Source organism: Cynocephalus volans, chromosome 5 (genome assembly GCF_027409185.1).
Source record: "Cynocephalus volans isolate mCynVol1 chromosome 5, mCynVol1.pri, whole genome shotgun sequence".
NCBI classification, from domain to species: Eukaryota; Metazoa; Chordata; class Mammalia; order Dermoptera; family Cynocephalidae; genus Cynocephalus; species Cynocephalus volans.
In genome coordinates, this window is record NC_084464.1 from 87,195,335 (window position 1) to 87,267,423 (window position 72,089).

Genomic DNA, 72,089 nt, shown 5'->3' on the forward strand with positions numbered 1-72,089 from the left:
AAAAAAGAAAAAACTGCTCTGAGCATTTTGGGCCGTGGCCACTTTAAGGTTCCAGCTGATGAATACATGGAGCAGGAGCCGACAGAAGCTGCAGCTGTGAACTTCAGATGGAGTTACTTGGAGGTGGCAGGGTAGAAGAGAGCTTTGGTGGCCTCCAGGACAGCAAGACCACTAATATGGTTCCTGTAGACCCATACAGGGGCGAGGAGCCAAAACACAGCTGTAAAAGGGGAGCCACTCAGAGGCTGGTGAGTCATCACAAGGTACCAGAACAGGGCCCATTCCACAGGACATGTTTGGAGCACTGGCAGTGGGGGAAATGGGCCCACTGGGAGAATACTGGGACATAGCAAGGACAGCCGATCTGCCCCCCCAAACAGCTCAGGACCACTCAGAGGAGACTGGTCAAGACCGCAGAATTGAGTGGGGTGCAGTTTGGTGAAAAACTCAGGCCCAGATCAGAGTTTCTACACAACCCACATGCACTGGGTCTCTGGAGAGCAGAAAGTACCTATAAGGTCAACCATTAAACCCTGAGCTGCACAAAAAGCTTTCCCTAAGGAAACAGCAGCAAAGCAGCAATTTAACTCAACCACACAGCTCAAGTACTGGTTCCCACAGGAAGTTCTCCCATTTTAGAAGTAAGCAAAGGACAAGAAATTAGTTCTGACCCAGGCACACCACCAATGCCTTGGGGCCCACCAGGGGACATGAGGCATAGGGCAGGGGACCAGACCTCCCTCCCACAACCAGCCACACCACACCAGCACCTCAGGGCCTGCCCAGTGACCCAAAGCATGGAGCCAGTACTGGACCCACTTCCCACAATCAGACACACTCTGCTAGCACCTCAGGGCCTGCCCAGTGACCTGAGGTATGGAGCTGAGACTGGACCCCCTTCCCACAGCCAGGCATACTGTGCCAGCACCTTGGGGCCTGCCCAGGGACCCAAGGTATGGAGCCAAGTACCAGACCCCCTCCCAGAACCAGGCACACTGCACCAGCACCTCGGGGACTGCCCCGGGACCTGAGTCATGGAGAAGTGGACCAGACCCCCATCCAACAACCAGGCACACCATGCCAGTGCCTTGGGGCCCACCCGGGGACCCAAGGCATGGATATGAGGACTGGACACCCCACCCACAACCAGGCACACTGCCAGTGCCTCAGGGCCCTGCCTGGGGGCCCAGGGTATGGAGACAGGGACCAGACTCCCCTCCCACAACCAGGCACTCTGTGCCAGTGCCTTGGGGCCTGCCTGGGGTCCTGAGGTATGGAGAAGGGGACTGGACCCCCATCCCACATCCAGGCACACCATGCCAGTGCCTCGGGGCCCGCTCAGGGTCCCAAGGCATGGAGCCAGTGACCAGACTCCCCACAACCAGGCACACCGCCAGCACCAAGAAGCATGCCAAAAAATCACTTCCAGGTGGGTGGCCCACCACAGCCACCACATGGCTGCCACAAAAGCAGCTAGATGCCACAACCAGCACATGGTGGTCTGCCAGCCACTGGAATACATTGACACAAGGAGAGTCACCAGCAGAGATAAAGAAAAGAAAAGGATGTCTCTCTCCACAAAGCCAATTTCAGAGTGACAGAAGAAGCATCTGCTCTATGATAATATTGATGGTCCTGATGACACCTCTCAGCATTGGATAGATCACCTAGGCAAAAAATCAACAGAGTAACCATTATTCTTTGAGAAGGACAGAAGAAATCTAGGGTAATTAGAGGGGGGAGGGGGAGGCAGATGGGGAAGGAGAGAGATTGGACAAGGGGCATAAAGAATAATTATGATTTGTAACAATATATATGCTAGTAATATTGATTTGATCAACATTTCTCAATGTTGAACCCCCAAAATATGTATAATCAATTTTGATTCAATAAAAAAATTTTTAAGAAAGGAAATAGGACAAAAGCAGGAAAAGCAAATACCAGACAAAAAAAACCAAAAAATGAAAGTAGATGAAATAGTATTTATGTACTTTGACTTAAATTTTTTTTATAAAACGACAAAAGTTAAAGCAAAAAACTCTATGAAACAAGAACAAAAAGAAGAGATACTAGAGTTCAACAGATGCTGAAAAAAAATACATTCAGATGATAAAAGATACAAATGTAAAAACTGAAATGTTATAATTTTGGAATGAAGGCCTTTCTAAGCATGACACAAAACCCAGAAGTTATAAAAGAAAAAAGTAATACATTAGACTATATTAAAAGAATTTTTAAAGATATGAAAAACTTCCATAACGTAAGTAAAAAACAAAAAAAAGAAAGAAACATTTATGACAAATTTAATAAATAAAGTACTAATTTCCCTAATATATACAAATCAATTGGGAAGAGACCAAAAAAACATACTGGAACAAAATGAGCAAAAGATATGAATGGAGGAATTCAAAAAAGGAAATATAAATGGCTTTTAAACATATAAAAAGATTGTCAACCTTACTTATAGCAAGAAAAATACAAATTAGAGACATACAAAGATTACATTTCACATGTAAGAGTGGCAAAGATTTTTTAAAAATGATAACATAGTCCCAAAAATTGCTGGTGGGAATATAAATTGTTAGTCAATCATCTCTGAACACTGCTATCGCAATACTTTTCAAAATTACAAAAGCTCATATTTTTTACCAAAGAATTTCACTTCTAAGGATTTATCTTATAGATATATTGGCATATGAGGAAGATGATATATATACTCAGTCATTGCTGCATTTGTAATTGCAAAAGGCTGAAAACATCCTAATAGGGGTGTTGTTTAAATAAATTTTGGTACATCAGTTTGTGGTAGATTTCATCAACAGCCCCATTTCTTCAGACCTTCCTTTATACAAACCTTTGCCCTGTCACTTTGCAGTGCTCTCCCACTTTGGTTGGGTATAATTCCCTGCTTGGCTTTAGCACGTAATTTGCTTTGGCTTGTAGCATGCTGACAAATGTGATGCAAGCAGTATCTTAAAAAGGACTTACATGAATTATGCTGTCTTGCTCTTGCACTCAAACTGTTATCTTGAGAATAACATGCTTAGGGTATTCCACTAGTCTCGGGAGGACAGTAAGAGCCATTTGGAGCAGAACTGTCTTCAAATAAGGTGTTTCAGTTAAGCTAAACCAAAAGTAGAGCCTACCAGTCCATTTGCAGAAGTGTGAGCAAGACTGGAGTAGCAGAGTTTGCCAACTAAATCCAACCAGATCATCAATCCTCAGCCAACCTACAGATGTATAAGGTATACAACTTATAAACAATTTTTTTAAGCCACTAAGTTTTGAGGTGGTTTGTTGCACAGCAATAAATAACTAATACATTGTCCAATGGATACCATCTACCCATAAAAGTGTTTTTTATTATACTAATAAGGAATATTCTTTGACACGCACTATTAAGTTAAAGTGCAGAACAATGTGTAGTGTTCAACTATTTGTGAAAATGAATTTGCCTAAGATGTAACTGGAGTAATACACACAAAAACCTGATAAAAGGTGGTTGCCTGTGGAGAGGTTAACTGGATGGCCGAGGAACAGGAGTGAAGGGACACTTTCGCGTGTATACTCTTCTGTCATCTTGGATTTTCAACTGTTTAAATGTATTACATATTTTTTAAAAATTAAATTATTTTTAAAAACTCAGGCTATGAATAGTACTCCAAATTTTTCTGGCATCTGATAGAGGAGGAAAAAATTCTGAATCAAATTTTCCTTCTTTTATAGTACCAATTTTTGCTTGGGTGATTGTAGGAATATTTACTTTTCCCTTAAATTGGGAGTTTCAACAGTTTTTGTCTAGGTATAGAACTCTAATTTATTATTATTTCTTGGTAGCTAGTTATATAGGAGGCGTTCAGTTTCCCTGGGCTCAGGTTACAAGACACGCCTCTGGGTTTCCAGCCAGTCCCTGAGGTCTCAGTCCCCCTCCTCTGGGCTCTCCCCTGGAGGAAAGTTACTGTTTCAAGTTAGACCTATCTTCAGCATCAACACAGGGAAAATGAAACCACAAGGGACTGGCTTATACAAATCCAGTCACTGGGCGTGCTCAATAGAGAGCACAGAATATTCCTGGTGCATGTGATAGGGTCTGACCTATGAACATGCTCCAGGAAGAGACTGACTGAGCTTGTGCAAGACTAAATGTTATATAACTGGGAGCCACACCCATAATTAAATATTCTTTAGGTAGAGAAACTATAAAAGACAAATTCAGGCCAAAGGCAGGGCTGTTGCTCACTTTCCTGGAGGCAACCCACATTTCGCTGGCTGAGGTGTGTAGAGTTTACTTTGTTTCAAACTTACTTTCAGCAAGTGGCTGCTCACTCTCTTGAACCAGCCTGCACTCTGTACTGAACTTTAAGTATGTATTTGTTGCTTTTGTGTTCAACTTGGTGTGAGCCCTGCTCAGTCTCTGGAGCTATGCTGCACTCTCTCTGTGGAACCTGTATTTCTTATCTATTATGTTAAACTTGTTCTCCCTTTCTACTTTGATTTTGCCATTGAATTCTTTCCTCCAGTGGAGTCAAGAACCTGTAAGAGGACTGGGTGAGTTGAGGCCAACTATCAGCCCCCTGGACCCTACCTCCAACATCACTAGAAAAATATATGTAAAGAACCCTTAAAACTCAATCAGAAGAAAAGTGGGCAAATGAATTGATCAGGCATTTTATGAAAAGATACACAGGTGGCACATAAACACATTAGAAGATGCTCAACATCATTGATAAATTAAAAGCAAAATGAGATACCACTATACACCTTTTAGAATATTTAAAAAGTCTAACCATATCAAGTGCTGGAATGACGCGGAGCACCTGGAACTCTTATTCACTGATGGTGGTAATGTAAAATGGTATGACCACTTTGGAAACCAGTTTACCAATTTCTCTAAAAGTTAAAAATAAATATACCGCATGACCCAACCATTCTACCTCTTGGTATTTAGCCAAGGGAAATGAAAGCATATGTCCATACAAAGACTTGAATGTGAATGTTTATTATAGCCTTATGTGTGATAGCCCCAAACTAGAAATAGTCCAAATGTCCATCAACAAGTAAAGGATAAACAAGATGTCCTATACCCATACTATGGAAAACTACTCAGCAAAAAAATAAAAAGGAATGAATTATTGATACTTGTAACAATATGGATGAATCTCAGATTAATTACACTGAGTGAAAGAAGGCAGATAAAAATTACATTTATACAATTTATAATTACGTTTATATAAAGTTGCAGAAAATTCAAACTAACCTATACTGACAGAAATCAAATTAATGGTTGCCTGGAGATGGGATGGGGAGGGGTGACAAAAGGGCATGAGGAAATTTTGAGGGTGATGAGTATGTTCATTTTCTTGATTGTAATAATGGTTTCAAGGGTATCTACATAAGTCAAAACTCACCAAATTGTACACTTTAATTGCATGCAAAGAAAACTGAAAAAGAAGCTAAATATTAGGATTTATAAGATTGAGTAATAGGTGCTCAGGATTTTATGCTATTTTCTGTCGTTGAAAATGTGTCTGCTATATTTAATGACAAAATGTTTTAATTCAATTAAATAAAGAAAACTAGATTTCCACACTTCAGATAATTGATTGTATAAACTAGCAGAAACAAGTTCCATGAAAACAGAGCCCTTGTCTGTCTTATTCACCATCGCACCCTCATTTCTCAGAACAGTGCCTAAACACTCATCATACACTCAGTTTATCCATAGCTACTGGTTATTCTCTTATTTTAAAGAAGCTTCCAATTCCTTATGATGAAATTTGGAAGTTATGGAACAATTTTAGCATGACTGCCCATACTGTGGAGGGTGGTTATGGAGATGATCAGAAATTGTCAAGAGTCTTTAGTATTCTTGTGGAGATGCAGTGCTTGTATTAGTCAGCTTGTGCCAACAAAGTGCCACTAGTTGTTCACAGATGGCATCCTGTCTGATTATTGAATACTGATTGGTCAGTGTGTATGCCATGTTGGTTGTAAACTATTTTCAATATCACCTCTTTGTAAATGTCACCACATCAATATTACTTGGGTTAAAGTACTGCCTGATGTCACACATTCCTCCAGCAAGCTTTTATTCAAATTCAGCGTTGGCATCCTTTGGCATGTGCTCTGCCCTAAACGCCTTTATTCTACCATTGCTCACTGTTCAGGCCATATGATTTGACACTGGCTTGACTTTGTCTCCCTAGTTAAGCTCCTTAACTTCCATTTTTCACTGCCAAGGTAATATGATAAATTTCTATTCCAAAATACATAACGTATTTAGTTCTGTCTTTGTAGGCTTTTATATGGGGATCTAAACTAAATCTGATATGGATTTGAACATTTCAGGCAGTGCTAGCAGCCACCTTATTGACCTATGTTGGCTGATTGGGTAAGACACGTAATAGATTAGAGAATCCTGGGTCATGTACCCAAACTTTGACTTAAAAAGGTTCTGTCTGCCATGGACATGCAAAAGACTTCCTGTCAGTATGCCAGGATTAGGAATATTTTAGGAGAAATTGTGGGCTATGGAGGTGGCTCTGTTTGGAAGACAGAGAGAGTACTACAAAAAAGACACATTAATAAGCATTTATTGAACTGTATTAAATTTAATTGAAATTAATTGAATTTGGATGGTGGCTACAATTGCAACTGCTCCCATTTCTTGGCTGAATTCCGGTTTTGGTTTAGAACCCATCTTGGGCAAGAACTAGAGAAATGGAAAATCTCTAATGTCACCTTCAAAGTTGAATTAAGTTACACTTAAAAAGTGATATTAAGTAACATTGCTGATGTAAATATTTACCACAACTTCTTTTTAAAAGACAATAACTTCAACCACTGTTCTATACTTTCTCTAGGTATGTTTCAGCTTCCTAACAATCAAACTCAACTTTTCAGTCTAGAATTATTAGAATTTCTCTTGGTTATCATTTAAAATATACAAGTTATCTGCAGTGTTACAATTTTTAGAATTATAAATGTCTGTATTCTCAACTCCAGAGTGAATAAATCACTGATATAGATATCAGATTCTAACTCTTAGAGACCTATATAGGTTGTTTTCAAACTTTTTAAAACTGATGTTTCCATTTTAAAACAAATACTTTATAAAGCTCCCTTTATTATATAAAATGTACTTTCACACATGCTTTTTAAAATAAATTCTGTATTAACTAGAATATTAAAGGAGAAATAAAAGGAGAGGTTATTAGTTTGTCTCAGTTGCTTATAAAATACCTAGAGTTCTGGTAAAGATAGCAGAATAGATGGTTCCCAGCATTGCTCTCTCCCACGAATCAACCAATTTACAACTATAAAAATGTACCAGTAGCCAAGATGGGGCCGCTGGAGCTCAGGGGAAGAGGAGGAGAGACCTACGGAGTTCATGAAGGGGGAGAAGCCACGATGAGAGAAAGAAAACACTGCTCGGAGCATTTCAGGCCACAGCCACTTTAAGGCTGGAACTGCTGGGCACATGGAGCAGGGGCCGGCAGAAGCCGCAGCTGTGCCCTTTGGATTGAGTTGCTTGGAGGCGGCAGGGGAGAAGAGGACCTTGGTGGCCCCTAGGACAACAAGACCACTAATAGTGTTCCCCTGGACCCATACAGGAGCGAGAAGCCAGAACAGCTGAAAATAGGAAGCCATTCAGAGGCCAGTGAGTCATCACAAGGGACTGGCACAGGTCCCATCCCATGGGAAGTGTTTGGAGCATGGGCGGTGGGGGAGATGGGCCCATTGAGAGAACACCAGGGCACAGCAAGGACAACCAACCCGCCCTTCAATCAGCACAGGACCACACAGAGGAGACTGATCAGGAATGCAGAATTGCATGGGGTGCAGCTTGATGAAAAGATTTAGGCCCAGATCAGAGTTTCTACACAACCCAGGTGTACCGGGTCTCTGGAGAGTTAGAAGTACCCATAAGGTCAACCATTAAACCCTGAGCTGCACAAAATGTCCCCCCAGCAATTTAGTTCAACAACACAGTTTAAATACTGGTTCCCACAGGAAGTTCCCCCATTTTAGAAGTAAGAAAAGGACAAGAAATTAGTTCCCGTCCAGGCACACCACAAGCGCCTTGGGGCCCACCAGGGGACCTGAGGTATATAGCCAGGGACTAGACCCCCCTCCCACCCACATCCAGGCACCCTGCCAGAGCCTCAGGCCTGCCTGGGGACCCAGGGCATTGAGCCAGGGACTGGACCCCCCACCCACAACCAGGCACACTGCCAGCACCAAGAACCATGCCAAAAACATCACCTTTATGTGGGTAGCCCACCACAGCCATCACGGTAACCTTGGCTGCCATGAAAGTGGTTAGATGTCACAACTACCACGCAGATGGTCCGCCAGCCACTGGGGTGCATTGACACAGGAGAGTCACCAGCAGAGACCAAAGAAAAGAAGAGGATGTCTTTCTCCACAAAGCTCATGCCAGAGTGACAGAAGAAGCATCTGCTCTCTGATAATATTGGGGGACCTGATCACACCTTTCAGCATTGGACAGATCATCTAGGCAACAAATCAACAGAGTAACCACTACTCTTTCAGAGGGAGAGAAGAAATCTAGGGTTATCAGTGGTAGAAGGGGGAAGGGAGAGGGGATAGGGAGAGATTGGACAAGGGGCATAAAGAATAAGTACAATTTGTAACAATATACATACTAGTAATATTGATTTTATCAACATATATCAACATTGAATCCCAAAAGTATGTATAATCAATTATAATTCAATAAATAAATAAATAAATAAATAAGAATAAAAAAAGAACAAAAAAAGAAAAATGAAAAACATACTAGCATCATCCTTTTAAAGTTCCCTTGAAAAACCTAAAAATTAGTATTACATGGTTTGAAAAAAATGTTTTTCTGAAAAATATCTGAGAAAAAATTGGCTATATGATTTAATACTATTATTATGGTCCAAAACGAGAAAAAGAAAATTAAATTTAACACCAATCTATACAATCAGGTACTTAATAAGTATTTTTTAAGCTAAGTGTGCTTGTTACTTGAAAGATTAGTTGAGTATAAAAAGAATCACACTTCAAATTCTTTTTTAAATTAAATAATAAACATTTTTATTTCTCTCTCAAAAAAAAATACCTAGAGCTAGGTAATTTATAAGAAAAATGAAATTTATTGCTCACAGTTTTGGAGGCTGGGAAGGCCAAAGTCCAGGTAATACATCTGGTGAAGGCCTTGATGATGGTGACAATGATCCAGAGGTCCCACATGGCAGGAATGTCAGAGATAGATTCTCAGATACTCTCCTTTTAAAGCCCTCAGAACCATGCCCAGGACCACCATTGTTAATCCATACACTAGGGCAGTGGTCCTCACAATCTAATCACCTCTTTGAAGCCCCACCTATCAATTATAGCCAGAGACCCACCCTCAACAGTTACAGTAGAGATTAAGCTTCAGTGACTTTGGGGGGGGGGGCATTCAATCCACTGCATTCTTCCCCTGGCCCCCCAAAATTCACATCTTTTCACATACAAATATGTTTATTCCATCCCCAAAGTCTTAACTTGTTTCAACTCAAAAGTCCAAAGTTTAAAGTCCCATCTGTGAAATCAAAACAAGTTATCTACTTCCAAGATATAGTGTGGGGCAAACATAGGGTACATATTCTCATTCAAGAGGGGAGAGATAGGCCAAAAGAAAGGAGTAACAGGTCCTAAACAAGTCCGAAACCCATCAGGGCAGGCATTAAATCTCAAAACTAGCAAATCATGTACTTTGATTTCCACAGTAGATGTCCTCTGTACATTGGTGGGGGGTTGGGTTCCCAAGTCCTTGGGCAGCTCCTCTCCTATGGCTTTCCTGGTTTCAGATGATGCTTTAGTTCTCGCAGGCTAGTGTTACTTGCTGGTAGCTCTACAAATCTGGGGTCTCCATGGTGGTCCTACTCTCACAGCTCCACTAGGCATGGCTTTGATGGGGTTTTCAGCTGCAATTCTGACCCCACCTTTCTTCTCGGCATTGCTCTACTGAAGTCTGTCTGCCGTGACTCTGCCCCAGAACAGACCTCTTCCTGTGTCCTCAGGCTTTTCCATATATCCCTTGAAATTGGGTTGGTGGCTCCCAAGCCTTCACAGCTCTGGCATTCTGTAAGCCTGCAGATTAAACACCAAGTGGACACTACCAAGGCTTTCAGATTGTGGTTTTCAAAGCTGCAGGTCCAGCCACACCTGAGGCCAATTTAGCCACAGCTACAGCAGCCAAAGCAGCCAGAGTGCTGGAGCTGAAAGAAGCTTCCTGGAATGGCCCTGGGCAGTGAGCCCATTGAGCATCAGGCCTGTTGCCTGAGACTATTCCATCACCCTAGGCCTCTGAGCTTGTGATGGAAGCGTTGGCACCAGAGACTTCTGCAGGGCCTTCAGGGACTTTCCCCTTCTCTTGACAATCCCTTTCTTTAGTGTTAACCTTTTTAGTAGCATTGAACTTTTCTTTTGAAAAGGCTCTCTGCTTCTCCATTACATGGCCAGGCTGCAAATTTTCCAACTCTTTATGCTCTGCTTTCCTTTTAATTATAAATACTGGCTTTTCATCATGCCTTTTCTGCTGTAACTCAGTGTAGGCTGTTGCAAGCAGCCATGCAGGTTCCTGAATGTTTTGCTGCTTAGAAATGTCTTCCACCCAACACCCTGGGTCAGCACCTTGACGTTACACATTCCATAAACTTTTGGGCACAAACAGAATGCAGCCAAGTGCCTTGCCAGTTCATAGCAAGGGTGATATTTACTCCAATTTCCAATAAATGCCTTCTCATTTAAATCTGAGGTCATCTGAGAACTTCTGAGAATGACCTTTACGTACATATTTCTGTCAGCATTCTGCTCACCACCGTTTAACCAGTCTCGAAGAAGTTCCAGACTTTCCTGGTTTTCTTGTTGTCTAAACTCCTATAAGCAGCCAGGCTTTTTCTAGCCTGCTGCTTCCAATTCTTCAAGCCTCTCCTCAACACTTGGTTCCAAACCTGCTTCCACATTTTCAAATTTGTTATAAGCAACACCCCACTTCTCTGGTACCAATTTTCTGTATTAATCCATTTCTGTTGCTTATAACAAAATACTTGGAACTGGGTAATTTATAATGAAAATGGAATTTATTGTTTACAGTTTCAGAGGCTGGGAAGTCTCTGGGGTCGTATCTGGTGAAGATCTCAGTGGTGGTGACAACAGGGGTCTCACACGGCAGAAATGGCAGAGCAGAGACTCTCATGTGCTCTCCTTTTAAATCCCCCAGAACTGTGCCCATGACCACCATTATTAATCCATACACTAGGGCACTGTCCTCACAATCTAATCACCTCTTCAAGGCTCCGCCTTTCAATTATCATAATAGGACTTCCCACTCTCAACAGTTGCAGTAGGGATTAAGCTTAAATGATTTGGGGGGCCATTCAATCCACTGCAGAGAGTAATTAAATATTAAATAATATGTAGTACAACATATAAATGTTCCGGCATTAGAAGAACTAATGAAGTGGTGATTTACTTCTACCTACTTGTAAATAAGCTAGGATTTAAGAGAAGTTAGATCAATATTCAAATAAATATTGAATATAGATTTTTATTAATATTAGACAGGTTGAAATGAGAATCACTGCAAACACAACAACTACAAATGCAGATAGGTTATTCTGGTGATTCAAATAGAATCACCAACATGGTGGCACGGCTGTCAGAGATAAAATTTTGGCAAAGTTCTGAACAAAACAATATATATTCTTCCCTTAATGGAAAATGTAGCTGTATTTCTGGAAAATTCAGTGTATAATAAAACCATACTATAAGTATTTGGAATTTAAATGTAAAATGCCAAGATCAAGGGTTTGGATTCCCATACCAGCCAACTGCCAAAAAGTTAAAAATAAAAAAAATAATAAAGTAAATGTAAAATAAGTTGTTTCCAAGCTGAGAACTTCACGTTTTCATCTACAAGAATGTCTAGATAGGTATTTGAAGGTCACGTGGGATGCAGAAAATTCTTCACCGTATGGAATCGCCCTTCTAATTACAGGATGTCTAATATCCCTGGCCTCTACCCACTAAATGCCAGTAGCTCTCCCATGTTATTGTGACAACCAGAACAAAACCTCCAGAAATATCTAAAATTCCCACTGGGGGCAGTGCCATCCTCCTGAGTACAACTGGTCTATATAATCTTTTCCTGCCTTGCCAATCTTTTACATCTGCTTAGTTTGGCTCTTCATAATCTCTTGCTTGGACCTTCCAAATTTTCTGAGCCTTTTCTGCCTGTAATTCATCCTTCAAACAGATAGCAAATGTGATCTTTCTAAAACACACATGAGATCATGTCATTCTCCTGCTGAAAATCATTGGCTCCCCAGCGCTCTAGGATAAGTCAGACTTTTTAGACTGGAGGTCAGTAATCTGATCCCACCATATTTCAAGTCTGACTTTGTACCACTTCCTCCAAGATGTGCTGTGCTTTCCATGTCCTCTCTAGAACTAAACAAATTCTGAGTCTTTTCACCAACTTGCTGATCTTTTGTCTGGCAAGTTCTTACTAAAACTTTAAAATGCAACTCTTGACAATCTCCCTACTCCATTCTGACCTTTGCAACCATATCATATGTTTTATAACTTTTTCTGCTCTGCCGTTAGACTGTGAGTTATCTGAGGGCAGGAGTTTTTTTTTTTTATCCTACCCTCCTCTGCACCCCAAGTGCATCAAATAGGGGGTGGGCATAAAGCAAGGTCTAAAAAAGTGTTTATTGAATTGAAGTTGAGGGATCCTGTAATATAGCTATTTGGAGAATTCTACAGATTATTATATAATTGTTTTCATTTACCTTTAATATTTTTTCATCCTTGAAGAATCACATATTTCCAGCCAGTTTATTCTTTCCAGTCTATCACAGTCTTTCAGTTTGTCCTTTCTTTAATATTTGTCTAATCTCCAATAAATTTTAAATGTCTTTATTATATTTTTCTTTTACTAGCCCCAACCCTCATTGTATTGACTGATGAGACCGATATGTCCTTTTTGACCCATTCCATAGTTTATATTTTATCAAATTTATTTTATATATCTCAGAAAAGAAGCCCATTCTTTCTAAAGTGATTTGAAATGAGCTCATAAGTGTTTTCTTTTTAATCATTAAAAATCTCTAAAATTATTTTTCCACATATATATTTAAAACAATTTTTTTCCTTTTTTCTTTTCCTCTTTTGGTCAAATTGACTCTCAAGCTGATTGTTCTGGTTTTAAGTGTTGGTTCATTGTTTTATGATATAAACACTTAAGGTTCACCAACACTTGACTTTACTTTAGATATTTTTCAGATGTGAGAGTGTTCACCTTTATTTCCTTTGCTAATTTAGGACAGGGATCAAAATTAACTAGTCATAAATAAACTTGGTGTTTGTCCATGCTAGACCTCAGGCTTCACTCTGCTGGTTACCATGGAGATGGCCATTATCACCCATCAATTTTTTAATACCTATTGTCCTTGCTGTCCCAGGATTTAGCAGCAATATTTCAATAATTTACTAATGAGTTTCCTTTGGGACATTTAAAAAAATGGATCCTGCAGAAACAACCTTCTAAACAGATGATAGTGTAAAGACATTTTCCTGGAGGCTAAAAAATTACGTATTGAAATGTGCTAAATTGGTTCTTCTCTGTCAAGACATTTAGATCCTTCCTTTATTCCATTTTGGAATGCAAGAATAAATAGGGGAAAATGTGCTCTGAAGTTCTCTGTCCTGCTTTAGAGAATGTAAGTAGCATCATGCACAGAAAAGTTTCAAGCTGTCAGGAGTAAAGAAAGTATGATAATTTAGGATAATTAAATGCTTAAGACAATCAAAATAGAACTGATCCTAGTAAGCTTTTCTCACTTGGAGAAAACTTCTTTAAAAAGTAGTTACCGATCTAAATGTCTTTCAACAGGGCTGTTTAAAAAAGTTGCGGTATAGCAATCTACAGTTTGGAATATTTTGCAGTCTTTATAAAAGAAGAAATCATACCTATATGTGTGAACATAGAAAGATATATCGTTGTTTTAAAAAAAGAAAAATCATGAATAACACATATACTATGATCTTATTCATATAAAAATAGCTGAAACAGAAGCAAAATATATACAAAGAGAGAGGGGACTGGAAAGACACACACATCAAACTGCACTCAGTTCTGCATTGTGAGTTTTAAGTGTGTTACATAATGCCTTAAAGTTTTATTAGTGGTCCTATTTTACAGATTATGAAACAGATATTCAGAAGACACACAGCAAGTAAGTGTTAGAGCTAGAAATGACCTTAAGTTTCTGGGTTCTTATTCAGCAGCCATAACTAATTTACAGCTTTAGGAAGGTGAAGGGGGAAAAGAAGTAGAAAGAGAATAAGGGGTGAGGCTTACATTCTGCCTAAATTCAACAGAGTAGGACTTTGCACAAACGCTTTAATCTAGCCTCGAGGCAGATTGTGGGATATATATGAGAGGCAGACAAATTGGGCCTGGTTCCCATCTCCATCCCTCATTCAAACAAGTTATATAATTTATTTTTGCATCAATTTTCTTGTGTATACAACTGAAGTGAGAGGACCTAGCTGAATACTGATGTAAAGAGTAAATGAGATAATTTCTGTAAAGTGATCAGCACAGGGCTTGGCAAGTAGAAGACACTCAGTCAATGCTAGTTATTATTAGTGCAAAGCCCCAGTTTTTTCATTTGTAAAACAGAGTAAAAACAAGACAATAATACTAATGATATCTATCTTGCCTTTGCATTGTTTTGAGGATCGTATGAGAATATATGTTAATCATCTTTCTAAATTCTAAAGTGTCTCACCCTCCTAACAGAGCAGTTGCTCTTTAGATCAGAAACAGATTTAATATCATGCCAGAGCGTTACTACAGTTTTTTCCCATGAGTAATTTATTTTATTTTTAAAATTATCAATTTTATCAAGTAAAAGTGACTTTTTGGTGTACAAAGTTCTGAGTATTAAAACGTGTATAGATTTATATAACCACCACCACAGTCGGGATACAGAACATGACTACAGCTCTTGAGATTCTTTTTCCAAAATGTTTCACATTCATGTTGCAGAACACTTAAAAATAAGAAAAAGTAATTTAGATAAATGTGCTAAAGATGCAAATTAATGAAACTGGCTTTTTGCACAAATCTTCTCTGCAGTTTCCAGTCCCTCCAGCTCTTGCCTGGGCCATTTTTGCTGTTGGCTCTGAACACAATCTCTTCCTACAAAATTAATCAGACATAGACTGGAGAGTTGGGGTCTTTCTTCACACTAAAGTCACATGTCACAGGCACAAACTTCAACATCCCTTATTTGAAGCCCTTTATATGACCAGATCTTAATTTTCCTAATCGTGTTTTCTCTAATTGCCGTTTTCTCTCTAAAATGAACCTGGAATAACCAGCACCTTCTCATCCTTAAGAGAAATTACAAATATTTGATTGGGACAAAGGGGGTATAGAGTTATTGAGAGAACAACGATAGGACACTCAGGACCCCAAACCTCTCTGGTATGATAACAAATCCTTCAGGTAAGGTAATCAAATCATCAGGCTGTCTCTTTCCCCACCCCCATCTTCTCCACCATTGCCGGTTGGTCACCCGCTGGGACGATCGACCTTGGGACCAAACTTCAGCTCTCCCCGGTCAGCTTCCCCCAGCCCCACTCCCCCACCTCGTGAGCTCTCCCTGCTTAAGTGACTTGCCCTGACACACAGCGCCCCAGGGGGTTGGGGGTCCGCTTGCCAGGTGACTCACATCGTTGCTATTTGCCCTTTGTTTCTAGGATGCTTCAGCTGCCGTTTTTTTCCTTTCTGCTTTTAATTTTGGGGGGAGAAAAACTAATGAATCAAGAATGAGTCGCCTCTATACTAATGTTTATTTTTTTCTTAAAGTTGGCTCTGTTCACAAGTTCCGTAGCTACCCAAGAAGTGCGGGGTCAGGACAGGTGCGAACGCATTCATTACTCCTATCTGAAGTTGGCCGCCTAAGGTACGGCTTTGGTGGGGAGACTTTCTGAGCTCCCTTAACAATCTGCTGGGCGTCTGCTACTGCCGCTGTACATTTTCAGCTCATTTCTTTCTGCTGCAGTTTTGCGCTGCTGTCACGCCTAAAGCTAACTCGTCACTGCCAAAGGTGCCAGAATCAGGGTGAATTCCAAGAGATTCACCAGCGGTTTTGCTCCTGTCCAAGGTAAATACAGTATGCAAAATGAGGAACCACCAAATGATTCCAGGGAGGGGGAGAGAAAGGGATTCCCTTGCCTTTTCTGGCACATTCCTCGTTGATTTCCACCAGGAGGAGGCGCGCAGCCCAGATCCCCCGAGTCTCCTTACTTAAATCCCCCTACTTAGAGCTGTGGAGGTTGGCCACGAGGCCGAGGTTCCTCCGGCAGGCCCGGCCCTCCCCCGCCCCCCGGCTTGGTTTTTCCCAGCTGCGGAGGTTGGGCCAGGGGCTGGAGTGAGAGGAGAGTCGGCGCCCGCAGCGCGGAGCCGGGAAGTCGCCGAGACTCTGGTGGGACTCGGAGTTGGCTCCAGAGGCGGCGGGCGTGGAGGTGAGCGGTGGGGAGCAAGTGGCCCGGGAGAGAAGCGGAGGCGGTGCCGGGGCCCCTCCCCATCGTCGGGCGGGGGAGTAGCGTAGGTTCATGTTGCCACCCCGCCCAGGGTCCCACCGCCGCTTTGTTCCCCTGGGAGAGGACTTGAACCCCTCGGGATCCCAGGGGCTGGCGGGGCGCGGGCTGGGGGCGACAGCTGTACGGCCCTCCACTTCCTGCTAATCCAGAAGCTACAAGAAGAGATGAAAAGACTTCTGTAACCTGAAACTTGCCGCGCGTCCTAACCTGGACAGGGACGAGAGGTCCGGGCGGGGGCGGAGACCGCGGGAGGCTTGGCGTCCGCGGAGGCGGCGGGGGAAGGAGCTGGGTGAGTGAGAAGTTTGGTCGGGAAGGCGCTGGGGATTAAGCGAGAAGTTAGACGCGGGAGACGAGTGTGGGGAAGGCGGCCAGCGGGAGGCTGGCAGCGTGTATATAGTGTGGGCCGGGGAGGAAGGAAGACTTGGCGCTCCGGGAGCGCGTCCCTCTCCCGGGTAAGGATGTGCGGTGGGGCTGGGGGAAGCGATGCCCGAGCAGGCTTTTGGAGGCAGGTCTTGGGGACACAGTGGAGACGACTTGGCTCGGAGAGGCCGGTGTGTGCACTCGGGCAGCCGCGGACACTGCCGCTCCTCACGCTTCTCTCCCGCTTGTCCCAGGTCACGCAGCAGATCCAGCGAGGGGCGCCAACAAAAGAGGCGAGGAGGTGCCACCCGGGGCGGCAGCAGGAAGAAGAGCGGGAGGAGGAGCGCGGAGCCGAGCGTCCCGACCGGCCGTGCGTACTTTCTGGAGGGAAGGGGCGGGGGAATCGTCCCCGGGAGGGGGACGCCCGGTGGCGCGGGGTGAGCCCAGTTCCGGCCGCGGCGTCCCTCCTCCGCTCCCACGAGAGGAAAGTTTTCTCCAGACGCTTCCGGCCAGCCCGTGCCCTCCGGGCCCAGCCTCTGAGCCTTCGGAGCGGGCGCCGTCCCAGCCCAGCTCCGGGGAGCCGCGAGCCGCGATGCCTGGGGGGTGCTCCCGGGGCCCCGCCGCCGGGGACGGGCGGCTGCGGCTGGCGCGGCTGGCGCTGGTCCTCCTGGGCTGGGTCTCCTCGTCCTCTCCCACCTCCTCGGCGTCCTCCTCCACCTCTTCGGCGTCGTTCCCGGCCTCCGCCGCGTCCGCCCGGCCCCCGCTGCCGGACCAATGCCCCCCGCCGTGCGAATGCTCCGAGGCGGCGCGCACCGTCAAGTGCGTGAACCGCAACCTGACCGAGGTGCCCGCTGACCTGCCCCGCTACGTGCGCAACCTCTTCCTCACCGGCAACCAGCTGGCCGTGCTCCCCGCTGGCGCCTTCGCCCGCCGGCCGCCGCTGGCCGAGCTGGCCGCGCTGAACCTCAGCGGCAGCCTCCTGGAGGAGGTGCGCGCCGGCGCCTTCGAGCACCTGCCCAGCCTGCGCCAGCTCGACCTCAGCCACAACCCGCTGGCCGACCTCAACCCCTTCGCATTTTCGGGCAGCAATGCCAGTGTCTCGGCCCCCAGCCCCTTGGTAGAACTGATCCTGAACCACATCGTGCCCTCTGCGGAGGAGCGGCAGAACCGGAGCTTCGAGGGCATGGTGGCGGCAGCCTTGCGGGCGGGCCACGCGCTGCAGGGACTCCGCCGCCTGGAGCTGTCCAGCAACCACTTCCTTTACCTGCCTGGCGATGTGCTGGCCCAACTGCCCGGACTCAGACATCTGGACTTGAGTAACAACTCCCTGGTGAGCCTGACCTACCTGTCCTTCCGCAACCTGACACACCTAGAAAGCCTCCACCTGGAGGACAATGCCCTCAAGGTCCTTCACAACGGCACCCTGGCTGAGCTGCAAGGCCTGCCCCATGTCAGGGTCTTCCTGGACAACAATCCCTGGGTCTGCGACTGCCACATGGCGGACATGGTAGCCTGGCTCAAGGAGACAGAGGTAGTACAGGGCAAAGCTAGGCTCACCTGTGCATTCCCGCAGAAAATGAGGCATCGTGTCCTCTTGGAACTCAACAGCTCCGATCTGGACTGTGACCCTATCCTCCCTCCATCCCTGCAGACTTCTTATGTCTTCCTGGGTATTGTTTTAGCCCTGATAGGCGCTATTTTCCTCCTGGTTTTGTATTTGAACCGCAAGGGGATAAAAAAGTGGATGCATAACATCAGAGATGCCTGCAGGGATCACATGGAAGGGTATCATTACAGATATGAAATCAATGCGGACCCCAGGTTAACAAACCTCAGTTCTAATTCGGATGTCTGAGAAACATTAGAGGACACAACAAGGACAACTCTGCATGAGGTATAGACTTAAGCTTTACCCGTCCTAGGCTTGCTCCATTTCCACTCTCCACTCTAGACATCACTGATCTTGAGAGCTGTTGAAGGGGATTTGCATCCTTGTTATGTAAAGTTTCTTGGTATGTTCAATTAATGTAAGACAATGAACAACTGTGCATAGTGTTTTACCCTCTTCCTTTTCTTGGAACTCCTCAACACGTGTGGAGGGATTTTTCAAGTTTCAGCATGAACATGGACTCCTTGTGGTCTGTCTCTCTTAGTACAGTTCAAGGTGTAGCAAGTGTACCCACACAGATAGCATTCAACAAAAGCTGCCTCAACTTTTTTGCGAAAAGTACTTTATTAATAAATATCAGTTTTATTCTTATGTACCTAAATTGTGGAGAAAATAATTGCATCCCATAAACTGCCTGCAGATCTTAGCAAGCTCTTCAGAATAACTCCATAGTACACAGGAGCATCTGCATCCAAGAGCATGCTTACATTTTACTGTTCTGCATATTACAAAAAAATAACTTGCAACTTCAGATAACTTCTTTGACAAAGTAAATGACTTTTTGGATTGCAGTTTATATGAAACTGAAGTTTTTTTATAAACTGCATCAAGATCCAACAGACTGAATTGTTAAAAAAAATCAATAAAGATCCTTAAAAGAATTACAGTGTGTTCAAGTTTACTATTTGAAAAAAGGATTAGGGGCAATGATACTGAATGGTCTTGGTTCAGATGGTAATTAAGTTATTAGTTAACATAGCTGAAAATCAAACTGGAGCAATGCCTTATACAAATAGACTTTGGAGATAGTTTTGAAATGGCTGATCCTTTCAGGATTTAAATAGAGAGTTTGAATATTCATGTGGCTAGACTTCACACAGAAGTTAATGCTATTCATGAAACAATTTCGTAAGAGCGTTGTAAAGTTGTTAAGAATGGAGAGTTCTGTACAATAAGAAGTCCACAGTTCGGGGCTTTTTCTAGACTAATGAAGTTAAGACAGAACAATATTACTTACTTAGTAAAACTCTCCATATGAGATTGGTCTATGAATTTTTAGAGCAGAGTGTGAAACAAATATAATGCAAATAAATATATGAATATGAAGTGTCTTAAAGACATAGAAGGGCCTAGCCCATGGAGCACTCGGTAGAGTGCTGCGCTGGGAGCGCGGCGACGCTCCCGCCGCGGGTTCGGATCCTATATAGGAATGACCGGTGCACTCACTGGCTGAGTGCCGGTCACGAAAAAACGACAAAAAAAAAAAAAAAAAAAAAGACATAGAATATTCTGAAATAAAAGATTTAACAACATAAATTTTTAAAGTATTTCCTAACATTATAATGTAAGTTGTAACTTAGATTTTCTTCTTGATAATATTTTTAAAAACCATTTAAATGGAACAAAAAGTGTTCAATATTTTAATCAGAGACCTAGCTAATATGTTTAAATAATTGACATGATTGAATATGAACTTGAGAAAATAACCAGAGGTAAATGTCTATGTCCGTAAACAGGTGTCTCAACTAATCAGCTTATGTTCAGTTCCATATTTAAGAATTTGAAGATAGTTTGATTTTATCAAGCTCTATGTAAATATATACTTCTTTGTGAAGAATAAGTCACATTTAGGTATAAGTAAAAGCAGTTGTTAATCAACTGGTACTATCAATAAGAGACATTTTTTTTTAGTTTTTAATATGTTGTTTAAGCTGAAAAGTAAAGCCCATTAATCAACATTTAAGGTATTACATCAAGTGATTTAAATTTAGCTATTATTGCTTAAGTTAAAGTACTAGGTAAACTTAGATAATTAAATCTTAGGGCCTGTTTTCCCTTTAAATTGGTTATGTTCTGCAATACTTCATGTTTGAAATAAAGTACATTTCAAATAAAATACATTTTCATATTTTTATGAATAAAATAAGGTTAGATAGTACTTAAGGTTCTAGAAATCTTTGCTGATTCCTTCTTTGAATTAAATTCAGAAGTTTTCAAAATAGAGCTAAAAATATGTTAATCTATTCCTTGTTTAGATTAGATTAGTCAGAATATAAAGTTTTAATTTCTTAAGTTTTATAAGGCTCATTTTATGAAGTATTATAGTATCTATTATTTATGGGTTATATTTCAGATTCTATAATTACCTGAAAAATGGATAAATATATGATACTTAATGTTCCATTAAACTTTTTAAGTGTTCACCAGGAACTCAGAAACTGGCTGGCTTCCATCATTTCCTAAGAATGATGAAGATGCTAGCTTGCCAAAAACAGTGAAAACATCTAATAAATAGTGGCATGCTATCTTAGTAAACTGCTGATGGACTTTGGTAAGTATGTTGATTGTAGAAAAAAAATTATAATATTGATAGAGCCTCTATTCAGAATAATTGTTTCTTCATCACATGATAATCTAACAGTTAAAAATTGAGCTTTACCTAAGATGCTGGAAAGCAATAGATTCCTTAGTCTAGCTTTTCTCATCAACTCCCTGAGGCAATGATCAATCTATGATAAAGTGGAGCGGAGTCTTTGCCTGTTAGGTAGATGGCTTTTTTAAAGTTATAATTTCTTGCTGCTTTTCATCCCCCTGCTTCTTTGTTTGTATGAACTTCCCAATTTGCCACTGCTTTGTTTTCTGTCACATCCCTCTTTCTCTGAATTCTCCAAAATATGGCAACAGAAAATTCTTAAAGTAAAAAATAGTTATTGCTTGACAACTCACTGATGTTGTGCAGTCACAAGACATTCTAAGTTCCTTGAAAGATAGACGCTATAGAAATACAATAATTATAAGAGAATATAGAAAAAATGAAATGAAAATAAAAGTATTTATTATTTTATTTAAAAATGAAACATAACTACTTGTTTTAAACACTATTCTCTAGAACCATTATGCATTACTGGTCCTGGAAACCTATAAGTAATCCATTTTAAAAATTTTATTTTGGTTGATAATTTTTATTACACTTTATTACTGAGCTTCAAGTGTTCAGCAGAAAACGTCCTTCATTACAAGTTTCATTTGAAGAAAGTTAGAAAAATACTTTAAAAAATTCAAGTACTTGATAAATCCCTTATATTAAAAAGCCATTAAAATATTCTATACATTTCTATTTAAAGTAGCAAAGACTTTAGGATAATACAGCTACTTGACCCTCAGTTGTCACTCCCCCCTTTCATTGTAACCATTCAGTTTGCAGCATTAGTGTTTGTAATATTGGTTTTGCTGCCACAAGTGTGATTTTGTGGTGACCAATAAGGCAGATTTGTACAGCAACTGATAGATTTTTCTTCCAAAAAAAGGAGACTTTGAAGCACATTTAATAGACTTTAAACGAAAAGGACACCCTTGCAGGGGTGGGGAAGAAGGCTGGGTTGAAATAAGTGAGCAAATGACAAGTAGTAAATCCTTTTAAAATATCTTGATTGGCAAAACATGGATTGTGCACATCTCAATATTTAATTAGAAATAACATATCGTTGCTTTGTCTTTTTAATTAAAATAGCTGTAAAAAAAATCCAAATGAACTGTGATGGTTTCCTTAGGAATCCTGTTTTACTCTGTCCCTTTTGGCCTGATATTCTAACACAGGCTTCACCTTGTTTATGATATCAGGAGCCTTGCAACTCTAGTTTGCCAGTCTTTCACATAATTTCTGCTTTCCATTTTAATTTTTCTCCAAAGACTACACTGAAAGAGGCACCATCAAGATTTGCAAGGTCAAAAACAATTTGGCACGTGCTTTCCTCCTACACCCAAATCCATTCAGTCATCCAGCCTTCAGAGCAGCACCATAAAGTGAAGACAGACATTTATTAGATGAAAATCACGTTTCGTTTTTACACTTGTGCAAGGATTTTAACAGTAAAGGAGTGGAAAGGGAGGGAATTATATTTCTAGATAGTATATGAAAAATACCTTGGCCGTGTCTTTTAAAATTTTTTTAGCAATACTGCAGTGCTGCACTATAAATCCTTAGTTTAAGAAAATATATTTTGCCTTGTCCAGGCGATCCTGTCTCCTTTTAGATGGGAGAAAACAGCTACTTCAGGATGTTTTGTACAGTTATTTTTCCATTCTTACTCTTAAGAAAGACTTTTCATTCAAAAGGGCAGGCTTATTTTATTTTGTTTTATCTTAAAACACTTCAGCAGCTCTATCTTTGTCATGGGTTAAAAAAAGATCTAGATTTTTAGAAAAAAATGTTTAACATACGATTTATATAATTTTGACAAGAATAAGACTTTTTAGTACTTCAAAATTGGAAGGCCTCCTAGGCATGTCAAGCTCCTTTTCCCATTCTACAAATGAAGAAAGTATAATTGTGACTTATTATATTATGTAATGAGAGCCAGGACAAGATCCCAGGGTCCTAGACTCCTTTTCTCGTGCTCTTTTTGCCAGATGATGGTATTACTAATTGCCTAACTTGATGCCTTTGAAATACCCATGTGTAATAAAAAAGGCAATTGCTTTAGTAAATTTGTTTTATTGTTTTTGCTTTGACTTAATGTTTCAGTTTGCTCTAGATTTCACTTCCAATTTGTTAAAAATTACTGTTTTAGACCCCTGAATATTCTTAAATGTTTTGAAATAATTTTTTCATAGCAATCTTATTACCATATACCTCATCTGACACTGTGACATTATAGGAAGTATTATGGAAATTTAACGGTGATATGAGGATACTTCAAAGAGTTCATGGAAAGATTCATATTATCTTTTAATTCCATTTTTCCACAAACTTTTTGAAGTACTCTAGTATTTCATTTAAAAAGAAAAGTAGAAACTCTGGAATGCTGTGCTAGCTTGTATAATTCTACCTTAAAGATGAGTTAGCTCAGCTGGTGAGAAAACTAAACAAATGAGACCAAGTTCATGCCATGAAATTAATAACCAGGTGAGATGGTCAGCTTTGCATTCTCTGGTCTGCTCTCCCAGCCCACGCCCACTCCAGGTGCATATTACCATCCTCCAAGGGCCTGGACCAAACAGGGAAGTTAAATCATTACAAATTCATTATCACCATGGAAAACCAGTGAACAAACCAGCCAAACCCTGCCAGCCCTGCTGCTGGTGTGCTGATTTACTGTCTTTACATGTGTAGGACCACACACAATAGTCCCAATTTCCTCGCATCGTAGTATTTATGCCACAGTTCACAAAAGATTTATCATTTATATGAATTAATGTATCACATAGCAAATTAATGAGGTTTTTAATTTGCCTTATTATTTAAAATGGAAATCTGTTTTAAGATTCAGGATCATGATTACTGTATCACAAACTTACCTGCAAATGTTTATAAAAGTGGAAATGCAATTTATGTTTAGCTGACATTTTATGAGAAGATTTATTTGTGGTCCACAGTTCATTGGTTAATGTAAGGAAATGTGTTTTCAAGGAAGGAAAAGTTTAAAGTATGGCCAACTATAATACTTTTTCTGAAAGGTAAATATTTAATAATAAGTTTTAAAGAAACTGAAGATGTTTTCAAGATAGACTTTTTTTTTTTTTAATGGAAGTTTATAGGCTTTCCTACCTCCCTTTTCTCCTACAGTCCTAGTTCTACTACTTTTTGGTTTTGTCCCTCAGAGAACCAAGATATACAACATTTCAAGGTGACTTATTGTACACAGGGGATTTGGTCTGAGTGAAACAATACTCTGTTTGACAGTTTCCCTCAATTTTACAATACAGTAGTAAATTGTACTCAAAGAAGACTTTGTTTTTCAATTAGACACATTCTGTGGTTATTCTTATAGATCATTGAAACAAATGGATATAAAACATTTAAAAGACTTTTTTAATTAACTCATGTTTCTTAAAATATTTAAAAATATAGAAGGGAAAAAAACACCATGGATAATGCTATCACTAGGGAAAAAAATGCCATAATACTGAGATAAACTGTCTTCCCTTTATTTCACAGATATCTTACCTTTTCACTTATAATGCTTCAAACATTCTCCACTATCACTAAAAACTATTTTAATATCTGGTTTGAGAGTACTGCAGGCAAACACATTTTTTATACATATGAGACATTTCTTATAATTTTGACTAAGGTTCTAACGAGTCTCATTGTACCTACCTGTGTTTCTACAGCTCAAGTCTTTCCCTTAGGGTAGATCCTTGAAGGAGAATTACTGCATTAGAGGATATAATCTCTTTTTTCTAACTTAAATATACACCAAAATATTTTTGGTGTATATTTAAATTAGGAATATTAGATATGGACCATAATTCACTAGATGTTTTAAGCATTTCACATCAAACTTTACAGAGTAATGAAATGTCTGTGGACAGGATTTTGAACAGAAAGAAACTTTGACCAAGTTGCCAACTAACTTATCACTGTATTAAATCCATAAATGTCTACTCTTTGTTAAAATAACAAATTTAGAAGGTAGCTAAGTCTGTAATCCAGTTGAGTGAGACAGAGAGAGAGTATGTGTGTGCACGTGTTTGTGTGTGTGTGTGTGTGTGTGTGTGTGTGTGTGTGTTTACTGGGTGGGGAGAGGCAGTGTGAGGTGTGGAAGAACATTTGAAAAATCAATTTAGCTAGTTAGGAAGCAGTTTTGAAGACAAACCTATTTATTTTCCTGAATTCTACTCCTTTTGTGGGGGGCAGTGATATGTGTGGGTATATTTAGAATAAATTTAGATTCCATTAGTGGTTTAATTGTGCCAATCTTGTTAATTTGTTTTAAAATTTCAGTGAGGCCCCATGAACCATTTATTCAGTTCTTTCGGTACATATTTACTAAATGTTTTCTGTGTATCAGGCATTATTGTTGCAATCGATTTTTAAAAATAAGCTTATGACAGAAAATTTATTTTGATCTAGTAATGAGAATAAGTAATGGTAATAACTAACATTTTATTGAGTTCTTACTATGAGCCAGACAGTAGGCAAAGGCCTTCACATATAAGTTCTTACTTCTTCTCATTTGAAGAGGATATTGAGGCTTAGAGAGGATAGATGACTTGCCCAAGAACAACTAGGTAGTAAAAATCAGATATGAGATTTGAACTGTTGTTTATTTTTGTGGGGGCTGGGTGTTATCTCCAGGACCCACACTTTCAACCCCTGAGTTTAGGAGATGAGAATGACCTTGTTACAAGACAGAACATAATAAGCACTACCGGAGATTGGAACAGTGTGATACAGGATTCAAAGCAAAGAGAGATCTTGTCTGGTTGGGAGAATCCAAAAAGGGTCCATGGAGGAGTTAGGTGTTTTTTTTTTGTCTTTTTCGTGACCGGTACTCAGCCAGTGAGTGCACCGGCCATTCCTATATAGGATCCGAACCCGCACGGGAGCGTCGCTGCGCTCCCAGCGCTGCACTCTCCCGAGTGCGCCATGGGCTCGGCCCGAGGAGTTAGGTTTTAAGATGGTCTTGAAGATGAGGCAAATAGAGATGGTGGGTGGAAAAGAAAACTTAGCACACAGGGAGTAGTATAAGCAAAGAGAAAGGAGGCAATTGAAGACCAAGTGTGTTTTGAGAACAGTAACATCTATAAGAAAATAAGCTAAGTGATTCATTTTCAGAAATGACTTATCTGAGCATGGTTTGACTGATTCATGCCCAGCCCAAAAGTTGCCTGACTGGTCCAGCCCATTCCCAGAGGGTCTCTGAACAGATAAAGTTCTCCTTGAGATGGTAAATTGTTACTAGCCCCCATTGTTTTCTTCATTCCCTGGTGTTTCTCCTTTCACAAGGCTTAAGCAGGCCTTTTTCACAGGCTTGTCCTGAGCCCCCAGACAAAGGAATTCCTTGCGAGGGGGTAATAAATTTTAGCTGTCATTTGGGAAGATTGCACACCCCTTAGTACTTAGCCAATGAGGAAGTAGGGGGAAGGACTTGTGCACTAGGGAATAAATTGCTTGATATATCCCTTTTCTGTGTGCCTGTCCCATTCACAGACACCCAGACTTGCAAGGCTGTTATTAAAGTCTCACTTCACTGCACCTCATGTCTCTGTGTCCATCCTTTGGCACTGGATGGGTGACGGCATTTCTCACAACATCTGAAACATAATGTGTATAAAGGATAATAGTCTCACTAGAACGATAAATCTGTAGCTATTACAAATAGTGTCTATTTAACTCAGCAGACAGAGGGGGAGCTATTGGAAATCTGTGAGCAAGGGAATGATAGACATAGCTGTGGCTGTCCTCACAGAGGGTGAGATCAACCCCCACCCCCACTTCCCAAATTGCTTTGGATGTCAAGACTGATGACACCACACACACACACCAAGAGGGTATAAACAGGCTTATTACTCACATAATGGGACTTTCTGGGAAGGGCAGGACTTGGCTGTATTTTTCATTGTGATTGGAGGAGGGGCCAGAGTGAGGGTTCATGTCTGTGTGGTTTTAATGTCCCAGCTGGTGCCAGGGGATGAAGCTCATGGGTCTTCTTATAGGCTTGCCCAGATGTAGGGCAAAAAGTGGGAGGAGGAGGGATGGGGCTTAGAAACTATCAGCACTGAGCCATCACAAATGGAGTCAGAACTCATATTACAATTGATCGCTGCTGTTTGATTGATGACTGAAATATGCTATGTCTCATTTAATTGATTTTGAACTTGTTTAAGGAAGCCATTTTTACAGTTTGTGAGGCTTGCAGCGTGAGGCTAGTAAGGAGGTGAAAGTTCCATTGAATGCCTTCTTCAAGCATTCATGGGGTGTATTTTGAGAAGTGAAGTGCATGCCTTGGTCAACTTCAGTAACATCTGGGACTCCAAATAGGATAAGAAGTATCTTGGTGAGGCCTTTTATTTTGGCTTAGTATGGGCAGATGTGTGACTCGGCTATATTTTTGATATCTACAAAGAAAGAAATTCCAAGAGTTTTTTTTAGCCCAAAGGGAATGACCATGGATAAGGAATTATTGTTATTGCTATTGGTTGGACCAATTGGCCAGATAACTGGTAATGCCCCAAGAGTCTGTACAGATATACATATTGGATCAATTGTTGGCTGAGCATACAGTAGCATGAAGTTGGGCCATTTGTGCTGACTCTTGAGTGCCATCCCTAATGAGGGATGACCTCATTAGGGCATGAATAGCAGCAGTTCACTAGAGGGCTTCATCGTGTGTTATGGTGACATTACCATCAGTAAAACACATGAACTCACTTTTCTGATTACTCAGTTCATCCCAAGGGACTCTCCAGGTGGCTGGGGTCTGGGAGAAAGGTGACCTCCCCTAGCACCCTTGAGTCTGGCAAAGGACTGAAGATAGAAGAAGCCAATTCCTCCTGTAGGTTGGATATGCCAGAAGGCCCAGGTTTGGCTTTATTCTTTAAGGACCATTTCGATTTTAATAAAGCAGCTTCTATGATGGTGCCAAGTGTGCAGGGTGCTGCATCAGTGATCCAAGCCTAAGGGGCAACTGGTTGGACTGAGGAGAGTCACAGGATCAGGGCCTGTGAGGGCCTTTGTCTTCAGAAAGTCCCAATATGCAGCCAGCAGTTGATGTCCAAATGCTGTGTAGCATGGGGCCAAGAAGGGCAGTTTCTTGTATCAGAAGTCCATGGGCAACTTATTATGGCCACCATGGGTAGCCTGGAGACTCCAGAAGGCATGAGAAGATGTTGCTAAAACCTCTACAGTGGAGGTGTTTCTGGGGAACATTATTGGGAATGCCTATTGTAGTGCAATTTGGACAGATTTTAGAGCCTTTTCTTGGAAAGGATCCCATTCAAGGCAGGCTAATTTGCAAGTAACAGCATAAGTGAACTTATGTAAAGTTTGTAAATGAGAAATATGTTGCCTCCAGAACCCAAAAAATCCTGAAAGATGTTGGGCTTAACACTTTGGGCACTGAGGGTGTCAATAATTGTTTTCTGGCAGTGTCAGGAATAGAACAGGCCTTGACTGACAAAATAATTCCTAGGATTTTAACTGAGGTGGCAGGGGCTTGTACTTTTTGTGGGGCAATAGCTCACTTTTTGTGAGCTCCTTTGTGAGTATTTATACTTTTTGAATGAGTGTGTCAAATGAATCGTGGGAGAGGAGGATTTCTTCAAGATAATACGATACCTGTGTTCCTGAAGGAAGGTGGATGTGATGAAGATCTTGGCTGCATTGACTGTGGGAGGACAGGGCTGCTGAGATGCCTCATGGACAGCCAGGTAAAGTTGTATTGTGTCCCTTCAAAGATAAAGGCAAATTAGGGCTGAAAGTCTGTTGAAAGAGAAACTTAATAGTATATATTTGCCAAATGTATAATAGCAAAGTGTTTTCTAGTTACTGATTGGATAGAGTCAGTAATTTCAATAAGATTGGGTATGAGAGCCTTAATCAGGGATATCATGGCATTAAGATTGTGATAATCCACTGTCGGATGCCGTTTATTTTTTATCAGTTTTGATCATTGGCCAAATTGAAAATTACAGTGGAAAGCAGCAGCAATGATGACTCCTTCCTTTTGTAGGTCTTCTATGGTAGTTTTTAATTCCTGTAAGCATTGTTTAATCTATATTGGACTGTATTAACTATTTTAGCTGTGGGGAAGGGTCCACGGGGTCCCATTTTGTTAAGCCAACTTTAAGTGCCAAAGACTTAATTTAATTTTGATTTATTACTTGCTGGGTCAAAACATACATGCTCACTATGGGATATTTTAAGTCAATGGGCACTATGACCATGGGAGTTGACACAATAGTTCCAGTGGTTAAGGTGAGGCATGCCTATTTGTCATCAGAGACAGTGAGCAAGCCAAGAGCAAGAGAAGAAAGACTCCCAGGTGGTGGTAATCATCAGCTGGAAAACACTGCTCACTCCATGGTTGCCCTGTGGATGGCCAGATCAAGCCTCCTACACAAAATTAGTTTGGATTTTAAGATTGATGATAACACACACACACACACACACACACACACACACACACACATGCCAAGAGGACATGAAAAGGTTTATTACTCACATAATAGGGCCTTCTAAGAAGAGCAGAACGGACATCCAAGCTAGTTAAGAATGGCTTGAACAAAGAGAGGGGAGTGGCTCTGATTTTTGTGGTGGTTAGGAGGTGGGGCCAGGTGAGGTTCCTAGGTTTCTTTCGATTTGAATTCCCTCCTTGCTCCCCTCTGCCCCCACTCACACCCTCATGTCAAGGGTTTGCTCAGATGTGGGGTGAGAGGGAGGGGTAGGGCTTGAAAGTGTCAGAGGTCAAGCATCAAAAATGGAGTCAGACTCTTTTTTTTACCCCTTTGCTCCAGGAAAACTAATCTGGTAGTGATGATGGGAGAGAGAGCAGACCAGTGGCTAAAGTGGCTCTTTCAGTAATTACGGTAAGATGGTCCTTTACATTACTTTTTAACTAGCATTTAAAAAAGAAAAAGCTTCCCTGGTCAAGTGTAAAGATGCTGCCACTATTTAGCAAGTCAGTTCTTAGGGCCAGTTTGTTTTGACCTCTGAATAAACAAATGGAGGAGAATGGCTATATCTGACTGCAATAGGGTTTCATATTCCATCCTTGCTTCTTTTCTTCCATCCTTTGACGAGTGTTCTAATGAAAAATGAATTCACCAGAGAGTTTGAGCAAATCTGCAATCTATTAATTTAATACTGGCTAATCAAGTTAAACGTTGAGTGGTGGTATGTACTCATAGTCCTCAGAATAAATTGGTCACACACAGGTTAATTTTAAAGTAGCTTTATGCTATATACTGTATAGTATAAAGTACAGCTTACTATCTATACTACATACATATTGTATGCTACATACTGTATAGCATGTATGCATGCTTTATACATACATATTATGTACTTCATACATAGCTTTATGCTACATATGTAATATTGACTTAAAATATTAAGTCATTTGTCCTCTTAATGGGAAAAGATGATAGGGACTGTTTGATTGATGAGAAATGGAAGCTCACTGGGGGTTAAATAGCCTACCCACATTCAAAATGGTAGAGCTAGGATTTAAACCCAGGGATTCCAGTCCTGCTCTAGAGTTCATGTTTTTAACCACTGTGCTATTGTGCTTCTGGCATGTACCATGGTAACTACAATGCTATACCTGCTTAGAGAAATGTACGTATACATTTAACAGGTTTCTATTCCACAAGTATGGTATATGAGATTAAGGTATAAGTGACCCAAATAATTAAATAATTCAATTTCAATTTCAGTCTTTATTTTTTTTTCATTTTTTGATGTTAAACTATGAAAACAAAATCATGACATTTTGATGATATTTAATGTATGTGAAGAATGGTAATGAGCCAATATGAGTCACTGCATAAGATATTGTGTACGGAAAAGAGGAATGTAAGAATGCCATTTGCAGATCTGAAATGAAAGAAAAATCACAGTAGCTCCAAAAGGAAGCATGTTCCTTAAAAGAATAATATTGCTATTTTACTTTGAATATCTAGATGGGTTCATGGATTTCCTTTGTGACATTACATGATCGGCTATTGGGAAAATGATTCATTTTGGGGAAAACAATTTTCACAAAGTGAAACTTAGTTTTGAGCAGTTTTGAACATCAGTGTGAGACCAATGTAAGTCAGACATTCCAAGTCTTCTTGGATGTTCTGACCTTAATTATCAGATCTGAGGTCTACATTTATCATACGCATCAGATGGTTGTGAAATTCTCCCTTTAGACTTTAGAAAACTTTGTCATGTCTTTTCAGCTTAATCTCATCTGGACGGTTGCCCCCTGGGTGGAAATGCTGAGAGCAAGCACCTCTGCCTTGGTGTGTCTGCTAGAGTGTTAATCCCTGGGTGCTCACCAGGCCCAGTTTGAGGAGTTCCTCTACTACTTGTGTGAACAGTCCCTGATATGCACTGCAATCAAGATATTTTTCAGACAACATGCATCTCCATGTACAAACAAGATTCTTACTATTTTAATCTACTTTATTTGCCATACCAGCAAAATAACTGCTCGGTTATTATTTTTTTTTAATTTGATGTTTGGAATAAAATAAAAAATTCATTTTTAGATTGATTTGACTGTTCTTCCCCTACACTTGACTATTTTGGTTGTGCACGTTGCTATAGTGTTAGCACGAGGATCTTGGGTAGAAGATGTAGTGATACAAATAAAAAGCAAAGAACCATTGATTCAGATTTTTTCGTGTGTCTCATCTACCCCTTATTTGAAGGTTGCTTTGGAAAGACTTGACTCAATTCTGTGACTCTGTCGTAAGAAAAGAAATGGCATTTAACTAAACACGATCAGCAATGTTGATGTTTAGGAGATTTGACAATTTGTTACTGTCCCTTGTTTTCCTTGAGAAACTCAATATGCATCCAGCATTTTGCCAACAGAACTGAGTGCAGAAAGTCGATGGTACTTGACTGGACAGAAGTAGTTTTGATCAGTCTTAGAGTTGAGTTGAGTTCCAGGCTGCACTGAAGCTTGACTCAAGAGGATTTTCTTACTGGCAATGGCTTATGGAGACTGCATGCATTAATTTGTATTAAGTTCAGCTGTGAGTAGCAGAAACCCCAGAGTTGAGGTAAATTTATTTCTCTCTCTTGTAAAGGGAAGTGGGTTGAAGTCCAGAAGTGGTATGATAGCTTTGCTTCATGAAATTCTCAGGAACTGAGGGTGTGTCTATCTTTTTGCTCCTCTATGCCTAGTAAGCAGCCCTAATCCTTTAGGTTTAAATTGGCTTGAGTCTGGAATCTCTTAAGGATGAGCCCTTGGGAATCTACTTCATCCTCCAGTAGCAAGTGTGCCAGTCTCATCAGGATGCTGTGTGTGTGTGTGTGTGTAAGAGGGGATAGCTCAGCTTTTCTATATTTTCAATTTTGTCTCTGACTCTTAACCATGTAGTTTGCTTATTGAAAAGCAGAATATGTATTAACAGCAAATATGGTAAAAGCCCTAAGTTTTGTCTTGGACTGTGTGTCTTTTTTCCCCTGTAGCTAAAATGAATCATCTAACCGTGGTTCAAATTAGTGAGGTTTTCAGTTCAGAAAATATTTATTCTAGACCTTCAAAAGGGAAGTAAAAGATGAACAAGATAGAGTCAATGAATTCTCATAGTGGAAATTAGGCAAATATTCAGAAAACTACAATACAAAGCAAAATGTGAATAGAAAAGGCCCAGTGTTGTGCAAACCCAAAGGAGAGCTTGCTTTTACCTGAATGACTCAGACAAGGCTTCATGGACTCAACATCATTGGATTTGGGCTTTGGAGGACTAGAGTACCAAAGGCAACTGTTAGTTGTCTACATTATAGACATCCCCACTCCACTCCCATCCTCCTTCTGGATGGTATAGAGGCTATACATTTTCGAGACTGAAAATACTAGATGCTTACATTTCTTGCCTCCTTTGAAGCTAGAGAATGGGTATGGATCCTTTTAATTGGCATTTTAGCAGAGGTCTGCTAAGGGCATGCTGGAAAGGGTTTTCCTTCCCTTATTAAAACAGTAAATGAGAAGAAATTCCCTTCCTTTCCCTTTTGATATAGACATGTGAGGATAGGATGCCTGGAGCAGTGGCAGCTATCTTGTGACTATAAGACAACAAGCCTGAAGACAATGGCCTACATGCTGAAGAAAGCAAAGTAGATGAGGGAAAGCACATGGCTCCTGCTATCTCAGAACTTCTTGCTGTGTATGGTAAGAGTGCCTGTATTTTTCGGGCACAGTTAGTTGAGTATTCTTTTACAGGAAGCTATAAGCATCCTATCAGAGCAGGATTTTTCCAAGAATTTGGGGTCAGGATGGGGATTAGGGAAGGGTGAGGTGATATTGGAGAGAGACTATCCCAACCAACAGAGACGGTGTGAACAAAAGTGTGGCATGGAAGAACTCAGATTATGTTAGGGAAATAGCAAATGGTTTGGTTTGATTGGAACAAAGAGAAGAGAAGGTGGCAAGTAGTAGGAGGTAACTAGTAACATTTGGGACAAGATTATGGAAAACTCTGTAGCCTGCTTAAGAGTTTCAAAGTTATTCAATTGGAAACAGTAACTAGTTGAAGAGTTTAAGTAGAGAAAACTGTAATCAACCCTATGCCTTCTTTTTTGAGGAACATCTTTTTACATATATATACTTTCTTGTGGTTACACTTTTCTCCTTTTGAATTTTCTTCATCCTGTCAACAAGAACATATAATTTACAAAGTTAAAAAGAGGGACAGAATATTATTCATTTTATACCACTGCTGGTTAAACTTCAGGTAGCTGCTTAACAATTTTGATTGCATAAGGTAGTTTTCCTCTGATTAACTGACTCTCATTTAAACATCTCTAGAATCAAATGATTTGACTTTATAGGCAGTGTGCAGATGAGAAGAACCCATATCAGATACACTCATTATATTTTAATATGCAATTATTTTGTACTTTTACCTAGAGGTAAAGCAATTCTTTTTTTAAATGAAGCTTTTTAAATTACAAAATAATAAATTCTTTATTGTTAAACAGTGATGAATGTAAAAAAAAAAATGAGAAAAAGAAACAAATCAACATAATTCCTTTACCTTCAGACCGCTATTACCTTTTAAGATTTTTTTTCCTGGAACTAATTTATTGTTAAAGGATTGAAGATAATACACTAAGATATTTAAATTTAAGTAGAAAATATGTTATTGGCACTTACAAATCAGCCAAAAAAATTTGATTTCTTGATTTGACAGTAAAATGTTGTATCATAGCTCTAAATTATCATTTAAATAATGTTTTCTTTAGGATAAAAGCATATTATTCATTAAGAATTTTAATTTATTTCAGAAAATGAAGGCAGATTATCCCAGAGTAAACAGAACAGTTTCTCTTCCTCTGTAAAAATGGAGCAAATCCTTGATTTTGTTTTGGATTTCCAGAAAAACAATCACAATCCAGTAGAGGATACTCTTGTTCTTAATAAAGCTTTTTATAATTTTGCCGGAGGATTTGCAGCATAATTCTGTTATCTCTAATTCTGAGAATACTGCATACAAGATACAAAGTGTTTGATAAATGAGGGAAAAATAATAAACCTAGCCCATTTAACATATCAGATGAAATTAGCTGTTGCTGTTATATTTGTCATCAAGAATTATTATTTTGTTTGTAATTTGTGATTTGTTTTTTATACTTTTTTTAGTTTTTTAATTTTTTGATTCTTCAGCTAACACAGCAGAAGAGATGATTTATTGTACACGTTACACCCAGCCACAACAGAGAACAGAATTAGTCCAAAATGTCACATTATTTGGGACTGTTGTAACAAACCTCCAACTGAATGAGGGGATTTCTAAAATTTGATTAGAGTCATGTTGAAAGTCTGTTATATGCATTATATTGAATTGATTTAAATGTGAAAAATTTTAGAATTTTTAAAAACATTTTTGGCTTAATTTTAATAATTCTGAAAAATTAAAACCCATCTCTTCTTTATAAGAAATACGTGTAGCTGTATTTCAGAACAGTTCTTCTCAAGCCGTAGTATGCACATGAATCATATAGAGTACTTGCTAAAATGCAGTTTCTGATTTATAAGGTCTGGGATGGAGCCTGAGATTCTGCGATTCTAACAAGCTCAATGCTGAAGACTCTGATCCAGGGGTTACACATTGAACAACAAGGTTTTAGAGGAAGAGAAAAAAGAATTGCTCCTGTCACAAAATAAGAAAATGCATACCAAAAACTGTCTGAATGATTAATTTAATCATATGTAAATTGGCCATGAAATGCTGTGATCAGAAAAGGCCATCCTTCAACACTAAACTATCGACAACTGCAACAATATATGAGATTTTTAACTCAGTTACATTTTCCAAAATATTTTTCTTTTGTGCACTTAATAATTTCATAGTCCTGTGGTCCTGACACAACAAGCTTAAACTAGAGTCAACTGCAGAAATGAAACATAAAATACAAGTTCATATTTTGGATTTGTGTTTGTAAGGGAACTTGGAATGGGCCTTTTCCAAGTCTTTGAAGATATTTAAATATAGTTATTTTCATTAATTACTCTTAACAAGTAATTAATATTGTGTTTGGAGTTTCATAGGAGCTCCTGTCTTTCAATTGTTGGATTTGTGTTTGACACCATTTTGCAGACATTCAGGCTAGTTGCTTACTGTCCTTTCATAAACACTCTGAAGTGGGAAAGGGAGAAATTTAAGCAGAACTGACCCTGTAACTAATAACAGATGAGATGTTCATTATAAAGAGGGCTTTTTGTTTGTTTTTTTTCCTTTTCTTTCCAAAATTTGAACTTTGGGCATTTAACAGAAAACTTAAGGATGTTTCTGCAAAGCAGATTTTTTTTTCAATTCCTTGAATAAAATCATCTAACACAAGTAAAAGGTTAAGGGAAGTAAATATTTATCTCAGTGTTACAAACAGTGCATTTTAACAAGTTATGAGCAGACTCCTCTGGCCCATTGTGTAGGCTCCAGATAAATGGTGCAGGGTCCTCAGGCATGGGTGCAGGGCTCATCCTGCAGGGCCCTTCTGGTAAGTGGGAACCTAGAGCCCTGGAGGCAGCAGCTCTGGAGTGGCGAGAGCCAGATGCAAACTCATTTTTTTGAGAACTGGCAGTTTTCTCTGTCTTACCTGTGGTTGTCAGCAAACTAGTCATTAAATATATTTCTGTCAAAGTTCATTTGTCATTTTTCAAGTTCTTTAAAGATCAAGTCTGAGGTCAGCAATAAGGACCACAAATCTTAACTGGAAGTGATACCTTTATCATAAGTTACAAGGGTGCCAGATTCTGGTAAGTCAGTTACTAGCCTGAGGAGATTTTCATTTCACTTTAAATTCTCAGTTCCATTGTTTCCTCATTAGCAAGGAGAGCTCAGGGTCTATGGTAGGAAAAATTCCCTAATTACAAAATAAAAGTAATTAAAAATAAACTTCCAAGAAAGAAAAGAAATGTAGTTATACAGTGAGCCACACAACTTAGAGATGTTGTGATCTGGGTTACGTGGTATCAGATACACAGTTGAGTGCTCATTAAATACTGACAGAACATTTTAGCTTCCTCATGTGAGTGAAAACATGCAGTATTTCTCTTTCTGTGCCTGGCTTATTTCACTTAACCTATTTTTTTTTTTTTTTTTTTTTTTTTGCAAGCAAAAGTTGATCTCATGGAAGTAAAGAGGAGAATAGTGGTTACTAGAGACTGGTAAGGGGAGGGGGGGTGGGGAGAGGGTGGTCAGTGGATACAAAATTGCAGGTAGACAGGAAGAATAAGATCTAATGATCTATAGGACTGTAGGGAGACTAGAGTTAACAATTTATTGTATAATTTCAAATTGCAAGTAGAGAGGATTTGGAACATTTTGTATAAATTTCCAACACAAAGAAATAACAAATGTTTGTGGTGATGGATATACTAATTACCCTGATTTGATCATTGCATGTTGTACACACGTACTCAGATATGACAGTGTACCCCATAAATACATACAACTATTATGTGCCAATTATGATAAAATAAATTTAATAAAATGTAAAAACATTCTAACGGAACATTTAATAATTCTTTGGTTTTTACTTACTATTAGTAACATTTTTAACCCAGCTCTCTACCTCCTTTTCTCCTCGCCTTCTCCCCATATCAAACTGATTTAACCTAAGTTGAACATTTAATGAGTGTCCACTTTATGCCAGGCATTATCTAAAACAGCCCCTCACTAAGCTTTCTTTCTAGCCTCTGCTCTAGCATAGACCACTCACCTCACCCTCCCCTTTATACTCTTTGGTTTTTTGTCATGGGAAGTCTTCAGCAAGCTTCTGAGGACCAGTGCTATACAGACATGAAGGGGTGGTCTCCAGCCAGAGAATGTCAGTCATCTGCAACCATTAAGATGTTTGTCCTGACTGCACTTCAGAACAGATATTCTCAGAATGCCAGAGGGTACATGGAACTGCGCCAAATGCTCAGTTACACCTGTGCAGCTGGCTAAGCTGAAGAACTGCTAGGGTAACATTTATTTATTAGTTCAAAATTATAAAATTGCCTCAAGATAAAAGTATAAAATTTAAAACATTAATTAAATGTGCATAAAACAACAGTAATAGTGAAGACAGCAGCAAAACCTCCTAGAGTAAGCCAGAGTAAAAGAAAAACTGTTAGGGATATTGAAATTGTGAGTATGGTTTATTTGTCAGAAGTCTTAACTCCTTTATTAAGGAGATAGAGGATTTTGCCCTAGATTTAATTTAACACTAATTTATCTTTTACTCTTTATGCTGTTGATCAAGGGACCAAGACTGTACTGCGTATGCTACTGACTTCTCTTTCCACAGATTTTCTGAGCTTTTTATACCTCTAATAATAGCCCATATTACTGGCTCCTGCCCAGGTGACTATGAAGCATTTAGAGGTGCAATTCAGTAGATGCTGTGTGAAACCAAAGTGAAGGTTTGGGACTGTTACTAGCCACATTTTGAGAAGGAATGATAGACTCCAAAGGGTTAAGGGACATACACTCTTGGCAGGAGTGGGCGAGAGAACCTCAGATGTAACTATTCATTGATCTGATACCAGAACTGCAATAGGCTTCAGATGCTGGACTTCTTCCAAGAAAGACATTGGCCTCTCTTTCTGCTTCTCTTCTGAACACACCTGATTTCACCACATTTTGGTTTCTGTTAAAGCAATTCCAAATAACACCTGATGGTATGTTCTGTATATGTGTATCCATGTGTGTTAGAGCACCTGTGCATCTGAGCATGTGTGTGTGTGTGTGTGTGTGCATGTGTATGACACGGGTATGCGTGTTTTCACCTCTAACTCTGTGCAAAGAAGGGGTTAAAGTATAATGCCCTCTAAATTGAGAAGTTACTTTGAGACTGAAGAAAGAAATGGTCAGGTTCATTTGGTAATTAGAGATATTTATTAATGGAAGCAACTTACAGGAAAGCTGGACACAGTGAAGAATCAGTCATCAGCAGATGAGAGCTCTAGCTCTCTGCATGTTAGACAATGGTTATACAGCAAAAAACCTCTGTTACTAAAAATAACCTCAAGAAACATCTTAAGAAAAGTAAGTTGATAAACATCATTCACCAGGTGTCTTGTGATTCACGAGGTCAGGGGTCTTGTGATGTCAGCATTCTGTCCAGTGACGCCACCTGCTGTAATAAATCATTTACTCCCTGAAACCTATGTTCCTTTTTCAGCTCGCCTTAAGGTTAAGAGGTTACTGGTCAGTGAAACAAAGGAATGAGATCAAACAGATGTCAGTTTGGCAGTCAGGGGGCACAAAATGGCATGGGTTTTGTGTACCCTCTAACACTCTCCTACTCCTGAACCACCCAGCAGCACTGGGACTGTGAGATTTCCTGCCTGGATAGTTCCCTCTTGTGCCACCAGATTCTGCAGCACTTCTCTTTGTCTTGGATAACTCTTTCAGGAGTCACCTAAAAATAAGTGGAAAATTAAAGGACTAATTTATCATTAACAAATTTATCTTTAAAGATATTTTCTCATGAAAGCAAATAAAAGCAAATGTTTTCCTTTTCTTTGACTCAGATCAGATAGAGGTAGAATGGAGTAACAGAAATCAGATTAATGCAAAATAACTTTTCTATCTTCTAAAGCAGATTTTCAGTTAGAGGATTCCAAGTACAAACCTTAGTACATTTGCTTTGCAAATAAATAAGAAGATGCCTACACAAGGCAATGAGACTTAATACGTTTGTGAATTCCTCAGTAGCCTTGATATATCTCTGCTGGTAAGTTATAATAAAGGAGGAAAACATCTGGCAGGCTGGAAAACAGTTCTTTCTGAAGCCTGATTTTATGTAGTGTGAAACTTTATATGGCGTATTTTTTCTTTATGTCTGTGTTCTTGCAAAATAATAAAATAAATACAAATTGAATACAGCAGGTTTTTTTCTTGGAAGAACAGTCATTGTACATTTTTGTTTTACTACTTAGCATTGGGAAAATTGTACCTCATGGGGATAAAGTGTTGATAACAATGGTAAATGTCTACTTTTAGTAAAAGAAGTTCATTATACAAAAATTCTCATTTGGAAGAAGCTTTTACACAAGGTGGTTGTTTCTGAATAGTTCGGTTTCTTCCCTGGTGATTCAGTAGCATTCTATTTTGTACTCTGCTAGGACTTTCAAAAGTGAGTTGAACCCACTGTGACACTTATTGCTTATAATATATATCTAGAAAAATATACGCATTTCAAAAAAACAAAACGGAGCTAACCTGTTGTAGGAAGCTCAAATATTTCATTGTAATATATCTTTGGGAAGAGGTTGTTTGTTTTTTTCTAGTTGAAAGCCATAGCAATTATATTATAAGTTTTAAAAATTCTCTTTTTTTCTAACCATGTTCAATAAACATAAATATGCATTTTTTCCTCTAAGAAAATCTATATTAAAAAGTGGCCACTGTATATCAATTTACCTGTACTTAGAGTATATTTGTTTTCATTGTACTAAAAATAATCTAATTTGTGTGTTTTCCTTAGGAATAACTTATGAAAAAATTACCGAAATTAAACTATTTAATTAAATAAAAATGTACTAAGTACCAATCAGGGCAGTGAGTATCTTATTTATTTTGCTTATTCCATGCAGATTATTTCTAATCCTTACGCATCTAATATGTCATTTTCCTGGACTATGATAACATTTTTCTGCATGGGAGATGTGAAAAATATCTAATATAATTCTTTGATTAAAAAAAAGTATTGAATAATGCATGGCTACATTTTTTTCCTTGAAGTGCCAAATGAATAATTTGCTTAAATGTATTGTTTGAAACTCTCATCAAATGAAACATTTGGTTGTCTCCAAAGAAAATGCATTTCTTATCGGACCCACACTATTAACAAAGCAGGAAACATAATGTTTCCATATCTCCAACCTACTAGGTCATGTGATAGTATTCTCCTCCATTTATTTTCATTCAGATGACAAAAGGGCATACATTTCAGTGAGAGGTTTTGAATGGAATACGATCTCAGAAATTGAGTGTTGATTTTAATTACTGTGCATCCCACTTATATTTTGAGATAGGACTTTATGTAGTAGGCGGTACTTCAAAAAGTTCGTGGAAAGATTTGTATTATCTTTTAATTCTACTTTTCCACAAACTTTTTGAAGTCTTGGATTGTGTGAAGAGAGAGCTAGAGTTTGGAGAGGCAGTTATGGAGTAGTGTGATTAAGAACTTCAGCTATGGAATCAAACAGCACTAGGTTCAAATCTTGGTCTCTCCCGCTTCCCACGTGTGTGCACTTAGGCAACATACATGGCTTCTGTGAGTCCCCATTTTCTCATTTATAAAGTAGATCATAGTAGTATTTACCTCAAAATGTCACAACAGTTAGATGGTGTCACAACAGTTAAATGAAGTAGTGCAAGTAAAGTTCTTGGCATACAGAAAGGTCAATAAATGATATTGATTGTATTAGTTTCTTCCCTTGCCCACCTGATAAGCTCAGTTATCATTTAGATGATATCCTTACATTTCTTCTACTTGAAAATTTATGCTATTTTTTCAGTTATAATATTTTATAGTTATAATTTAAAATATTATAAAAATAATTATAGTAGTAATTAAACATTTGCAAGAGTATTAATAACTTTACCTTTTGTAATACCCTCATTTTATCATATAAAAAGAATTTACTTGTGCTCAGTTTAATTTAACCCTATAAAGTGTGATAACTATATGATGATTCTCATTTTTCAGTAGGGAAATGAAAGCAAAGAAAAATTAATGGACTTGATCAGAGTTGCAGAATACATAGCATAATAGAAAGTTAAGTATTTAAATTAAAATTTCAAAGATTTAGAACTTTCATTTGAGCAGGAGAGAACAAATTTATATCATGAAGCAGTTGATGTAATTGATTCATAAAGAGGGCATTTAACATGTTGATTTGGAAAGCACAGAGTTTTCCTCTGCAGTTGATTTTCCTAATAGAAGTTTTTCATACACTTTTGTTTCTAGAACACTGGCAGGAAAAAAAAAAAAACTTACTTTTGAGTGATGGAAAATTCTTTCAAAATATCATGCCAAAGGAAAAAACCTTTTTTCATGGCACTAAATAAGTGAATGCTTAGCTTAGCTTATGATGCACATTTGATGTTTCTTGAGGGCTTTTACACTGCAGTAGCTGTCATGCATTTTCTCAAACAGACATCACACTGTTTATATTTTGTATAAAATTCTATTCTCTACCCATATGTAAATTGCCACTTTGCTATGCACAATTTTATTATATATGTAGTTATTCACTTTTGCTTTCACTGAGATACACATTTATTTGCCATTTCACTGAAATATGCCCTGAAAGACAAAGTATTCTTGCTCTTAATAAGTACTTGACAGATTAGAACAACCAATATGGTGGCCTAATTTCCTGGTCTATTATTCAAAGATCTTTTCACCAAAATCTGCAGACCTATGAGAAGAATTTATCTAATTTTATTGCATGTTCATTGAAGATAGAGAGATGAATGCTTACTGATTTTATCAAATCATTTTTAAGGGTTTAAGGATTTTATTATAAGAGAATCATCAATCCAGCCAGCTTCATTAATCCATTTATACCATAGCCCTAGGTTTCCTAGTCATGTATGCATAGCAAGAGTCTCACAAAAGAAAACCTTTTACATTAAACAGTGTAGCATCCACAAAATAAATAAGGTACTGTATTTGGTTCACTGAGCAAGCACTTCTTTGCCCTCTCTGGGTCCCCAGTGAACTGCAACTCATTAAACCCAGATACATTTGGACATCAGACCCCTTCTCTAACAAGGAAAGGGGTGACCACAGGGAGAAACGCAGACTTACCAGTCAGATTGTCTCCCACCAGAAACCTGCTTTAATGAGCATGTTCTTGCTTCTCAGGGCAACCCCCATGCTCTCACTGTGCTCTCAGCAAGAACACCTGGGATTCTTCAGCCTTGCCATGTGTGGAGAACAGCCCAAAAATAGTCCTGCTAAGACTTCCAAGATGGATTGCTAGACTTTGTGAGTCACCTCTGAAACCTAAAGCCCTGTGCTTTGTGATTTTTGTTTGCATCATTAGGATGAGGAATTTCAGCAAAGCTAACCACAATTACTCGTGGCTAATCTTAGCAGATATAAAAGCAAGCATTTTCTCTTTCAAATCCACACACACATAAAAAAGGCAAATAAAACCTTGGGTTGGATAACCCTTTCACAACTACTCTCCTTAACAAAATACTCATAAACAAAAGCTTTTTAGTATAAATATGGTATTCTACTAAAAATTTGAAATAGATTTCTAAACTTGATGCAGCTTTCTAAATTTTCCTTTACATTTTTCAATGCTGGTAAAAAATAATTAGATCTGGTACATTAAGCATACAGATTTCATGCTGGGTCTTCATAACCGAGAGATAGACAGGCTCAGAAGGACCCATGGGCAGGCTGGCATTCTCATGAGACTAAGGCATGAACCACACTATCCTCTACAGAATACATAGAATGAGAGTTATCATGCAAAAGCTATGCTTTACCAGAGGGAACTCCTATAGCCATACCCTGTGTCCTCCCCCATGTTTTATGATTAAAGAGGGCCGTGTTTTGGTAGTATGCATCCACAGCAAGTTGGGAGATAGAACCTGAAAATAACCTGGAAACAGAAAAAGGATGGTGGAATATAATGGGCTGATAAATATGGACTCAATGATCATTAGCATCTAGGTTGCCTCCTACTTAAAGGAGAACCATACACATTGTTGTATAGCTTTATACCTTAGACTGATTCAAGGGTCACACCAGGATGAACTATTAGTTTACATACACTCTGACATGCGAGAGTAAAGGAAAGGTGAAAGAAAAAAGAGAATGAGAAGTAAAGAGTAAGAAAGAAAGGGCACAGAAAGGAAAGACATGGAAATGATGGCACTGGGGCCATAGACTGCCAAAGGATACACAAAGAAGAATATGTCTGAATAAATTAAGCCATCACCCCTCAATTACTTATGGCATAGGGAGAAAAAGAGAACATGGTGAAAGGAAAAGAAGATAAAAATTAAAAAGCTAATTTCAGCTGGTAGTTTCAATTTGCCTTAACAACCTAAGTGCATTTTTCATAGCTTAAAGTGTTTAGGTCAGGTTCGTGGAGTTACAGTCTTTAATGTCTCACATTCATATCCAGATAATAAATGATGACCTATATTCCCAACACCCCATTAGCCAGTGTTCTCATACACTTTAGTAATATTAGTCCTCACAAACTTTAAGAGTACCAACCAATATTACTACCCTTAGTTTGTAGACGGGACAAAATTGAGACTTAAGTGAAATCAGTTGTCCAAGATTACATTGTGTATGCTAGGGCTGAACTAAAATATAGATCTTCTGATTCTCCTTACATATGCTATCTTATACTTACCTTACTTTCTACCCAAAGTTATTCGTTTTGATAGTAGAAAATGCTATAATTTTAGAAATGTCTAAAGACTACACAAATTGTTTTAGACAAAATATGACTCACAATACAAACACATGAGTAATAGTTTAGATGTGTTAGTTCCAAAACAGTGCAAGTTTGGTCAGAAATTTAATTACCTTAGGGAAGACTGCCTAAATAATTACTGGAAGAAGAGGTATTTTTATAGAAATTAAGTTATGGGGAAGTAGGATACACACCTAGAAACCAGGTTTATGGCATCTTTCAGAAGTGAGTATTTTCTTAAAGTTTGAAAGGATGTAAGGTCCAAGGGTTAGATTGGTTCTCAGATCCCTTAGGGTACTGTCAGGAGACCAGAGTTTGGAACCACTAGGGTGCTGGAGCTTGTGAAAGCCAATTGTTAAATTTTCAGAAATTTTGTGAGCCAGTTTTTAATTACAGGCATTAAAAAAACCCTAAATTATACTAACTTAAAATTAAATAAATTATATTAAAAACAAAGTAATAAATACTCAAAATGTATTACTTCCTAATTATTTAACTACATTTTACTATTATCTTTGCCACTCAGATTATTTATGTCTATTTGTATCTGTATGGTAGGAATGCTACAAATGGCATGCTATTATTATTCATCTCTTAGGGTTGATAACTTGAAGTTGATGATGGTAGGAGTAACTTATGCAAGGGAAAGTAGCAAGCACCAGGGCTTGATTAATTGTTTTGTTGATTGTCTACACCAGGGTTCAGCAAACTAGGGCCTGCTTGCTATTGCTTGTTATAAATAAAGTTTTATTGGAACACAGCCAAGTCCACTAACTTAGGTATTATCTATGGCTGCTTCCACAGTCCATTGGCAGTGTTGAGTAGTTTTGACAAAGACATCATGATGCACAAAACCTAAAATATTTACTCTCTGTCCCATTATAGAAAATGTCTTGTTACCCCCGCATCTAGATTTTAAAAAGTGACGAGGAAAGTGTTAAAAAGGTAAATTAAACTTAAAAAGCATGTTTTATTAGTAGCTGTTACACCTTGAATAGCACAAAAAAACTGAGGGACTATTCTTCCAATATTGAAAAACTGTTATCTGATTCAACAAAGTAATTACGTTATTGATGAGTGAGTGATATTTCAACATGTGTGCTGAACCAAAAAGAGGTTTTAGTTTAATGAATATAATCTGTATGAGTGTAAGAAATAGCTTAATATGAGACTTAAGGACAACAGTTTTATTGGGTAAAAAGTGGATGACCTCACACTTATTGTTTTTCATCTTTGCATTTCCAAAAGGACTTAGCATAGTTCTTTGCACACTCAATTAATGTCTATCAAATTAAGTTGAATAGCATTTTTTTCAAAATGCTGGTGGATTCTTAAAGATGATAATAACAAATATTTCCCCCATTACAATGCACCAGTTGCCTTATCTCATTTAATTCTTTTAATTCTCTGCATTGGATACAGTTATTAACCCCACTTATACAAAGTAAGTGAGATTCCCGAGATCGCACAGCTAGTAAATGGCAAACTGGGATTAGAGCTTGAGTCTGTCTCACTTCACAGAAGCTCTCTTAACCAATATGCTACACTACTTCTTATTAAGAATTAAGGTCTTCCATGAAATGCTAATCACAGGAAGTCCTCTGCAATGCTAGAAAGTGAAATGATAAGCAGTTCTTTATAGCTATTCATTGCAACCCTAGAGGGGCTATCATCTGTGTCTCAAACTTTAGTATGAGTCAGGATCATCTGCAGTTCTAAAATGCAGATTTCTGGAGCCTGCCCCCAACATATTCAATCATAATCTCTGGGGATGGGAACAGGAAATCACATTTTTATTTGATCCATGATTTTGATGTGGGGGAGCCCTGGACCACATTCGGGAGAAGCACCGACCCAGAGCAGGGACTTACAAACAATTTAACCATAACCCAGAGTTTTTTCTTCACATTTTACATTGTGTCCCAGCACTCACATATATGTGCCCACGAAAATGTGAGCATTCTGATATTTTTCTACTTTAACCTATTTCATTCTATTTTATTTGCTTAATTATTCCGAGTAAGACCGGACTTACTCCTTATCCTCTGTTGCCCTAAAGTAAAGGGATGAAGCTTTTATAGTGTTTTTGAAAGTGCCATTTAACTGGTGATTTCCCTCTGCCCCACCACACCACCAGATATTAGCCATGGCAGCTGCAGCTCTGTGTCCCGTTAGTGAGCCCTTTCCTCCTCAGCTCTGAGGGCCAGGCTGCAGGGTCTAGAGTTGTCTGTGCATCTCCTACTTGGCACAGGATTCATTTAGCATTTGACCTAGGGTTTGCTCCACTGTTCTGGAGTTTGCTACCATTCTCATTGTGGATATAAATAACTTTCTAAGTGTAAGCTTGTGATTTCTTTTTTGTTCCTGAGATTATCTATCAAGGGGAATTTCCAAATGATTTCTTGTTGGATTTAGCTAAGAAGAGAGTTTTGTTTTTTTGATGCTCCTGAAAGAATCTCAGATACCTTTATTTTACCAAATACTTTATATTTTATTCAAAAATTAAGATATGGAAGCTCTCTTCAAGGCTGTTTTTACGAGATGAGTATGTAAGCCAAAAATAGAAAGTTCAGTTTGGATATGGGGAGCCACATTTGTTGATCAGGCACAAACTCCTAATTTATCTTATGTTGGCAAGGGAAGTCCACCTCTTTTTTTCTTCTTCCATTTTCTCTGTTTTTATTCTTTTATTCATTCATACATCTAATATACATTTATTGGGAACCTACCATGTACCAGGCACTGGGGTAAAAATACGATAAGAAAGTATCCTGATACACAGGGACTACAGTGAGGGAAAACTTCAGTTAACCAACAATTAAAATGTTATACTGAGAGAAGTATCTAAATCAGGTGGGCAGCCAGGTGGGCTATTGTGAGGAGGTGACATTGGAGCTAAGTCTCAAAGGGTGAGTATAAACAAAGTATTTTTTTAAAAAAGTGTGAAGTATAAAGTGAGTATAAAGTATAAAGAAGCCAAAGAAAGAGGAGCAGACAATTTGTCTTAGTTTGGGTTTCCCTGAAAACAGAGCCTGTGATATGGACTCAGATGTAGGTAGCTAATTTACAGCATGATCCCAAGAAGCTGGTGTGAGACAGTGTCAGGCAGAGAAAGAAGAGAAAGTCAATAAAGTTGTATTATTGAGCTCATTATAGCTGTGAACAACTGGGGCTTTATTCCACTGGGAACCTTTAAAAGAATGTATAAGATGCACTGCAGAATTGTGTCTCCTCCCAAGGACAAGTGGTAGGGCATCTGTCCAGCAACTCTATCCTTACTGGAATACAGGTGTGTGTGTGTGTGTGTGTGTGTGTGTGTGTGTGTGTGTGTGTGTGTGTGTGTGTGTGTGTGTGTGTGTGTGTGTGTGTGTTGTGTGTTGTGTGAAAACTGGGGTGGAGGAAACACAGAGAATTGACGGCCTGATTTTCTAATGGGTGAACATCCTCATTCTTTGTGGCCAGTGACAAATGGGGTGAAGTTTTCTATATGTTCATTTCGTATGAGAGGTGAGGCCTGCCTCAGTTTTCCATGAATCTGCTCATCATTTCTTACAATTTGGGTAGATTCTTTTCACAGTCTGATGTACGTAATACATCCAGTCTCAGTTTTCAGTGTTGTGAGTATTCATTTGTTTCTCTGTTCTGTGTTATAATGGAAAGTTAAAACAGTATCAACAGGGACTGCTTTCTTAATGGCATTCTGAACCCTTACACAAGAGGTCTTCAAAACGTTCATAGGATGATTCTAATTTTTTAATTCCATTTTTCCACAAACTTTTTGAAATACTCTTGTATGATAATGGTATAGTAGTTTACCAGACTATTTAGTGTGAAAAGAAGTGCTATGTCGTCTTCAATAGATATATTTGTGGAAATCAACATTTGCTTGATAAAAACATTTTTAGAACTGCTTCTTAGAGTCTGTTATTCCTAGTTTTTGTGAGTGCAAGAAACTAATCAGAAGGATTATATTAATGTATTCATGATCAGTAGGCAATAAACACCAAACCAAATCTCATAATTACAATGTTAAAAAGAACACTATGGACTAATACAAGGGAAAAGGGGGACAAGAAAATGCACTGACAATTTAAAAGTGAAATATAAAATGGAATAAAATTTATCAATAAAATATGATTTTCTCATAATTTCCTGTCAAATTACATAATCAGGTTAGAGTAACTTTCTTTGTAATAGAATAATTTGTAATAGGGACTAGTCTCTTGGATAAGTAAAATAAATTTTAGTGAGAGAGAGAAAACAAAATCATTGCCAAAGATATTAATTGAACATTAACTTGTTCTTTGTTCTTTATGTTTTTCAGATTTTGTTCTCAAAACAGCTAATGTATAGATTTCCCTCAAACTTTACAATTAGCTATTTTGTATTCTTTCAAAGTTGGCGTGGTGATATTGCTTTTTAGCAGATTCAACCTGTTATTACCTCAAAATGAAAAAGGGTTTAGTTGTAAGCAGTGCTTTAAAGTAGATATTTATGGGATATAATGACTTTTTAAACAGCAAAACAAGAAAAAATACTCCAAATAATCATTGAAAAATAAAGATATTCCATCACTAGTGTATGTTTCATAGTCCACATTTAGTTTTTTCTTTTCTTGGAAATTTGAGGTAATTAACCCATTCTTTGTGGATAACATGGTTTTAAATAATAAAAAAATATGCTTTTAGGAGTACAAACTTTGACTTCATTTGAGCGTTTATGTCTTATGGAATTAGGTTTTAAGGATGTGGCTGCTCAGAAAGAATCATTTACAAAGCTCTGATCTCCATAACAAGGCACCTTATAAATAAATCACATCTGACACCATAAAGAATAGACATGCAAGTATAGTCATGTCTGTTCTAAAAGTGGAGCTAGTGAATTACATATTACAATTAGAATGAGAGACTAAATGCTATTCAGGGCCTTATGCAGGACTTACTTCCTGAAATACATGTCTGCCAAATGTTTATGGTCACATGTTTAAAGTTTATTTGAATCACTTTTTTGTACCCAATCTTCAATACCACCTGCCCCTAAGCTACAATCATCATACTATTAACTGTTGATGTTTCCATGATTACTAATAGCATCCACTTCTCTTATTGCACAATATTTCAAAATGAAATTACAGGAATATTACAATTTTAAACTGAAGGACTTCTCAAATTGGATGTCTAGAACACTTTTCCATTTCAAAATCTGTTAGGTATGTAGAACACTTATAAATGTTTAGTGACCACTCCCTAGGGGAAAAAAACACCCTGATTTAAAGCATTTTGACAATTTCTGTGGTGTAATTACTCCCACCGTAGCCAATTTCAAACTTCCAATATGATGACCTCTCTGAATGTGGCATTGTTTTTGTAATATTTCTACCACACAGATACAATATACATAAATAACCTAAAAAGTATAGAAAGTAGTAATATGCAGTAAAATAATTAGGAAGTGATGAGTTTTGAATGTTTATTGCCATTATTTTTAAAACAATTTAATTGTAAGTTTATGTAATTTAACTTCTATCATTGGCTGGGCTTTGAAACTGGCTTGTGGAGTTCCTAAACATTTAACAATCAGTTCTCATAAGCTGTCAAGAGCCAACTCCAGTATACCACTGGGCTATAAAGATATTATTATTGCTGACCTAGAGATGAGGAAACTGGGCCTGAAAAGAAGGGAAGGAAATTAAGTTATTGAACACCTATTTGAGGCCATGAACAGTTTTGGACACTTAAGTCATAACTCATATAACCCTCAAAACAACTCAGTGAGTTGTGATGCAAAAACAGAATTTTCCAACTGCCACAATGCTATTAAGTGACAAAATCAAAAGTAGAACCCAGGTGCTAGGCTCACAGGATTCTTGCTTTTGTTGATAGCAATATCTCTTGCTATCGGTAGAACACCAAAGGCAATCAGATCAGACACAGCAAAATACAGCAATGGACTGTGTGCCTTTTAACACATTTGTTTTTAGAGGTGAATTTGGCTTCAGATTTTAAAAATTACAATATATAAACAGTGGGTAATTATGACTGTGTTGATTAAATTTCAGAAATAAAGATATTGGTTTTAAATTTTAAGTAGTTAAAAATAAGACTAAGCAAGAATAATAGAGAGAAGTATGTTGTAGAGTTGATATTGTCAGCATTCTTAATGTAGTACACTAGTTATAATATTGCATAGTAAGATCCAATGATGAATAGAGTATGTTAAACTACAGAAATTATAAATAATTACTTTTGGAGAATTCAGTATCGTTAGGACCAATGGCTCAATAAAGAGACCAGACAGATATTCAATAAAACAGTGTCTAAGGTGAATCATTTATTTGGGATCAATAACTTACTGCTTTTTATTGTACAAGGATACTTCAAAAAGTTCATGGAAAGATTGTATTATCTTTCAAGTCTATTTTTCCACGAACCTTTTGAAGTATCCTTGTATGTTGCTTTTAGTCAGATATCAGCAACGAAAAGAAATCAACACAAAGCAAGCTAACCTGATATTATCACCACTGATAGAGTCTTTGCAGTCACTTTGAAGATTAATGTAATGTGATATTGTCATGAAATATTATACCAAAAAGGCCTAGTGCAAATGCTGTGAGATAATAAAGATATTAAATAACAATAAAAGGCTTTAAATATAATCAAGGCACTTTATAAGAACAATGAAAATGGATTTAGAAGTGAAAGAACCACCTTAGACAGTCCCATTGTAAGCACACCATTAATTCCAAAAAATTTTTCAAATGATTTTCAAGCAATATAAGGTTTGTAAGAAATTCCTGTGTAAAAATTATGGTATTCACAAATAAATATGGGAATACTTTATATTTTAAATATCAGGTACTGTTCATTTAAGCTAGCATGATTAAGATTTTTAAAAGCCTAGAACCAGTAAGCTACATATCTGCCTCTTTGGTCGATAGGAACTGTACTCATTTCAAGTGCATTAAATTCTGAATGTTAGAGGTGTTTTAGTACCATAAATTATTGCATTTCTTTTATGATCTCCTGTCTTCTCTCTAAGTTATTGAACTTCCATCACAATGAAATTTCTTCCTTCAAAGTATATCACCAAAAGTGACATTTGGAACAAACATCGGTTTAAATAGAAGTTTCCTTGTTTCCTGACCACACTCTTCATGGAAGCACAGGGAGAAGAAATGGCCTTTGGGGTGGTCCACGGAGGTGTTTCTAAGTGGGAAGCTGCCTACTTTCCCCGAGGCACCTCTTTCACAAATTGCCACTAGAATGGACTGTCTCAGAAGGGTCTTGAAAGACTAGGCTTTATCACTTGTCTCACTCTCTGCCTGCTGACTTGAAGCCAGACAAACAATGGTAAGTGAGAGTGAGAAGTGGCCATTACCTACTATGCAGAGACCTCCCATAAGGACAAAGCCTGAACGTGGAGCTGGGTGTGCCTCCATTACACTCCCAACTTGAAGAAGACAGAACCCAATACAAATAAAATCGCCTAATTATAGAAAGGAAGGCACTCATGCTCAAAAGAATGTGAAAACATGAGAACGGAGAGTTAGATTTTTCCCCATCAATTTACTTAATGTGTTTATAGTATCTTTATACATGGCATTTTTGTTTTACTAATAATTTATGCTAATAGTGTCTAATATGTAAACAACTCAGCTTATTGCTCTAAGAGTGCTCTAATTGTTCTACACTGTGGAATTTATTATAAGGCGGACTGGTCATGTATCTTATCCAATAACAGTTATTATTGGAAATACAAGAAAACCTAATTAAAACACTTAAACAATTCAACACAGTCCTCCACCATGAATCTGTGCCAGTGCACAGATTACACGTATACTGTGTGGTTTACACTCTTGCACCTCAGTGTTACCATGACTTCTCTGTCTTTTTGGCCCAAGATTCAGAAATCTAGGCCAGGATAGCCAAAGTTTGAGTTACTGACTGGTGATTCCGCCAAAAATAACCATCAAAGAACCTTTCTCCTACAATTTCTTGCCTTGCTCATTATCTGTCCTCTACATTAGTCTCCACACTACCAGAGGACAATTACTGTCTCTTGGTAAGCATGTATCGTATATTTGTCTGAGTTCATAGGCATTTTAGTGATAAACACTTCCAAAGAACATAGAGATAAAAGGAAGCATCTAAATCAATATCCAGAACACCAGAACCATTATTAGTATGAGATGGAGAAGCAGGTTATAGTTTTTAATATCTGTCTTAGGATTTAAAAATGGAAGAAAATCTCTTGTGTTTAAACAAATAAGAAGAGATAGCAGCAAATTGTTTGGGGAAGGAGACAGGTATATGAGAGTATAGGGAGTGGCCAATAACAGGACCTTGAACCAGACTACACTGGTTCCAAGTCCCTACTCTACCTCTTCCTGTTGTGTCACCTTGGGTGAGTTACTTAACTTTCCATGTCTCAGTTTCCTCATCTTTAAAATGGAGATAATAGTACCCACCCCACTGAGCCTTATTAAGATTAAATGAATTGGTACAAGTACTTTAAGTAAGCAATCAATAAATATTAACTACTATTTTATAATATACCATGTTTAATACGCTTCCTGTTTTGCTAACTGTATAGAATAAAAGAATACATAGTTCATATCAGACTATTATGAGAATTACTCATAGATCAGTATTTCTTAATTTAATGAAGTGGATACCCACTGGGATGATTGTGACATTCCGTAGTTGTGATTAATAATGACATACTGGTTTTTTAGGTATTACATGTAATGTTAGGGTAGACATGTTGGGAATAGGGGAACTTAATTAATTTTATTTGTAACTGGTTCTCTGAGATGAATTTACCAAACTTTTATTTATTCTAGTTCAGTAAAAAAAACACAGTTATGCATATTAAAACACATGAAACACACTTTCTTCTGGAAAAAACTCTGCATGGAAATGTTTTATCTTGAAGAATTTCCAGTATAAACTGTTTAGGACTTTTTTAATGATCCATTGGTTCAAAATTTGAGAGTAATATATTTAAATTCCAGAAAAAAAACAAAAAATCCAGTTATTACAACTGCTCAGTAAGATCTATTATGGTAAAAGCATTTTGTTTTCTACTTTTACATAAAAGAAATACTTCTTTAAAAAAATTAGCTATTTCACATTTTCTAACACATTTCTAACACATTTCACATTTTCTAACACAGGGTAGGCATTTGGTACGTTTTTTTAGATACAAAAGATCTAATTTTAGCCCTCATTCCAGAATTTAACATTTATGCTATGGTAGTTTAAACTTAAAATGTCAATTTAAATTTAACATTCAGTGTTAATAAATGAACACAGACAATACCAACAATTTATAAAATAGCATTAGACCCCTTTTTTAAAAACTGCATTAGACTTCAAGCTTCATGAGAGCAGAGACCGTCTCTTTTGTTCACAGTGCTCTCCCAAATTCCCTGAAAAGTGCGGGCCCATAGTTATCACTGATGCTCGTGTTTTGTACTAGAGAAAATAAGCCATGTGTCTTCACATGAAAAATAAAAAGGGAAAAAAAAGAAATCAGGAAGGACTATGAGAACAATACATTTGAGATCTGTTGCTCTCAGTTCTCACCCCTTTTTGTGGGAATATGGATCTTTGTGAGGGTACTGAGTGCATTTAATGTAGACAGATCTTTGATTCATGGCATTCTCTTGATGTCTGTGTATTAGATTTTTCAAAGTGTTTAGACCATTCTAAGAGGTAAATGTTAGGGGGTAACATACACCTATGTACAAGGTAAGTAGAAATTTTTTGATTCAAAGATTTTTTTTAAAGATTTTTTAAGACCTTAAAATATTTTTTAACAGACTTTATTTTTTAGAGCAATTTTTGGTTCACAGCAAAATTGAGAGTAAGGTACAGAGATTTCCCAGATGCCGCCTACCCCCACACAGGCACAACCTCCCCCACTACCAACATCCTCTACCACAGTGGTGCATTTGGTACAATTGATGAACCTATATTGACACATCATTAACACCCAGAGCCCATAGTTTACATTACAATTCAGTCTTTTTGTTGTACATTATATGGGTCTTGACAAACATATAAGGACATTTTTCTTCCATTATAGTATCATTACAGAATAGTTGCATTGCTCTAAAAATCCTCTGAGTCTTTTCAGTAAGACTAAGACTATTTTCACCTTAGATATAAGATATTTCATTCATCATTTGGATTATTTTAAGATTTTGACTTCTTTCTTTTTGCTTCAGGAGAAAATAAGCATAATAACAATAACAATAGCAACAGGACACCTAGCATTTAGTGAATGATTGAAATATGCCAGGTACTGTTCTGAGCACTTTACATATATTGACACATTTAATTGTCATGACAATCACGCAACTAGGTACTAACATTATCTTCATATTATAGATGAGGAAATAGGCAGACAGAAATTAAATGACATGTTCAAGTTTACACAGCAAATAAGCACCAAAGCCAAGTTGTGAGCCAAGGCAGTCTGTCTTCAACACTCACCTGATGAAATCAAAGCCTTTAAACTTTATAAATCATATGAATTATATATGAGTTGTATGTTTGGTATAGGAGTAGCACTCCAATTCAATTAATGATTATTCAAGGACCTCTTAAAAATGGTTTTTCCTTGAGGAAGAGGAAGTATAATCACAAATAATAATGTTGCCAAGAATGCAGAAAAAAATTATATACTATGGTTCTTGTGTTAGTCATAGAAACAGAAATCATGCTAGGTATTTTAAACAGAGGGTACTTAATTCAGTAAATTGGTTACAAAATGTTGGAAAGGCTGAAATTAAAAAAAAAAAAAAAAAAGAGTGGTACAGTTTCCAAGGGATTAATGGCTATGTGAAGTCACAACCATGTGGGTCTGAGACTAAAGGGTAAAATGCTAGTACCCAGAGCCCACACTCACAGGGTGGCTGTCAGAAACAGGAAAGGAAAAGAAAAGTGGCTCATCCCTTCAATGCCATCTTACATCTCCTGCCAGTACCTCCCACTGACAGGACCTACCTGCAGCCACCTGGTAGGCGAGTGAGAAATACAGGCGGCAGATATCCAGCTCCAGTGATGCAAGGAAGGTCAGAGCCAGCAGGTGACTTTCTGCAATAGCACTTTGTTTGCTTGTTCGTTTTAGAGACAACAAAACCCATTTAAAATCGAACATATATTGATGTACTTATTAATCAACAATAAAATAACAGGCAGTGTTATTAGCTGCCAACAGTAGATCCCACCATATTAAGTTTAAGCAGGAAAGTAAGTCATCAAAGGGTATTCTGGATAGTTCATTGAGTCTCTGAGAGGGGGGGTCAGGGTACCTCGCCAGGTAAAATGCCCAGACTATTTGCCGGTCTGCTCCAGGGGAAACTTCATTGCAATATCTGGGCACAGACACCACACTGTGCACTGCTGCCACTGGTTATTAAACACCAGAACCTCCTTTACTGTTTAAAACTAAGTGCCTCCCACTGTCTATCCTTGTCAAAAAATGGATTCTACATGGTGCCTGCTTCCTCACATTGCTCTCTTTAGAATCAGTCTTGCACGATGTCTTTATCACATGCCTATCTTCAAGGCAGGCTGTGAAAAGCAAGTTTCTGGTTTCTACCTTAGGGAGGTGGTACTCATAATATCATTCAATCCTGGAAATAAGCCATTGTTTGCAAAATACCTGACATAATGACCACATAACTGTTAATGTTTGCTGGATACTTACTACATGCTGGCTAATCTTTACAGATATTCATAATACTCTCTGAGGTAGCTACTGTCATCTCTATTTTGAAAATGAGGAAGCAGAGCACACGGTGATCTTTTTTCATGGTCCCATTGCTACTAAGTACCAGATCCAGGACTTAAGCTTAGGCTTCCAAGTCAGCTCTTAGCTACTCATCCACGCTGTATATGGTAAGTGTTCAGTAAACAATTACTACTTCTGCTCATCTTTTTTGCTGGAGCTTCAGGCATAAAGAGGGGAGAGGTCAGAGGATGCTGGAGAGGTCCTTAGAGGACAGGTCATGAAGAAGCTTGGTGTCATGTTAAGAAGGAAGGACATCCTGCAGGTGAGTGTTTCCAGACCCAGCATTGTGTTGGCATCACCTGAGTGGAAGCATTGGCAGTGGAAGTCAGATTGGTGACTGAGTGACTCTGTAGGAGTACAAAGAGGGAAAAGAAAAGGGAACCAAAAGTAGAATTCTCTTTGTTGTTGTTATTATTTTGTTTTTAAAATTTTTTTTTTTTTTAACATTAATAGGACAGAGAGTCCAGGAAGCAAGCTGAGAAAGACTGGCCAGAGAAGAAAAAGGAGAAACAAGGGAGAATGTTGTCCTAGAATCCACGAGAGAGCACTTAATGAGGGTGGGGGTTGCCAGGAGCCAATGCTGCAGGGAGGTCAAGTTAGAGAATGAAAAACCATTCTTTAAATTTATAAGCTTGGAGATTATTGAAATTATCTTTGAAATAGTAATTTCAGTTGGGTAGTTGAAGTAAAAGCAAATTGCAAAAGGTTGAGGGATGAACAAGAGGATGTGAGACAGGAAACATGAACAGCTTTTACAGGATGGGCAATTGGGAAGAGAAGGAGTAAGGATAGAGCAAGGGAGGTTCTTTTGGAATACAAGAGAAACTTTAAAATATTTACATGCTGCTGAAGGAAGGATCTGGTTGAGAAGAAGTTGATGCAGGAAAGAGAAGAGATAATTGATAGTGTAAAGACCATGAGCAATTGAGAGCAGATAGGATCTAAAGAACAGATGGAGGAACCAGTCTTAGGTAGAAGTTTCTCCAGGATATGAAACAAAGATGACACAGTTACAGATAAGTATATCTCCATGGGGAAAGGAGTGTGAGAAAGATCTTTCCTGAAAGACGCTTTTTTTTTCCCCCCTGTGAACCGTGAGAAAATATCTGCTGATGGAGAAGAGGTTAGGGATGGGATATGATGTCTAGAGAGAGTGAGGGGGTTGGGAACAGCCATTGAAGGGCATGGGAAAGACAGCTAACCAAAGGGTGGCTCAGTGGCCCAGGGAGCTCAGCTGAGGAGAGAGGCAGTATATTTTTAGCATGATTTTCTGCATTCATCTCCAGGAGACTGGGCATAGCAGCATAGAGGGCAGATGATAGATCTGAAAAGGTCTTCAATTAGCAGGGCTGGAGCAGAGGCAAGGGAATTGATTCTGACAAGAAATTTGTTAAAGCAATGTGCCACAACAGGCTGGATCAGAAGGAACTTGGACAGACAGGTAGCCGGGGCTGGAGTGGGATAGTGGATGATGACCTGTGAGAAAACAGAGGCAGTCAGAGCATTGGAAATTTCAATGAGTTCCAAGATAAAATGTGTCAGGAGCAATGGAGTGAGATTTTTGTAAGTATGAGGGGTGTGATCAGAGTGGAATATTGAAAGTCTTTTAGATGATGTCGGCTCAAGCTATGACCCTGGGAATGGGGTGACTGAAGAGGATCAATGGTAAAGGCTGCTGGAGAAAAGAAGATCAGAATCAACATGTCTCAAGAATATTTAGAGCTGTAACTAAGAAACAAATTCCTTTTTAAGTGAGGTTTTCACTTAATCAGAGTCATGAGAGTTTTTTCTTTTCACACCTCAGCTAAAGCAATGGTGGGATTACTTTGGTGAATATGTCTTGATAGGTGTTCTTTAATCAGAAATGTTGATATGCAAAAAATTCATGGTTGTTCTTGGTAGGGAAGGCTAACTGGTAAAATAAATAAACCCCAAAATGTATTATGGCCCAACCAAGATAGAAGAAATGATACAAACTATGCTTCAGCTCAAGAACCAGGCAGATATTTGATTGGAGCTTTGCTTTTTTTTAAAAGAATAAAAAAATAAAAAAGAGGATGGGATTAAATAAAATATGGAGAAATTATACTTGGCTGCTTTCTCTTTGCTTTTTTTTTTAAATTTCAGTTTCTGACAAGGCATTTCCAAAAGATGTTTGTTTTTAGAAATACATGCAGGGTCACTCAATGATGTGCTAAAAACATGTCAAAAGCAGAGATGAGGGAATTTGCGCTAAGGACAGAAAACAGGATGGAGGAGCCTGAGGAGAGGAAAGGAGAGAAGAGAAGAGGACACTTATGACTGAAACAAGAGTGGCTGCTGGCCCCAAGTTCCACAGCACTGAAGTGGAACGTATTGTCTTCGTCTTAGAACAAACTCCTCTTTCTGATTTTGTCTCTGTTAATGAATCCCAATCTCATAGTGTGCTGGATTAGACACTAGAAGCCATTTCCTTTTATACCTCTGACATCATCATAAGTCCTTCACACATCTCTTAAGTCATCAAGGCTTCTTAATTAATCCTTCCTCACATCTCCAACAGCCTGAAGAATGACTTAGCCTCATGGCACTCACTGCTGGCAGATACAATGGGAAGGGGTTGCAGGGCCATTCTGCTTTTACTGTCTTGCCTGATGGATGGCCGCCTAGGATTCTCTGCAGATTGCTGGGATTGCCCTGGGAATGTTTTTGTGGATTGGGTTATGAGACTGTACTCTCATAAGAATCTGCCCCCTTTCAACCCTGGGACAAGATTCTGTTAAGTGCAATGCAACTACATGCCTTTTTAAAAAACAAAGCAGAAATACAGGGCTTTGTTTTATAGATTAGAAGCTCTTAAGAACTATAACAGTCCTAGTTCCTAAAAAATATTTCACACACACACACACACACACAAACACAAATATGCACATTCACATACATTAAACTCTTTTTGACAATTCTCATTTAAAAATGAGTGTCTTTAATTCTGCTATGTAGTCAAACTACACCAGAGTGGTACCCCTTAATTAACAATGTTCTTATGCAGAGATGTGCATGGTTATACTAGTTAAGGTAGGCTAACTGGTTAAACATATAAACCCCAAGACATGTAATGAAACAGACAAGATAGAAGTTCATTTCCTGCTCATATAATTTCTAAAGTGGATTCTCCTCATTGACAGCTGGCTGTCTTCCAAGCAGTAATTCAGGAACCCGGGTTCTTTCCGTGTATGGCTCTGCCATTTTCAACATGTGGCTTCAAAGGTCTGTTTCAAGCCAGTGAAAGGAAAATGAATACTAAGGACTGATTGTACATGCAAGACTTTTCTAGGCCTGGAAGTGGCACATATGACTTTCATGCACATTCCAATGGCCAGAACTCAGTCATATGGGAAACATTATCTAACTGCATCCAGGGAGATGACGATGAGATTGGTGAGCATCTAGCAGTTTTTTCCATAATGGTGTAGCAAATGGATCCACGTGTGGAATTTACAGGCCATCAAGGAACAACTGCTCTTCCACACCCAGCATGGGGATGTAGGCATACAAGAAAGTATTAGTAGAGGAGTAGGTCAGACCTGTAAATGAACAGGAAGCCAGTGGTTACATTTAAGGATCATTATCGCCACTAGAAATTCTTTTCTTTTTCTTTTCTTTTCCTTTTTTTTCTTTCTTTCTTCTTCTTCTTCTTCTTCTTTTTTTTTTTTTTTTTTTGCAGCTGCTGGTGTGTGGATCCAAACCTTAAGCTTGGTGTTGTAACACCACACTCTAACCAACTGAGCCGTCCAGCCAGCCCTCCACTAGAAATTCTAATAGAGTCTCTTTCTTGTCTCAACTATATTAAAAGGAAGTTTTCTTAAGTGAACACACTATTCAATAATACAAAGTTGGCAAATTGACAGGTTGGGATGTGGGCAGTAGCAGTTTGAAGGAACTAGGCAAGAAACCCAGACTGAAAAAGCCCCGGCAAAAGTCCAAGAATGCCAGGGCAGTACTGGCATGAGAAATCAGATCAGTGAATAGAAATCAAGAAGCCATAGACATTTTGGAGCAGAATAAAATTAGAGTGACAAAACCTAGATGTGAGACCTGGCTCTACCATTTACTAGATGACACAAGAGCGGCCACATAACTTCTCTGAGTTTGTTTTTTCATTCATAGATTTGGGGTAATAATATCTACTTCACAATAATTGACTGGAGAATCAAATGAGAAGATGTGTGTGAGAATTCATGCAGCCTGGCAAAAGGACAAAGAGGATCAATTTTAGATCTGCTTCTGTTTTCACAAGCTTAGGATTAAGGAGGGAAGAATGCTATTTAGGAAAAAGAGAATTTGAAACCTGTTTTATGACAAACATGTCCCAGTCCTGAGCTGGAAGAAGGAGGTCGACAAGAACTACCTTGTGTAAACTCTGTCTTTTGGACTGCAGAAACTGCAGATACAGTTCCCTTTATAAAGGTCCCTCCTTCCTGCCTTGCGGCATGCATGTCTTTCCCCTTCATTCCCTTTCTCTCTGCTTTCCCTTCTTCCTTCCACTCTTTCTTCCTTTATTTTTCTTCCTTTTCTTCCCTATTTAGTTTCTTTGTTAGACGAGCCTGACAGTGAGGAGGGTGTAATCAATTTCACATGTAAGGATTCTAGGCAGGAGCTTACTCATGTTGAGTTTTAAGGATTGAATCAATAATAGAATCTGAAAGGATGCTCTGCTTGCATGTGTGTTATTTGATGTAACACTTTGGGGAGAAAAAATGGTAGTATGTACTCTTAAGACAACAATTCCCTTCGACTTGCATTAATTCTTCAGGGTATTCACCTTGAGGAGATAATCAGAAAAAAATAAAAATCTTATGAACAAAGATGCTTGCCATAGTTTTATTTACAGTAGTAAAATAATTGAAATGGGATAATTGCTCAAAGTTAGACAAATGGTAATTTTAACTGTGTTATAGTAACACAATAAAATATGTAATTATTAAAAATTGTGTTTATGAAGTGTTTCAGTAAAATGGAGAGTATCATGATAAAATAACAAATGACATCAGCAGATTACAAAATGTTCACAACATGTCAATATTACAGAGAGGAAAAGCCTAGAAGGAAATGCTTCACATTGCCAATGGCTGCTGTCTATAGGTAAATGAATATGAGTTTTTTCTTCTTTCTATTTTTCTGTATTTCTATGTTTTCATAATGCACATGAATGTTTTTATATTGGAAAATATAAAGTTGACAACAACTTTCCCAGAAACTACAACTGACTTTATGTTTTCCTCACCTTAGCTTTGTGCTATTACACAACTTTCATTATCTTAGTCTTGTGCTATTGAACAAAAAGTTGGTGTAATTAACAGCAAAACAAGTTCATACTGTGCATCATGATGTAAATTACATTTTTGAGAAGTGAATAGAAATAGAAGTGAACAGAAATGTAATAGATACATAAACAGATAGATACTCCATACATATGTGCAATACAGGTCTTAGCATTAGTAATTCCACACTCATAAATCATAGTTTTGCTTTATAGAATTTAATTGGCAAGAATAAAATGTAAATTGTTGGTGCAAAATTTTTGGTCCCTGTCATTACGTCATCATGACAGCACAGATTCCATGTCTTGACTTACAACATTTGCATGTATCACATGGACTCTGTTGGAATCAGAGTGGAAGTGAACTTTTCTTTGAGCTTATTTGATGATTCTTCTTAACTTAAACCACTGATATCCATGGAAGCTGTGCCTTCTTTGTAGAAATGCAGTGATGGAGACTACAGTTAATGAAAATATTTGGATAATCACTCGTAGACATGACAAACACTGTCAAACACCATTCTCCCACAGGCAATTGTAGGAGTCGTTGGGTCCATTGCAACCCATAGTGGGAGATAAAAGACACTTAAAGTAGCCTTGTTCAAATGTCCATTTAATTAGAAGAAATGTTGGTTTAAATAGATGCACTCAGAAGTTCTAAGGAAGTCTTAAATGTACTGAGTAGTTACTGTTAGTTGAGAAGAGATGAATAGATTACCAGGCAAGTGGGTCATCAAAAATTGGTTCAGAAAGTCAAAAAGGACTGTTGACAGTATTCTGCAGGAATCATATGGTATTATAAGATATTGCTAAAGAGATAGGGAACAAAGGCCCAAGAAGAGCAAAAGATTATTTTCTCCATTCAACCAAAAATAAAATTTTTTGAACCATAAAAATGGATATGGAGAGTTCTCATTTTATTTATAGGTTTATTTGGATTAATTGAAAGGTGTACCACCTCCTACAATGTGATAAAACTGCATTTAATATTAAAATTACAGTACAGTAAACCATAAAGCTTACCCATGAGACTGAAAATGACAGATTTAGAATGGGTAAGGAAAATATACCACAGCTGACAATGAAAAAAATATGACTTGAATCTGAATTTCCTGCCCATGCAAATGAAGGTGCAATCTGAGTCCAGGAAGCATCATGCTCTATTTATGATAATAGTAATTTGTAGGTGTCTGGCTTCAGGTGAACCTCTCTGATATTTGGCATCAATATCAGTACAGGCACAAAGCTGTATTTTATTTCCTTGCAGGGCTTTCATGATGAAATTGAAAATATTGATTTGTGATCACCACACTATAGGTCAATCCAAACACATAGATTTTGTGCTTTGCTTTATTTAAAGGGACTGGATAGAAGATTTCTATTTTGCTTTATGTTCAAAGCTTCAGGTCTGTATTTCTCAAACTTTAAAGTACATAAAGCATCCTTTAGGGTGTTTATTAAAAATGCAGAGTCAGGAACAAGCAAAACTAATATTTATGAAGGAAGTCAGAATAGTGGTTATCTCTGCAGGGATAGTGACTGAGAGGGACATGAAGGAATATATAAAATGCAACCCATGTGTATAATGTGTTGAACACTACATTTAGGAGTTGTACACTTTACTAAATGTGTGTTATTCTGCAGTTACAATTTTTAACAAAAAATAATGGAGTATAAAAATGCACATTCTTGGGCCATGCCACAAAAAGAAAGTTCTTGAAGGACTGGGCCCATTGTAATAAGGTTGGGCCCACTGTTGGCTGGAATAAACTGATCTACCAAATACCAAGCATGATTAACAGAAAAAGGTAAACAGATTTCAACTTTGCTTCTAATCATTTTTGAGAGCCTCCACCCCATTCCTATTTTTATAGCAAGCAAAATGTCTGCTGGTGCTTTCTACAGTAATCTCAGAAACTGATATCACCTGGAGGCATCCCAAATTAGTCTAATCTTGGAGGTTTTGTCTTTGTATAGCTAATGGAACAAATAGCTATACAACAATTAGCTATACAAAAATCAATTGGGTTGAGTTATAATTCTTAGAATTGCACAGTTACTTGTGTTTGGGAAATGGCTTTTTAAGATTATATTTTCTCTCTTGCCTATTTACCTTTTTAAGGCCCCTGCAAAACTGAAAGAATTCTCGTACACATTCTGACTGAAAGAATGTATCAGTTCAGACTTAACCTCAGCAGAATGAAAGTATTTTTACACCAGAGTTATTTCACTCAATCCCCTCATGTGGTTCACAGAACTCTTCAGTAGGCCCAATCACTCCAGGATTTTATTTCTTGCAGACAGGAGCTTGTGTTCAGCCCCCAGAGGACATGTTTGGGTAATTCTTGCTGGCAACACTCTTGTCAAGCCTGTCATGCATCTTATTGTCCCACCTGCAGAATACACTTCCAGAGGAAACCACTGAACGCATTGCAAGTGACAAATGGAACATTCTCCTAAGCTAAATGGAAAAATTATCAATCATATCCCCCTGTTGCTGAGTTATACACAGCGGAAATCATGTACTGTGTCAGGTCTCCCTGGATAAATTCCACTTGTTAACCAACCAGAGCACCTCCTGAAATGAATAGGGAAGGTAAAGGAGTAAAACTGACCCCAGTTTAATAACATTTTTATTTCTTCCAGTTATGAACTCTTTTGCCTTCAAATATTAAACAGTTGCTAATTTCTTCCAGTCTTTAACTTGTTTTGGGTCCTAGTCCTAAAACGAAAAGAAGAGATGCCATTTGAGGTTTTGTGGCTGTAGATAAAAATCCTTCTGCACACAATGAGCATGCATATTTTTGAGAAAACTACAAGCAGACTTCAGATGCCCACAAAATAGCACAGGCGAAGTTACTAGCTTTCAGTTGTCTAGCTAAGCTCATGTTTGTCTAGTTGTTTGCTTACTCCCTGCCAAAAAAGAAACATAAAAGTAAAAATAGGATATTAGAAACTAGTACTGCTTTAAAAAAAGACACTGTCTTTAATTTGCTCATTTATTCAACAGATATTTATGGGATGCCTATCATATGCCAGACATTGTTCCAGCACTGAGGATACAACAGTCAGCAAGAAACAAGAAAAGCCCTGCTCTCATACTATATGAAGTGGTTATGATTCATATGTGAAAATAACTAGTAATGATGACGAAATAGGTGATATAATACATAGCAGTATAAAGATGTTTTAATTGCAAGAAAGTATATGACTAGAAAAACATTTTCCTCAAGTTCTAAAACAGAGCTATCTCCCAAATCTTAAGTCAAATGAAAGAAATCTTAAGCATGTCAAAATGTGTTGTTTTTTTCTCAATTTTTTTATCATGTTAAAACGCACATAACACAAAATTTACCATCTTAATCATTTTTAAATATACAGTTCATTGGTATTAAGTACAATGATAATGTCATACAATTATCACCATCACCCATCTCCACATCTCTTTTCATCTTGTGAAACTGAAACTCTATGCTCATGAAACAATAATTCCCATTTCCCCATTCCTCCAATCCCATGGCAACCACCATTCTATTGTCTGACTCTATTATTTTGACTACTCAAAGCACTTTAAATAAGTGGAATCATACAATGTTTGTCTTTTTGTGACTGGCTTATTTCAAGTAGCATAATGTCCTCAAGTTTCATCCATTTGTAGTATATGTCAGAATTTACTTCCTCTTTAATCGTGTAGCGTATTATGTTGTATGTGTATAACGCATTTTGCTTACCCATTCATCTGTTAATGCACATTTCGGTTGCTTCCACATTTTAGCTACTACAAATAATGCTGCAATGAACATGGGTGTACAAATATATCTTCAAGACCCTGTTTTCAATTCTTTTGAGTATATACCTGATAGTGGAATTGCTGGATCATATGATAATTCTATTTTTAATTTTTGAGGAACTTCCATGCTGTTTTCCATAGTGACTATACCATTTCATATTCCCATCAACAGTGCACAAGAATTCCAATTTTTCCAGACCCTTGCCAACGCTTGTTATTTCCTGGGTTTTTTTTCCCTCTGTAGTAGCCATCCTAACGGGTGTGAGATAATATTTCACTGTAGTCGAACTGTGTTTTTATTATTGTCATAAATATGCTTATAAGAAAATAGAGTCGACTTCTAAACACATGAGGATAAACGAGCGTGGGTTCGGATCAATGGTATCTAATCGTAGGGTTTCCTGGTTCTTCACCAGGAGCACCTGTTTAACTTTCTTAAATCCATTAGATAAGCCAACCAGAAATTAGAAATCTAGAGTCTCTTTCCTTCATATCATCCACAATACTAGCTCAGAGTCCCTATGACCAGGCAGAAGTCTAAACTAGCTCCTGTCCCCTCCAACCCCAGACATAATATTTTACTATCTAGAGCACAATTTTCTCCGTACATAGGCTTATTTTTAAAAAGAACAACAGGAATGCAATCTGTAGGGCAGAAATTTCAGGCCCCAGTACTTGTCTCACTACTTAGCCTCCAGGGTCTCAGTGGGTGGCAGAATAGCTATTTTCAGCCCCCTAAAATCCACACAATATATCAAACCTTTTGTATGTCATCACCTTCTTACCTCAAACTGAGCTATTATTACATCTAATCCAGTTCATATCTTAGTATCACCATTTTTCATTTATCTATAGGAAATGAGTCAACTTGCACAGCATGAACTATCTCATGGTCATCAATGAGCTCTTATTTATACAAAGATTAATACAATAATTTTCTAAAATGAGGTGTGTTGGTAAGTGTAAATCCCTTTCCCTTAGGACCAAATATCTTTTTATAATAGTATTTAGAGTAAAAGCATGCATGTGAACAATGACTTTCTAAGGCTTTTAAATTAAATGTATTGGAGTATATTAAAAATTCAATTCCTCAGTCACACTATCTACATTTCAAGTGCTCAGTATCCACATGTAGCTAGTGGTTATCATAGATATAGACTGTTTTTTATTATCATAGAAATTTCTATTTGACAGCTCTATTCTAGGGAGTTAGGTCTCTTTAAAATTTGTCCATTTTTAGAACGAGAAATTGGAATTATCTAGTTAAATTGCATATTTAAAGGTCAGCTTGGTGGTATTCAACAAAGTTAGTGCCAAGACACTTCTGCAGCAGTCTTTGGGGGATTTGTAGTGACAACAGAAGGAAGGGGTAGAGTAAATCCTCAAGGGCCACCTTAACATGATATTTTGCTACTGGTATTGCCACTAAATGTAATAATGTACGATTGTGGGCACCTTAGGAAAACACCTGCAAATGTTCACCTGGGACTATTCTCTAGTCCCTTAGTAGCTGAGGCAAAGAGGTATGCAGAAGGGCACAGAGGGTGGTAGCTACAAAATAGCTTTCCCAAACTGAGAAACATGGACCACTACCCAAAAACCTGAGTCACACCATGACAAATGCATCTCAGCATCTGCTGTAAGAAGATTTATAAGGAAGCGTGGCAAATCTGTTGAACACAAATACTGCTAAATGGAGAATAAAGCTATTTCAAGCTTAATGAAGTCCAGGGGGTATTTAAGTGTACTAATAAGGAAGCTAATGAAGGATGCCTTTGTATCCAAACCAAGTTACAACAGAAAATTAGTGGCGGCATTTTACTTACCTCAAAATTAAATGGTCGAACATTCCAATACCTTATAGCTAAAATATCAAACATGATTGCCATTGGTTGAGACAGGAGGACTAGAATTTTAACATGGCTTTTGCCATGAAAGTTTAACTTTCTCTCTGGGACCAGGACTGAACGTTGCCATGAACACAATAAGCCCTCAATCAATTTATGTTGGACTGAATTTAATTTGTAACATTTAATCTAAGTTTCTAAAGTACCAAGGAGGCATCTTTGTGAAATGCTTAGATTTTCATAGGCAAATCTGATGTCAATACTAATGATTCAGTGACTTGTTCTACCCTCTTTTCTTCAAGTTCTATATCACATCACATGTTCCTTCAAGGATAAATAATGGGCTTGCTTCTTAAAGTCTTCTTCCTTGTTCTACTTTTCTTCTTAATTTAGAGTATTTCTTCACATATTCATGTTCATGGTAATTCAGTAATAACTGGTTTATATTCTGTGTTACTAAAATACACCCCATAGTTTGCAAATCATGGATATTAAGGACTGAATATACCCTGTAGAATGAGTATATTCTCTCTATATACTTCTATATACATAAAGAAAATTTACTAATTTATTTGAATTATCAATTTAATCTTTTTAACAACTTTTCAATTAGGTGCTATAATTAACCCCACTTGAAGGGAGAAAAATGTGACTTAGAGGAGGTAAGTAACGGTGTAAACTCACATACCTGGTAAGTACCCAGGCCGAGATTCAAACCCAAGTTTGACCCCACAGCCTGAGCTCTCAGCTGTGCTGTGTTTGGGCAGGCAGCTCTCAAAAGACAGAAAGAAATGGTCACATATCTAGTAAGACTGCAGTACTATACCATTTCTGTTGTTAATGAAAATAACATTCAAGAAAAGAACAGGACCAACAGGGAGAAGCTGTTTGCCACAGGCATTCTTTATATTTCAGAAGTAAGTTGAATGATGTTAGTAGAACAAATACAGGTGGCAATGAGTAATTATTACTTTAATTCATATCAAATAATAAGTGTGGGCTTTATGCTATTTTCCTCAAAACTAGAATGCAATATTGCCCTCAAAGGTAGGTGATAGGATATATACTTCTAACTTGTTTTTCTATCTAGGAAAAATTGTTCTGTGTTTTATTTTTTTCTTTGCTTAAACAAAATACGAGTCTGAGGGAGAAATGTCACATGAAACATACTAACAAATGTCAGGAAATCAATACAGAATAAATAGATTTCCAATTTTCCTGAGACTTTATCCCCAGAATATTCATTTATGCCATTTTTGGTTTGAACAGCTTGCGCAGAATTATCAGTTTTGGCAAATAGTCCTCAACAATTCACGTGCAATTAGGTAGATTTTATTTTCTGTTGTGTGACACACGCACATGTATATATAGTGTGTGTGTGTGTATATGTATATATATATAATATATACACTGTATATAAAGTTACTCAACACATAATTCCTATTTATCAACATCTGAATCAAAACATAAATAAAATAGCTCCATGAGTCCATAAAAAAGGAATAGTGGGCGAGGAATTGAAATTGTTTATTGATATATTCTTGCCATTCATTTTTATTCTCAATTGTAGGACCAGGAACATTTAATAAATGTAAACAAAAACTTACATTGATTTCTAAACAGATGACTTGAAACATAATAGTTTTTCATTTATAATTTTTCTTTCTTTTTTTTGTTTTGTTTTGCTTTGTTTTGTTTTTGACAGCTGGTCAGCTTCAGGATCCAAACGCTTGACTTTGGTGTTACCAGCACCACACTGTAACCAAGCGAGCTATCCAGCCAGCCTCCTTTTATAATCTCTTCAATCTGTGTTAGTAACATGCACATAGTTTTAAAAAATCAAATATCATCAAAATACTTCATGACAAAATAATAATCTTGGTCCCATGCCCTCTTTACTCTACAGTCCAGCTTCCTAGAGGCAACCACTTGTAGCTCTTTTGTTTGCTTCTTCTGGAAATTATTCCCAAATCTCCAAATAATATGCTATTTGTTGCTCCTTGATCTATCGATTTTAGGCATCATCTATTAACATCCTTATTATGTTAGATGATTTTGTTTTACGGATGCAACATCTTCTCTTGTATCTCAAAGGATGCTAATTAGAGTGTCCTTCCTTCCTTCCTTCTTTCCTTCTGTTCTTACTTCTTTTCTGTCTTTCTTTTCAAAATTTCTCTCTGTAAACTGTCTCTATTTTCTCCTGAGTCTTTTTATTCCTGTTTTTTTTTTTTTCCTTTCTTTTCTCTGTGTTTACTTGTTTTCCCCACCATTTGTTCATGTTGGAGGCTTTTCTCAAATGTCTGAGTTTTGCTTAATTTCTCATGTTTAAAAGTGATCACTTAAACTTGATTTGGCTTGTCTTGCTAGAATGTCTTGTCTCTGGAGCCACTCAGCTCTTCCAAAGAAATGACATTTATTCTTCTTCTTGGGAGCTCAATTCCTGATTATAGGTGATCTCCTCATCAGAAGGATTTGTCTAGTTGTTCCAAATACATACCTTCAAGGAATCCTGTTATTTCCAATGCTAGGCCTCACTTTCACTTTTCCACTCTCATTTATGCCCTCTTGAGTCACCCCCAAGTTCTAGGAGGCAAATCTGCTCCTTCTTAGTCATTCTCTTCTACACACAAGAAGATTTCAGCTTCCTCCTGCTTCATCACTACAATTATTCCTTCTCCTTTTGTTCTCCAGAAACTCATTGAAATTCATGGTTCATGGACGATTGTGACTTCATTCTTTTTATCACTGTAGGTATATAGAGATTTTTTTTTTTCTTTACTAATATTATAAAATATTCTCTGGAGTTAGAGGACACAATTTTTTGTGCTCAGCCTATTATCCTTAACTGTAAATCATGTAATATTTTCCAGTGATAACTATCATACTATGTTAAAGAGTTGTTCTGCTTTTAATTTTCTTTCCATTTTAATTGATTGTTTTAGCTTAAAGTTTTATTTTGTACAACTAGGCATATTGGAAGTATCATGGGTTTTAAAGTCAAACAGAATAGTATTATAATTCTAGTTTTGCTACTTACTAGCCGTATGACATTGGAAAAGTCACTTAAGCTCTCTGAGCCTCATCCTCATAATAGGAATAATAGTATTTATTGTGAAGATATCTTATAAGAATTAAATGAAATAAGGCATATAAAGCACGTAACACAATGCTTGGCACATAGTAGGAATTCAATGTCTTTATTATGTTTATGTGTGAATTGTCTGCTATTATAAACAAATTGCTTTTAACTCAAATCCCAAATAATCAGACTCCTCAGCTGAGATATCACTATTTTAGAGAAGTTGCCCTTATTTAAGATTGAGATAGAGGTGCCTTATTTGTGCTCCTGCAGCACTATGTTTATTACCTATTATAAAACCTGTGACACTACAGTGGAATTGCTTAATTGTCTGTCTTTCCTATTGAACTGTAAACTCCATGAGAATAGCAACCTGGTCTATACTGATCACCCATATCTCCAATGCCTAGCGCTGTGCTTGGCACAGGATTTGTACTCAATAAGTACTTGTCAAATGAACAAATAATACCATTTTGCTTTTAGATAGCTGGCTATATATAGTAGAAGATTTTTTTTAAATGTAGACTGTATTCTATGCATTAAGTTTCTTCTGTAAAGATTCAAGGTGACTTTTCCTATGGTACTATTTAGAAAGGTAGTGGAAGAATCATTAAACAACCAGTACGCACAAACTTAGAGGAACAGAAATATTGGGTGACAAACCAACGCCCTGTATGAAAATCAAATCCAGTTAAAGCAATCAACCCTTTCCTTTCCTCCTCCCCTTCATGGTTGAGCATTGAGGCTTTGTCGCTAAAGGAAATACAACAATTCATTCAGAAATTGGAATTGGTTTTTATTTTGTTACTGTTTCAAAATCAAGTTTCCACTTAATTGCTCTGAAATCTAAGTAATTCCTCAGTCAAAAACTAAACAAAACGGTCTCTGGATGGTTTCAATTTGGTGGCAATGCCCGAGGCTATAAATAGACCACTTCTAAGCCAACGAATGTGTTTCCATTTCTCCTTTTGGAATGCTTTCTTCCTTAACCCCACCACTTGGGTAGAGCGGCCATCCTCACGTCAACTAAAGAGCTACAGCCTTACCAATAGTGATGATCTATTAGGAATGTAGCCTGCCTATTTAACTTACTTATTGGATTGTCCTGGATACCTCTTTCTGTTCCTGGAGTAATTAGGAGAAATTATGTCTCTGAGTGGTTCCTGTCTCTGCAGAAGAAGGCAAGACCCCGCTGGTTGGTCCTGAGTTAATTCATAAAATATCCAGAAGATGTAAAATCTTGTATGATCAATCTATTTCAACTTATTATTAATCACACAGTTACTGAATGTGGTTACAGCAAGACTGAAGACCAGTCTTTTCACATTCTGTCACTGTATATAGTAGAATCATTGAGACTGGGATTTTATGGTTGATGCTATGGTTATTACCTTTGTTATTTTTAATTTAAAGTAATCTTAGTGATCATCATCACTCTAAAACATTTCATTTTACAGATGGAAAAACTGAGGTCCAAAGTGTTTAAGATCTATATAAGATCAATTTCAAATCCATACAGTAATGGAAACCTTCAAAACTCTCACCAAACAGAAATCTTGACTTCTTATAAACAGATAAAACATAATTGTATTTGGGAATATTCCTCTGAATATATATTATTTATGTACCCAAAGCTTAATGCATTAGTTTAGACAATGGTTAAAATATTTGTTATCAATTGGTTTATACATATACATATAGAAATTTCTGCTTTGGTTTGTAGTTTAAGATGTACTTTTCAAGAGAGAATATCAAGAAGAAAGAGTTATAGCTGAGCAACTTTTCTCATAGGATGTCTCTATGCTTCAAGATATAGAGGCAGCAGAGGCTCATAGAGCAAGTCCATTTCTGGATTGATAAAACAGGGCAGAGGATGTGACACTGTGAATTGTGTTTTTCTTATAGTTGAATCATTCAAAACCTGGAGATATTTTGGATAGACAATGTCTTAGTGACCCTTCCAATCAA

General features: G+C 37.9%; 1 protein-coding gene across 1 annotated transcript; it reads left to right on the forward strand.

Moving 5' to 3' along the window:
- The first annotated feature begins 17,611 nt into the window (after positions 1-17,611).
- TPBG (trophoblast glycoprotein) lies at positions 17,612-19,222 on the forward strand. Its single transcript, XM_063098211.1, has one exon. The coding sequence runs from the start codon at positions 17,612-17,614 to the stop codon at positions 18,872-18,874; it is 1,263 nt and encodes a 420-aa protein (XP_062954281.1). The 3' UTR covers positions 18,875-19,222.
- Positions 19,223-72,089: the final 52,867 nt, after the last annotated feature.

Bases quoted from the DNA above. Each gene is read 5' to 3' on its own strand.
- TPBG (XM_063098211.1), top strand. From the start codon at position 17,612: ATGCCTGGGGGGTGCTCCCGGGGCCCCGCCGCCGGGGACGGGCGGCTG.